Here is a 61,210-nt window from a genome sequence, read left to right on the forward strand (position 1 = left end):
CGGTATCGGATTAATTCGCAAATGTCTATTACTAAGTGTTGATATCTCGTAGAATTGAAATTGCAGTACAATATGATATTATAGTGATTATATTCCTCTTTGTGGACAACTCGAGTAAATAATCCTACAGTGCCTTTTTGAGAGCTGTCGACATGCATGGTCTGTCATACCTTATGTCCAAGAAGGGGACCAAACATTGGTTAAAAACTGATTAAACTGTGAACAGTTAAAGTAAACAAGTAAACCTGCGAAATTTAGAAAATGTTTTGAGTGCTGGATGCTGGAGTGTTAATTTGGAGGAAAACCCTGGGTTAGCCGAGTTTAACTTATAGGCATACACATATTTTAAGTGTAGTACTGGTACTTCCCAGTAATGATGGTTAAGAAACTATCCGCTAGTATATGACTGAAACCGTGTTGAAAATTGTCGTTAAACTAAAAACGTAAATAATATAAACATAAAAAATGAATTTTTATCTCGTCCTTTCTACTACTGCAAATACCTAAGCATAACTGACAAGGTACCGGTCTATCTCCATAAACAAAGGTTTCTATATACCAAAATGTTTGTTAGGATCTGTAGATTACAGAACTGCATGATGCAGTTGCATCATGTGTGGTAGATAACTGATATTCAAGATGGCGTCCAAAATGGCCGCCGAAAATTGTTTGATTTCTGTATATGGAGCCTTATGGATAAACAGGGGTGCTAAATTGTATACATCTTATTGAAATACACTAAAATGTATGTTATGTTGTCAAGAGGATAATAAAAGGGTTATTTTTATGAAACATCACTAATATCCAAAATGGCGTTCAAGATGGCTGCCAAATTGAGTAAGATTTTTGTTTCAAGACTTCGTGGACAAACTGGCAATGTTATGATTCCTTTAACAAATAATACTGTCTTTTGGAAATGCATTTACACATTTCACTCTCTAGATTACAGAATTGCTTGATGCAGTTGCATCTTGTGTGGTAGATAACTGATATTAAAAATGGAATCCAAAATGGAATCCAAAATGGCCCCCAAAAATTGTTAGATTTCTGTATATGGAGACTTATGTATATACAGGAGTGCTAAATTGTATATATCTTATTGAAATGCACTAAAATGTATGTTATGTTGTTAAGACGATTATAAAAAGTTATTTTTATGGAACATTACTAATATCCAAAATGGTGTTCATGATAGCTGCCAAACCTATCTATCTATCTATGTTTACTGCCTCACGCCTCTAGTGAGTATAATGGACAGGGTGCACGACGGGTATTAGTGAAGAATAAAAGTTAAACTGGAAGAAGTCTTCCAGACATAGTGAAACTATGAGACATAGCGTGATTGTTGAAATGTTAAAAACAGTAATAGATCTAGAGTAAAAGAAGGTTAAAAACAACTGTTACATTTAATACTGGAACAGGGCCAATGCCTGCTTGAAGGATTCAAGATCAGACAGAGTCGCAATATGCGGGGTAGTCTGCTCCATAGGACTGTGGTGTGAGGGAAGAAGGAGAATTTAAAGAAGTCCGTGTTGACATGAATTGGCGGAGACTGAGGGTGTGCATCTGTCTGGTGAACCTGGCTGGGGCTTCTTTGTAAGCTTGAAGCGGGATGGCTACAAGATGGTGATAAATCTTGTAGAACATGACCAGTTTGGAGTCTAGACGTCTCTTCTCAAGTGTGCTCTAGCCTTAGGTGTTCTGTAGGTCTGTTACGCTAGCTACTGTATCGTGAATGATCGTTTGTAACCCATCTGACTATGTGTCGCTGGACCATTTCCAGCTTATGTATGTTAACCTGTGTTTTGGGGACCATACAGATGAGACGAATTCTAACTGTGGTCTGACCTGTGTTTTGTATGAGAGTGCTTAGACGTTTTCGTGTTTTGTTTTGATGTTGCGTTTAAGGAAACATAGTGTCCTGTTTGCATTGTTGTTATTCTGTTGATATGTGTGTTCCAGTTGAGGTCGTGGCTGATGTCGACACCAAAGTATTTTGCATCCTTAACTGGGGACAGTGTTTGACCATGTAGTTTATAGGGAAACTAGGTGGGCTTTCTGCTACGTGTGATGTGAAGGACCTGGCACTTGCTAACGTTAAATTCCATATCCCACATTTTCCCCAAGTTTCTAAGTTTAGAAGATCAGTTTGTAACATTTGGCAATCTGTGAGGGAGGAAACTGCAAGATACACGGCTGTGTCATCTGCAAATAGCCGTACCTGGGAGGTGACTGTACTAGGGAGATCGTTAATATACAGTAGGAAGAGCAGGGGTCCCAGGACAGAGCCCTGGGGGACCCCTGATGTGACAGGGACTTGATCAGACATATGACCGTTGACCACGACAGACTGGGATCTGCCTATTAGGAAGAACCTGATCCAAGACCCGATTTGTATGGGGATACCATGTTCTTGGAGTTTGAATATTAATTTAAGGTGGTTGGCCTTGTCGATGGCTTTACTGAAGTCTAGTAGGACAAGGTCGGTTTGTTTGCCTGAGGAAAGATTCCTTGATATTTCATCAACAAGTTCTATTAGCTGGGTCTCACAGGACAGTTTTTCCCGGAACCCGTGTTGCAGCTCATATAGAGTGTTCTGTTTTGAGAAGTGTGTGGATAGGCTAGAAACAATACTATGTTCTAAGAGTTTGCATAGAACACACGTTAGAGATATGGGCCTATAGTTTGCGGGGTCACTAGTATCACATTTTTAAAACTGTTCGGCAACATTTGTCTTCGTCCATTCAGATAGGAGTTGACCAATATTTAGGGATCTTTGAAAATTCAGTAATACTATGTCAAGGATCTCAAATCGGAGCTCCTTCAGGACAATGGGCTTAATCAAATCTGGGCCAGCAGCCTTATCCACCTTTAGGCTTTGGATAAGTTTCAGGATACCTCTGGCGTCAAAGACAATATCAGCCATAGTTGGGTATTTGGTTTTTCCAAGGGCATTCTAAGCTTACATAGTTGGGTCAGTTTATTTAGTATGTTTGCTTAACCAATGCATTCCGAGTTAATTTTACTAGTTGTCTGTTTGATGTCAAGAATGTTCTTGATGTATGTTTCATAAGATAACCTAATTTTTTTGTTGGTTGTAGTGTTTGATAGCTTTGAATTGCCTGTAATACTTATTTTGACCTCTGTGCAACTTGACCTTTTAATATTGAATAAGATTTTTGTTTCAAGACAACAATGTCATAATTCCTTTTATATCAAATAATCAAGATTGTCCTTTGGAAATGCATTTACACATTGCACTCTTTGTCAACACAAATTAGGTGTATTTCATAACAGATAAAACAACTTGGGAGATAACCTGTTAAAGATGATAGACTCAACTGTTACATTCAACAGTTCACAGTTTGGTTCTATCTTTACTCAATCGTCTGTCGACTCTAACCATTATGAGTACGTGTTTATCACTGACAATAATGTATATGTAAAACATTTACATGACACACACAGATTGAAGTTGGTATCTATATCTAATCTGTTACTATTGCTTCATTAATAGACTCGATAAGTCGATCTTATGAAAGCATAGAACAAAGGAATAATATAAAATATGTGACTTAGTTTTCTAATGCGAAAATGAAATGTGCAACACACCTGACACATCTAACTAAAGCGGATCTCTATCATACATAGTCTTTGAATGGACTTTGATTAAAACGGAACAGAAAATTTAACAGTCTGGGGAAACTTTTTACAGCTGCCACTAAGCACCTTTGAAAATATTCTCTTCGTTGCATACTTGGTTTTGTCAAGTCTGTTTTGTACTTCAAGGTCACATGATTGGACATTGCAGATATTAATATCACCAAGAAACAATCAAGACAATAATTATAGAAGTTATGTTTAATTTCTGTCATACCCTGTTGAACATAAAAACATATGAACTGCTGCGCCATGGCCTGATATGATTTTAAACAACTGCAGAAAGAATTCAACTTGTCCTCATCAAGTTTGTCCTGATATCTGAGCGATACATGTGAAGCCGTGAGACACACATCTTGAGCAAATTACCCGAGTGATTCTTAGGTTTTACAAATTATACTTGGACGTACCTCTAGATATTTTAGGCAATTTGGGTTTTCAGTTCCAAAAAAAGTGATCAAAAGCTACTATGGAACTACTCATTGACAAATATATTAAAATGGAATCAAGCCGTCCTAGACCGTTTGGATTTTTATACAGTGTTTCTGTATAAATTTACCAGTTTCTAGAGTTATATGAGTTACATATGACTTGCATTTGTACTTCGTACGAAGGATGCCATACCTTTAATTGTCTGAAAACGGAGGTGTTCTTGTTTTTGTTCGTATACCACCACTTTTGAATGAACAAGTTATGGCCCTTAAATTCAGTTCAAAAACTACATATGGACAGTACATCTTAAAAGAAGATTGTCCTTACAAGAAATTATTTATGCGCCTTATACTTTATAGTTGTTTTCTTTCTCAGATTTGTTCGTGGCAAAAATGGTAACAAGGGAAATTACTATGTCAAATACACGGATAAATAACCAGCTGGGAAAGTAAATGTATGTTGTGTACCATAAATAAAAAATGTTTAAGAAGAATTAAAAGGGACCACCTGTAGTTAATCTATTTATGCAATATTGAATACATACAGAGCAAAACCGTTTGGAAACCCTTATGAAATGTACTAATTCTGTTTGTTTTTGGCCTGAACTTCCTTAATTATAGTATTATTTGTTTCTTTTCTCCATATTACTGCATTTTTCTTATTTACATCTTACTATCCAGTCAATATCAGCTTAATAATACAATATATGCTATTATTTTACACGGAAAAGTAAATAAATGTAAACCTATCTATTTTGGCGGCCATCTTGAATATCGGTAATCTACCACAGATATTGCAACTGCATCAAGCATTTCTATAATCTACAGTTCCTAACGAACATTTTGATATATAAAAACCTTTGTTTACAGATGTAGACCGGTTACCTCCTTAAGGAGGCAATATATTGCCTACTATTTGCACTATTATTCTCTTCCGGCCCTCACTGTGTTTTCCTGCAATATCAGCATTCCCTGAAATAATAATGTTTTCTGGCTTGATGTAACGATTAATTATATAGCGGGTTTCCTGTTATACAGATATTCCACAGCTTGTGCAATTTGCAATTGGACACTTTTTTCTCACATCTAGTTTCTGATTTTCCTCACTTCAGATAACATCATCAAGGTGTATGTGGCAGACTGTTACCTGTTTGAGTACGAGGCAGACTGGTACATGTATTTGTTTGAGTCTGAGGCAGACTAGTATCCGTCTGTGTTTTAGTCAGACTTGTATATGTCTGAGTATGAGGCAGTGTCAGTGGTACATATATCTATTTGAGTATGAGGCAGACTGGTATATGTCCGTGTCTGAGGCAGACTAGGATCTGTCTGTGTTTTAATCAGACTTGTATATGTCTGAGTATGAGGCATTATGGTACATATATCTATTTGAGTATGAGGCAGACTGGTGTATGTCCGTGTCTGAGGCAGACTAAGATCTGTCTGTGTTTTAATCAGACTTGTATATGACTGAGTATGAGGCATTATGGTACATATATCTATTTGAGTATGAGGCAGACTGGTGTATGTCCGTGTCTGAGGCAGACTAGGATCTGTCTGTGTTTTAATCAGACTTGTATATGTCTGAGTATGAGGCATTATGGTACATATATCTATTTGAGTATGAGGCAGACTGGTCCGTGACTGAGGCAGACTAGGATCTGTCTGTGTTTTAATCAGACTTGTATATGTCTGAGTATGAGGCATTATGGTACATATATCTATTTGAGTAAGAGGCAGACTGGTATATGTTTGTGTCTGAGGCAGAATGGTATCTGTTTGAGTTTGAGGCAGACTATATCTCTCTGTCTGAGTCAGAGTGGTATCCGTCTGTGCTTGAGGCTCACTTATACCTGTAACAAGCCCGAGTGAACTTGCAACAGCCAGACGCTTGTCAAATCTCCCCTTTAAAACTATGTTTTATTGCTGTTCATGAGTTGTACTAGCTTCCTCTGGCACCTTTATGGCTTCATAACTGTCCACTTCCTTTCCAAAATGTTTCAGGGTACATTTACTGGTGGACTTACCTCAAACTATTTTCACTGTACCTTCAAGCAGCATTATATGAGCCAGGTTGTGTAACAGAAATGATAAACAACTCTCGTCCAACATTTATGAACTCTCCATACCTGTACCAATAAATCTGGATTTTTTTGGGAAACCAAATATGTACAGGTATCTTTACCTCTAGCTGCTTCAAAACCATGCATATCATAGAGAGTATGTGTAACTACTTTATCTAACTTAGGTGCTGCATTTTATGTGTTGTCACCGGCATTTGTTTCCAGTACAATGTGTATCGTTATTCCACCAACTGACATATTTGCCTTCCGAAATCCATCCAAGAAGGGATTGTATTCTCCGAAGGATGTATTCTTTGAAGTTGTTTCATAATATCCGTTCATGGATTACAACTCAAATATGATATGGAGTTCTCTTGTGTACTTTATTGATATTTTCCGTGGTCTCATTCAATTTACAAGAAAACTTGACATCTTAGAACTTGAAAATGGATTTTCATCTGCACTTTGAATCCATCAGCTCCATCCATTTTAGTTTCATGTCTAGTTTCAATAACTTGTATTATTGTGCTTTTCAATCATGATTCATCTTTAGATGCCTCTTTCAAAAAGATTCTCCTTTTTCAGTGGCAGCAATTATGTCCAATGATCTTTTTCTTAGGTAAACATAAAACTGAGAAGAATAAATTACTTTTGATCTCCAGTGTTCTTGGAGACTACACTTACTCCCATCAATGTTATGATTTTCAACATTATCACCCACAAATCTACTCAAACAAGCATCCATTTCTGAAAACAAACCAAAATAGATTTTGGCATCAGGGAAAACATTTTTCTTGCCATTTTGTTTTTCCAGGGGTATGGGGACATCTAAAGTCTAAGTTCTAAGATCTAAGATCTTAGTTCTAAAGTGTAAGTTCTATCATGTCAAAACGGCACTGATAGGCTTCCGTAATTTTACCAACCAAGGACTAAAGTTCTTTCAGTGACAATTTTGTTCTGTCAAGGTAACTCGACAACAATTGCAACAGCACAGCTCTTCGACTTAACAAAATGGAATCAGAACAACAGTTCGTTTAATCTAATTCTAGACCCAAGAAAGTTAGACCAGTGGTAGGGCCGACAGATTTTTCATCTGCAATTGGAATCCCTAACTCAGTGCAAATGTTTTTAAAAGAGGTCACGAGAGTTACACACTGAGATGTATTTAACTTAAAGAAATCATTTTGATAGTAGTCTAGTGACTTCAAGGTTATCAGCCAATGAACAAAGGAAGATTTATTTGTCGAAAGGAAGTGGAGATTTTGCCAAGCCCATTGGGAAACATTTATCTACATAGTATATGTTATTAAACTTCATGTCAAATAGAGGATAGTCCCCTTGAAAAATCCTTAATAATCGGAATGCACCCTTCATATCTCATAAACATGAAACTGTCTTTTGAAATTTGGGTATAAATGTGTATACTGGCATAATTTTCCACAGTAATTGGAGATTGTCCTAATGACCAAACTTTTGAAACATTATTTTTATGACTGTCCCCTAGCCCCATTGTAAATTTGACACTAGGGTTTGGGTTTGGTATATTTTGCCTGTAGGAGGTCTAGGAGGCTGCCGCCCTACATCCCCTCTTCCGCGAAGTATTCCACACTATTCTACTACTGTTATAACTGACATAACCTGGAAGGATGAACATTTCATGCAGATATGCCTCAAACATTTAGAATAATTGTAATCATAAAATTTGGTTAGTAGCAGCAGCTGGTATCGAATCCATGTACCTGGGACGTCCCAAGTATTGAAGCAACCGTCGCCCAAGATTTTGAGGAACTACCCCCATTCTCAGCCGAAATTGCTGGTCATATAACTTCTAGCCAACAGAGTGCCTGGCTGCCCCAATCTAATCATTTGCAAAGGCAAATATTTTAACATATTATCGACTTTTTCTGGGTTGCTGCTCAAATAGACACTGGGGTAAATCTAAAAGGCGTCTGTCCATTTAGAAATTGTATTTATCGTTTGTTTTTGACTTGTTTGAATTGACAATTAGCTGATTTTTGTTTTCGCCAACAGGAGCCTTAAACAGCAAAGCAAAGTTCATATATTGACCCGATATAAATTTGTCTTTAGTTCCTTGAGACAAATGGATACCTAAGGCCGAGTGAAAACTTGGTACCTGGTTGGGTAGAAGTTCAAAGTTTATAGGACTATTTAAACATGCTATGGTGGAAGAGCAGGAATACCAAGTACTGGAGCTGGCTGAGGTAACACATTAAGAATCTGTGGAGGCCGAACAACTGGAGGCTGTTCTATAGGACTAACTCGTGTTGGAACTGGTTATTGCAACAGGGGAGCAAGCGGTGCATCAACTACATGGTCTTCCTGACGCTTCCGTTTTTACCATTGTACCGTGAAAGTTCATTTCTCATATTTATTTACATGCACATCAGTTATGTGAGATAGTGGTTCTTTTAACTAATTAGACAACAGCAACGAGGTGGCAATTTCATGTAGACTACAATATACATTAGATTTAAATGCCGCAAAAGAAACATAACTTGGCAACATAAATATTTCGTTTGAAAGTGAAATCAAAAGACATGGAAACATGGCAATGTATTATGTAACTGGAACTTGAATTGCTTGAATCTAAATAACTGCCAGGTGTTATGGGAAAGGCGGTGGTGCTATGACAGGTCTCACAACCTATCATCAAATATCATTACAACCGACGTTTAGGACAAATAGTTCCCCTTTTCAACAAGGTGATTCATCATTGTGATGACAGATACCATCTTTGCTGATAAACTGATTGTGACGTTTTGCAGCTAAAACAGAAAGTATGGATCTGAAAGTAAAATACTAGTAACAAAATTTTTGATTTATTCGACGAAGCTGCAGATTTTATTAGACGTCTTTTTTTTCGTATACAGTTTTAAGTACCTTCATCTTGACATGCGATTTCCTGGCAATCTTGCAATAACATATGCCCAGGTATATCAATTCAAATTATGGCAGTGTGAGCTTCTTGAAAGGAGCCAGTTGATTCTTTGATATGACAAGTCATGCGTCGGTGCTTTTCATGTGTTCGTTGTAGCTCCATATTTGATATCATACTGGCGTGTACAAATATGTGTAACTGCAGGTGCTGACCTTAGATGGTTAAGTAAGATCTCGTTAACTCCGGAACTAGTGGTAGGCAGCAGTAGTCTGAGGAAGGTTTATGGTCTGTGCGGAATTCAAATTGAGGCTGTGGGTTTTCCATGTGTGCTGTATATCCAGTGGTAGCGGGACATTCCAGTCATAACCCTTTTCCCCTAAGTCTTGTAGTAGTACCTTGGTTCTGTGGATTACAGGGCTAAGCAGGCCCAATAGATATTTTATTCGTGGGGTACACTTAAAGACTGCTCTCTTTGCCACTTGGTCTAGGTAGGGAAATGACTCACTCATGTAAAAACTCTCCATTCCTTTACTCACTCATACACCTACACTTGCACAGAAAAACGAACAAAACAAAAACGAATACATTTAAACTATCGTTATATTCTTTTGATCTTGCAATTTGAAATTGCTTTTAGTCTGTCTGTCTGTCTGTCTGTTTGTATTTCTGTCTGTCAGATACTTGTTTTTTTTATTTTCCAAAGCGACTCATATATAATTACAATTGTGAAAACACGAAATAATACAGTTATTTTGTGTTGATCTTTAAGACACTTCTTGAGTTACTACACACGTTTTTACAACTTTATCTGCTAACTCATTTAGGCTTCTTTATTCATACAATCTTAGTAAAGAAAAAACTGTGGTTTAAACTTAAAAGTGTGCGTCAAATAATATGCATACTTCTATTATATTGATTAAAATATTTAGACATTAAACACAATGCATTGATCTTATATATGTCACTGTAAAATTGTATCTGTTTAAAACAAAACAAAATACTTGTATTTCTCTCTCTATTTTTAAATCAATTCATTACAATGACCATCACTGGAACGCAATGAATACATATATTTTATGGCGGGTCATTAACTCCATAATTCAATATTATGACAAGGAAATTCATTGATGCAAGCATCAAAGACGCCGCCAAGTGTTGTGTCTGAAGTACATTTATTGCAATATGAAACATTACCTAATCATTACTGTATTAGACTGACTGGTTACAAATTATCAACTTTAGCACATAATACAGTATATGTTATAAAATATTGAAAACAAGGAAGAATATCCAACAGGGAAAGCCACGTTATAAAAAACGCAGCCTCCCCAAAGACACACACGAACAACTTTTGCCAACCCACCATAAACAAACATGAACACAAACGGACAAAACAAACAAATACAGGAACACAGTTGGGCACCGCCTTGGAACGGTCAGTGGCAAAACCACCACTGGGGAGCTTAAACCGGTTTATGGTGCACCTAACCTCACTCTTACCCCCACTATGTTTCAAAGTCACAAGAGAGTGTAAATAAAAGTAATCCCCGCCAGGTGAAACTGTAACATACGTAAAGGCAACAGACGGTATGTAATGTAAAACACAAAGATGCCCTTGCAGATATAATATAAAATGTAAAAAACGCATGTACTCAATGTCTTTGCAGAAGACAGAGCAACAAAGGAAACACCCTTAAGGGCCCGACGGAACAGGCCAGAAGACGGAAATCAAAATAGCTCAGTCCTGGTGGGATTTAAGAACTACTAATCATAGAGTCCTCCACCTGATTCGTCAGACACAATCAAAGAGGAAAGCGTAGCGTCCAACTGCAAAAAGGGTTGAACACCAAACATGCGGTGTGTCTCAAAACAGTTGGGTCATAACTTCTTTTAATAAAATGTTAAATTACTTTACTAAATACAACTGGAAAATTGCCATGACCCAAAATCTTACGAAGTCTGTAAACCACATCCCCATAAAAGCGGGTTTTCCACAGTAGTGGTTTTCCTGCAGAAGTGATTTTAAATTGCTATTGTATTTTAAAACCAAATCTGAATTACGATAGTAAAATTTAGAAAAGCATTTACGTAGTTTATAATAACGGTAGCCCTGTTGAAGAAGCTTATTTGTAATAAATAAGTTACGTTCATTGAAATCTTCAACATGACTACACGCTCTTGCAAACCGAATTAACTGAGAAATATATACCCATAAGATGTAGCCTGGGGTACATCTCCATCCAAACGTGGGAAATTTACAGCACTGAAATAAAAATCATCCCTCTTGTCATAAATTTTGGTATGTATGAAATTGTCGTAAATAGAGAGATGTAAATCTAGAAAGGAAGTAGTATTATCCGAGTTGTTAGTTTTATTTAACTGCAGCTCCCTGGGATATGTTCCACTAACTGATCAAAAAACGAATTATCCATATTAAGTATATCATCCAGATAGCGTGATGTATTATAAAATGCAGTTATAATGTCTGCCTGTGTATCTTGAGAAAGGCTCAACATAAAATCTCTTTCATAACAATATAAAAACAAGAGGGCCATGATGGCCCTATATCGCTCATCTGTTATCATTGCACTTGAGGACAAGAAGGTCCTCAGAAAAAATATCTAAGTCCAATAGACAGGAACAATAATGGGAAGAAATTTAACAAAAAAGAAAAAAAATCTTACAAGGTATAGATATGTAAAAATACAACTACAAATTGGAAGGTACCATCCATGTTGTACCACAGAATACTGGTGTCTTGTTTTCCCTACGGCCAATAATAAAAAAGTTACTAAAAATAAGCTATTTATAGTAACGTAAAAAGGAAGTGATTAAAAAAAAATTGTAAGTGGACAAAAGAAGGATCTGCCAAATAAATCTGTTGACATAAATGAAATTTCAGATCAGTATCTTCAGTAGTTATGGAGATATAACAATCTTAATTTGAAATAAAGGGAGGTAATTTGACATAAAATCAGTCCATAGTTATCTACCCGGATTGTCTCAGTCCAACTAATAACAATAATGAAATTTCAATTAAGTCCTGTAAATACTTACTGATATAAATCCATTTTGATTCCAATCAGGGGTTGTAATCAGATATAAAATAACTCTGGAACCTATTATTGGATCTGATTTGTCATGGAATCCAAGATTTATTGTTGTTGAAGATATTTTGGAAGTTTGTATAAAATAAAACCATAATGAAGTCTCTATATGGCTGCAAAAGCCAAAATAGCCAATTTTGGACCTTTAAGGGGCCATAACTCTGGAACCCATGACAGGATCTGGCCAGTTGAAGAAAGGAAGCAAGATCTTATGGTGATATAAGTTGTGTGCAAGTTTGGTTAAAATCAAATCATACATGAGCTGCTATTGTGCAGACAAGGTCAAAATAGATAATTCTGGCTCTTTCAGGGGCCATCACTCTGGAACCCATAATGGAATCTCGCCAGTTCAAGAAAGAAAGTATTGGTGATACAAGTTGTGTGCAGGTTTGGTTAAAATAAAATCATAAATGAAGCTGCTATTGTGCAGACAAGGTCAAAATAGCTAATTTTGGCCCTTTCAGGGGCCATAACTCTGGGACCCATAGTGGGATCTGGCCAGTTCCATAAAGGAACCGTGATCTTATGGTGATACAAGTTGAATGCAAGTTTGGTTAAAATAAAATCATAAATGAAACCACTATCGTGCAGACAAAAAATTATTGACGGACGCACGCACGCACGCACGGACTGACGACGGACGACGGACAAAGGGTGATCACAAAAGCTCACCTTGTCACTATGTGACAGGTGAGCTAACAAATCTGCAACAAGGGGTGCACAATTTGATCCTATGGGAATACCAATTACTTGTCTAAAAACCGCATTCCCAAACCTGACGTAAATATTGTTCAATAAAAAGGAAAGGGCTTTACAAACTTCGTCACAGGTCCACATAGTAAAATTCTTTATAATGCAACTAGTAAAATATGCTTTATCAAAATTGCAAGCGATAAAAGTAGCATTTTCCCTGGCAAAAGTCTTTTGAATTAGGGCAGTAAGTTTTTCCTTTATTAAGTTATGAGGTAAAGTCGTAAAGAGTGGAAAATCGTAAGTGCTGACTGAAGACACCCTGTAATTTTTTATTCTAAATTTATCTAGGATTTCGCCAGAATTTTTTACCGACCAAAATAAGTTTTTACCCGAGTTTTCGTATACTTTGTCACAATATCTTTTCATAAGGGCTTTAACAGCAGTAAGGCATGATGTTAATAACTTGGAAATATTTGTGGTAAAGAATAAACATAATAAAAGTATATTACCATGTAACACAAATCCTCTACCTTCAATGACATTGACATTGCGAGTAGGTAATCCCTTTACATACAAATTAAAGTATTTATTTAACCATCTACGGTCAGCACCTGTGAAAAGTTCTTATATGCAGGAACATGTGTATGGAATTTCACATAAATGCAATTTAAAAGATAATTATTTCAAACCATTATTTTTATTATTATAATGTAATGAGTGTTCTATTCACTGATACATTTTCATGGACCTTAGTCAGCTATATTATAGATTTCAGGCTGCAGATCATACACAGCATTTCACTGTTTCCGTTGACAAAGCAACCAAAATTGTGTCCAAGAAAAGAATGATATGCATAATCTCTATATTGCCCCTATACACAAAGCGAATGTCACGAATCTTTCTTATATACTTTTGGATTATAATAGAATTCATTTTTGGTTGGACGAACGGTAAACCTGAAGTCCTCTTTGGTTGAACCGTAAGGTTACTAGGAATATGTCAGTGTCTAGATTGAAATCTAATATTACAACAAAATGCTTACTACGTTCATTTCAATATATGTATGTTATATTTCGATCTTCTCAGATCATTCAGCACGACGAGCCTACAGCATTTTCGTTTTTGTCGTGTTGAGCGACCAGTGAAGTTTCCACTTTTCTCTATTTTATTATCATAGCAGCGTTGTTTGTGCCGTGTGGCGGCCGTAAAAAGTCTCCCCGTACATTCAGTCAGGGCTGTTACATTTCGATCTTCTCAGATCGTTCAGCACGACTTTTATGTCGTGTTATTGGTACTGTTTACTTTCTCAACATGACCATTTCGGCCTGGGTGGTTCCAATTCTCCAGTTTTCATAGCCTTGGTATTGTTTAATCACCTCTTGGATATGGTGCCTGCTTTTTAATTATGTCTTTTGACAGTTCTTGTGATACGCAGGCTCCATAATCTCAGAACCCCTTCCAAAATTCCAGTTTGTTTAGTTCCGCCCATTGTTTTCTCGTTTGGGGCAAACCCTTTCCTTTATCTGGAATTACACGCCTCAACACGTATATCATTGAAGGTTCCATGTTCACCGCCGTTTGAATACATCTGCGGATGTCTCTAAATTGCTTTTTGTACCTTTAGCATGTGTAAATGTTGAGTTTTGCTCAACCCGGGGCTAGAGGGCGTGGACGGTGGAATGCATTACCACTACCGTCCATGAACAGGCTCAGTCAAACCGAGCCTGCAACACTTTCGTTTTTGTCGTGTTGAGCGACCTGTGAAGTTTCCATTTTTCTCTATTTTAATGAAAATCTCTTGTTTTTATTTAGACAGGAATGACATGTACAAAAAGGAAAACAAGTAACAAGAAATAATACAACCAGAGCTACTGACTAGTCATATAAAATTAAAGAAAATATAAATTCAAAAACGAAATCTATTTGAAAGTTACTGATGCTTTGATAAGTTATGGTCATGTGGCTTTTGGTATTACTTGTGATCTATAACCACATTTTAAAGAAGTATAAACTTCTCACTGACAAATAAAGGCAAATGATGGCCCTTTTCGCATACCTCAGTTGACAGTGAATATTTGTAAACAATGAGTACATGTATATGACACATAAGGAAAAAAAATAAAAAGTCAAAGGTTAGAATCAAGATGAGTTTATAAATATTTGGAAATATTCTGACCAGTTGAACATATGGTCACAAATTGGAAACTCTATGTTTCAAAATTAAGGTAACCATTAAAATTATATAAATCTGCAAAAATGTGCGTTTTCTGAAATTACATCACTGTACCTATCAACAAAGGAAATAAGGCAAAAATTTAAAAATATGTTAACTGTGGTACTTCCTACGTTCATTTCAATATATGTATGCTTATTGATTCCTTTATTTAATTTGTTAATACGTTGTTGTATTTTTTTTCAATGAATTTTATGCAGGAAAAGCGTAATTTTCCCTATTTTTATTTTTTATATTCTATTTGAAGTTTACTGAAAGGTTATTGTAAAATACATGAACGCTCCCTTGTCCGCAATTCACGCGTTGTAATATTGTATATCTGCGGTGTGTTCTATTTATAGAATATGAGAGAGCGTTATACCATAGGTAAGTAGATCATACTAAGGTCAGAAATAGAAAACTTGACTTACCTCCCTTGAGTAACCTCCCTTATCAATAAATCGGATCAACATTTTGACGAAATTGTAAATAAAAAGAATATTTTCTGCTCCACAAATGAGAAGAAAGACAGATAACATTTTTATATCACATAATAAGTTGCATTACAAACGTTTTTATGTTTTCTTTTTGCCATTTTTTGTTTATTCAGTAAAATCTATTGTGCAATATCGTGGGTCATTTTACAAACTATTCACTGTTTTCAGTTTATCGCTCCGAAACTATTCGTAACCATCTTTGCAGAGTCCAAAATAAAAGTGTATCCCATATACTCGGCGCCGCCAGACATGTTTCAAATGTTCCTATTAAAAGGCAATTTACAAACAGTAAGTTTGTTAATATATACCAATATTTTGCTATGCGAAAAGGAACGGGGAGAAATAGTAATTCCTTAAATATAACAACAACCTATGTTTGCAAACCACCAAACCACACATTTTTATCTCGAAACAGTGTGTGTGTGTGCGTGTGTGTTAAACTTTCAATTTGTCTTCAGAAAAATACTCATGATAGAAAAAAGCGAACGAAATTCTTAAATCCAAATTTTATAGTTTAATGCATAATTTCACATTACGTACTGTAATATGAATTAAGGCACTGCCTAGCATGGGGATTTATCTTTTACATATATTCACTTACAAAGAAATATTCAACACTCTAAAGAAAGTGAAACTTCGCTCTAAAAGTTTACATTTAGAGTCATCATACCTTTTACAGCGAATATCATCAAATTTATCAGAAGCCGTGACGGTGACGTCATTCACCGCTTTCTCGCACTGGCTTTAGGAATTTTCGTTTGTTTGTTTGCACTCCACGCAGAAACTTGACGGCCTTTCCACTTCCTTACAATTTTAAAAGTGTTTTTCAGTTGCATGTACAGTTTTCATTCCGAAAAAGAAGCAAAATACTCATATTGGCGCGGTTTACTAATTTCTGTGACTGAATTGGGGAGCTCGGATGTTCATGCAGACAGCCAGTCAGCGGTGTGTACATAAACCGGAACCGGAAAACATCGAAAAAATTGCCTCTGTGTATGCAGACAACAAAATTAAGACGAATAACTATATACGGACGTTATCGTCTCGGGGATTTTCATCCCCTATTACAGTGGCTTATTTAGATCTTTACAGAAGAACATTTTTCCTGTTATGTAATTCAAAACATTTTCAAGACGCTGTAGTGGAGATTTATTCTTACAGCTGTTATTTAATTTGTTTGTATTTTACTTAACGCGTGTATTTAAAATTTCCGCAATGCTTATATTGTTTTATTCATGGTTATTAACTTAAATGAAATAATCATGTTCAATGCTTTTTTATATTACGTTGAATAGGTAGAGATACTAGATAGAGAAACAAAATCCGACGTTGGTAGTAATTTATCACTGTACCAATGTTTTAACAAATCTAATTAGTAATCTTATACCAGTAACTTATCAAATCTTGTAAATGATCCATGGATACAGGTAAACAAACTTGCGACGCATTGCTATAATTGAGACATTCGCACGACAGGAAAGTACTTCATAAGCAAATAAAAAGTAAGTTTTATTTTATTTTTACTTGATGTTATTATTTACAAGATTAGATCTTTTTAAAACTTAAAGCAGCTGTTATCTAATTACGCGTTATTCTCTGAAACATTAGTAATGTTATATTGAGTTGAACAATAACATTTTTAAGTCGGAGTTGCCCTATCTTAACATTAGGCTAATGTTACGTTTTAATGCAACATTCTTTTTATTAGACATATTCAATGTAGTGAAAATTCATTGTCCGATACCTTGCTCGTCCTGACCGGGACTCGAACCTGGGACCTCTCGTCAAAAATAAGGCTCTAACATATCACTATTTCATGGAAGTATACATGCGCCCTTGAAATCTAACTGACTACATTACATGAACTGGAACCATGTTGTGACAATGACATGTTTCAAGAACACCATACTTTATAGACTTTTTTACCATAATGGCAATTCTTTTTTTTCTTTTTTTTTTTTTTGTAAATAAACTATCTATTCCTTTCCCCCTACATTTCAAACGTTCAAATCTGCCCATTTTTCTTTTAAAAGATTTTAGGACATCTGATTTTTGCCACATTATCGTCATCTATTATTGTTCTTTGTTAAGAACCACTTTCTCAAACAGTATAACTTTAGCTAGCTTTAACTAGTTTGCACACATCTTAATAGAAATGTATAACTTAAAGAAAAAATACAAACCTTAATTCAAACAATCAAGGCATTGATCAGTAGTAGTTTTAATACGATCACTTAATTGTTTGCGTGCTTGCATTCAATTTTTATGAATTCATTTTAATAATTAACACATAAAACAATAAGGTCAACACAAAGCATGATTGAAGTAATAAAAACAATGCAAATATAAAATAATAGAATTTTATGATTTAAACAAAGGAGTAGACCAACTTTATTGTCAAAATGCAAACATGAGATCATTAATTATCACCTTGTTTGCCACGTTCGATATTAAGATGTTTTCGTATTTCTCTTCGGTACGGATGTTTTAACAATATAACATTAGCATTAGTAATTAGCTATTTGCCGACTATTAAACAAAGACATAAGAAGCATTTGAAATAACAAACAGCCTGTAACTAAAATATTTAGTTATGATTATAAAATACATATACATTTAAAACATTGCATATGGTTTAAAGAAACATAACAAGCAAAGTAAGGGTCCATAAGTAAGATAAAAATTATTAAAATTAATAATGTAAGACACTATTTTTATATACATATCTACACGTACACCCATACACATACATACACATACACACATATACATTACATAACATACATATACATATTTACATGCATACATACATGTAAGCACTTACCCACACATATAATATACATACACATATAATCTAAAAGCACATGAAATGTATCACATTTAAGCACATTTAAAATTTAAAATCTGTAGGAAAGCTGCTGATTCTGACCAATGGCCTAAAAACTTCTATAAAACTACATGTAAATAAGAGACTGAATTGCAAAACCAGCCCAAAAGTGCGACAGGAAAGAAAATTAGTCTTAAGAAATCAAATATCCCCTCAAATTAGATTTGTGAAGAACTGATCAGCAATTATCTCACAGTGAGTCAAAAACAGTATAGTCTAGCGGCATGCTAACTAGCTGACAAAAGCTTTGGAGCTATAGACTGAGTCGTTATAAAAACAAGGTTTAAAATACATAGTCTATTGGCATGCTGACTAGCTAACCAAAACTGGAACTGAAGACTGAGAGATATAAAATAAATAGCAACAAGAGAACTAAAAAATCAAGCAAATAGGAAGCATGCAATAGGGCATTAACTTAAAGATGAAATGTAACTAAGGATGGGAAATACAGGGATAAGTAACTATAAGTATTAGTAAAAGTTTGGAATTCGCATGGAAAGATTTTTGTTGAAGGGTTTTGAAGGGATTGAAGGCATTATGTTATATCTGAAAATTTCTATTTCGAACAAAATAGGTTAAACTTTCAGGCACCACCAAAAGGTACATTAATACATTCGTATCATAAACTGCTTTGATAGGTTTAGAACTTTATATGCTAATTTCCGTTTGTGTGATCAGATACTTTAAAATGAGGTCGTAAATACTTAGCTGAATTATGATAGGAAAATGCAGTTTGTATTTAGACATTTCAAACATTAACTTTATAAATCCTTTCAAATATTTAAAAGAACCAAACATAACCGTTAGTAGAATGATCTAATTCACTTGAATTTTAAAAGAAAATCAATTTCATTATATGTTCGATTCTACATTCTCGTTAATTTACTAGGATATACATAATATGTCAGGCAGCCATTCTATTATAAACCAATAAATACACCAAAGCTACATTCAAAATAGTTTAAATGAAAATTAAAAGTAACATGTTTAGTTTTTAAAGAAATAAAAGCAGCATTTAAATTAAATTATATAGTAACATCTTTTACATTTTGAAAATGCCACCGTCGTGATTAAAACAAGTGAAGTAACGTAGTTTTCAATTGAAATTGTTTTATCAAAATCAGTTGACATCTATTACAGCACTGATTACTCAGATCTTATCCACGATTATGTTTCCCTTTATTTGATTTATCTAAATAACCAAACTTCAATCCTTGATACAATGTTTGATTTATACCACTGAAAATGCAAACAGTAATAGCTCATCAATATTTCGTGGGCTTAACGCTAAACGGTTGTAACTTCAATTTTGAAAATTTTACAGAAAGACAATAAAACTTAATAATTTTTGAAGCTTTCATCCTTCAAACCAAGTTTATTGCATTGAAACCTATTTTTGCATTTCATTTAACATATTATCAGCACTAGCTCTGTTCTTGCATTAAAAAGAGTAATTTGTAAAAATGTCAGTTACAACTGTTTGCACTTAAAATGTAGAGATTTGGGGAAAATGTTTAAGAGCAAAAGGGTTGTATCTGTCAGTAACAACTGTTTTGTACTTAAAATAAAGAGATTTTGGGAAAATATTTAAATGATTGTATCCAAAATGAAAATGATTTTTTTCCAATAATTTATGTGAATATTTAATTCTGACTTAATGTGTGTGTGTGTGTGTGTGTGTGTGTGTGTGTGTGTGTGTTTTCATTTCAAGTTAACTTACCTAACTACCAATTAGTGCTGCTTTTGTTGACTAAATAATATGAATATGAAACACAATATATTATAACTTTAGCATTTTAATGCTGTAAAGCAACCTTCGCGACAGAAATAAACATTTACAATTATAATTTATTTATTATATATAATAAGTTATATTAACATAATAATCATCAAAGGCGTCAACAACTCACAATCAATACACCATTTGTTAGCGGTCACTTAAATATGATGACATCCATGCATGTGCTTTGTCTGTGACTCCAAATTGATGTTTGAGTTTGTGTAACACTGTGTGGTGGTCAATCGTGTAGAAAGCTGTAGAAAGATCAAGTAGCACAAACACTTTTTAGATTTTTGGTCAAGAGATGAGAAGATACCATTCTGTACTTTTATCAGCCGACTCAGTTTAATAAAGACTGCAGTCCCTCATGTAGCTTAATTTCACTCGAATGCTGCTGAAGATGCGCATCTACCACATTTTCTATGACTTTTTAAATGAAAGGGAGCTTAGATACAAGCTTTCGTTTTTGAGAATATTTGGTTCAAGACCTGGTTTCTTAAGCTGAGGTCTTATCTTCGCACTGTTTTAAATTATTTTGGTATAATATTAACCTAATTCCATTGATGTATTTATGATGTTTGTTAGCTCATCAAGACATTTTTTTCAAAAGCCATGATAGTAAAGGGTCGAGTACACAGGATTAGTTTGGGGATTTTTGTACGATTTGTTTTACCTCTTCTGTTGTTGCAGGAGCCAAATCACCAAGACATTTTTCTTCTTCCTGATGCTCTGAACAAGTAAAAGTCTGCTATATCACAATCAGACTGGCTATGTGAAATAATGTCATTCCTAATGTTTTCAATTTATTGATGAGAAAGTCCTAAACTTCTGTGCAAGTTCAATTGAGGATGCGTTGGAGGCACGGGCAGCATCTTGACTGTCTCCCGGCTTTTGGTTATCTTGGCCAAACCTTTGTAGTCAGTGTCACATGACTTTACCATATTAGAGAAGTTTGTACCTAAATTAGGAATGTATTTATGGTACATGTAACACATGGGTCCCTATAAAGTTGGTGGTCGATTGTTAATGTTACATTAATTCCATTTCTGCTCAAGCTTGCGCTTTAAGTGGTTAGCCCTATAAAGTTTGTCTGTAAACCAAAGACAGCTAGGTCTGTGCCTTCTGGAAATGTATTTAGTAGAAGGAACGCTGCGAGGCCTTATCTGAAAGAATATACTTCAATAGAGCATAATTTCATAAAAAGAAAACGTCCTCTGACCGGTGCCTGTTTTGTGGCACAGGCATTGAAATGAATTGCATAATGGTCTTGTGACATATCACCAGTATTGTTACTAACACCTGGATCGATGACCTCGGCACCTGATATTATTCTGCTGCTGTCCCTGGTTATAACAACATCAAATGTATGGCCACGTGCATGGGTAGAATATCAAAATAGAAATTTGTGTGTTCCACAATGATAACAGCCTTATCAACTGCGCATATCTGCCTAGGACCTTTTTTTGTTGTTGGTTGTCTATATATCACTGTCACACGTGCGGAAAATCCATTGATACTCAAATTACAATTCATGTATTCAAATTGCTTAAAATCTTTGGCTTTCTAGATGCAATAATGGGATAAGTTTTATGCAGTTTTATGTATGAGAGCCACAGCTCCTCCAATGCTCCACAACATTTTTCATCGAATAATCATCTGGATGCAGTTTGAAATGTTTCTAAAATTTCATTTTGTGGTTGAACTTTAATTGTGATTTCTTCAGACAGTAGTTTTAATTAGTTGTAATTAATCCAAATGGATTCCTTCATTGACATCCCATACTGACTTAACTGTATGTGTACCCCCTCTTGTACCTCTGTATTTGTATATTGTAAATAAATGCAAGTTGGCGAGCGTGGCATGCCGAAAAAAAAGAAAACAAAGAAGAATAATGCAAACTTTGCTGATAAAGGGTGTTGTGATCGCAACACCTCTCCCCCTCCCCCTTTTGTATTAACTGTGATGCTAGCACATCTTGAATATAAACTATAGAGTAGGAAATATCTTTACAGTAGAAAGCTATGTGCAATTGTGTCTCCAATGTCATATTATAATTACTTTCGTTCTGCATAAGTATTTCGCTAAAATGTTAACAACTAAATAGGAACATAACTAACAAGGTGCAATGAACCTAGCTAGAATTCATTGTAATTTTTCCAATATCAAATATTACATATCGCATTAATTGGACCCCCTCCAACACCACCACACAAACAAAAATGTTGATGTCACTGATGATGTCATCAACTTAATTTAGTTTCCTTTGTACTTGTTCGTTAATGAATACATTATTGTGCAAAACGGTTGTAACTGGCAGTTACAACCGTTTTGCGCAAAAACAAAACAGCTCTTGCAGATACAACCTTTTGGCAAAAATATAAAATAACACATAAATCTTCAGAGTTCAAACCAAGTATTTTACAGGATTATGTAGACATGTAAAATAGGTTGAAAAGTGTAAAAAAAAAGTGATTTTTGTAAAAAAATTTCAGTTACAACCGTTTTGCGCTAAGCCCGCGATTTGTATGTGTAACATTTCAGAGCGGTAAATTCCTCAATCAATATTAGGTGATTGTCGTTATATATAGCTTTGACCTTTGCAGAGTTATACCTCTTCCATATGTACGTGTTTGATCGAATTTAAGGCAATTATTTGGAAATTTGGAAAATTGCGGCCATCTTAATTGTTGTTTGCCCTGTTCTGTAGCAGTGGATTTTCAGCACCTTTCTTTGTTGTCCGACATCAAACTTTGAAGAAAATGTAATAATAAGGCAGAAAATGAAAAAAACACTCGCAAGTAAATGGTTGTATTAATAAACGAGCCTGAAAACGGTAAAAGTTTCATGAGCATTGGTATATATCAATTTTACCATAATTTGTTTCAAGATTGATGAACTTACCTGTTTCAGTCAATCCATTTTTCAACCATTTTATAATCATGTTTTCTTTTAATGGACATAAATTTGAAAGTGAAACAGATTTTTATAAACGCGTTGCTAATTACATATTCAAACTTACTAAGCGTTTGGCGTAACGACATTCTGTTTGTACATGCACTTTTGTACAGATTATTACAGTATGCATGCACGTAATTTTATTTTTAGCTCACCTGTCACAAAGTGACAAGGTGAGCTTTTGTGATCGCGTGGCGTCCGTCGTCCGTCCGTTCGTTCGTCCGTAAACGTTTGCTTGTGACCACTCTAGAGGTCACATTTTTCATGGCATCTTTATGAAAGTTGGTCAGAATGTTCATCTTGATAATATCCAGGGCAAGTTCGAAACTGGGTCACGTGCGATCCAAAACTAGGTCAGTAGGTCTAAAAATAGAAAAACCTTGTGACCTCTCTAGAGGCCATACTTTTCAATGGATCTTCATGAAAATTAATCAGAATGTTCACCTTGATATTATCTAGGTCAAGTTCGAAACTGGATCACGTGCCATCAAAAACTAGGTCAGAAGGTCAAATAATAGAAAAACCTTGTGACCTCTCTAGAGGCCATATTTTCATGGGATCTGTATGAAAGTTGGTTTGAATGTTCATCTTAATGATTTCTAGGTCAAGTCTGAAACTGGGTCAACTGAGGTCAAAAACTAGGTCATAGGTCTACAAAAAGAAAAACCTTGTGACCTCTCTAGAGGCCATATTTTTCATGGGATATGTATGAAAGTTGGTCTGAATGTTCATCTTGATGATATCTATCCTCGGGCGGGGCGTGTGTTCTCCGTAACTATTTGATAAACGACATTGTGTCTGAAATCATTAGTCCTCCACCTCTGATTCATGTGGGGAAGTTGGCAGTTACATGCGGAGAACAGGTTTGTACTGGTACAGAATCCAGGAACACTGGTTAGGTTAACTGCCCGCCGTTACATAACTGAAATACTGTTGAAAAACGGCGTTAAACCCAAAACAAACAAACAAACAAACGTCAAGTTCGAAACTAGGTCAACTCCGGTCAAAAACTAGGTCAGTAGGTCTAAAAATAGAAAAACCTTGTGACCTCTCTAGAGGCCATACTTTTCAATGGATCTTCATGAAAATTGGTCAGAATGTTCAACTTGATGATATCTAGGTCAGATTTGAAACTGGGTCACGTGCCGTTAAAAACTAGGTCAGTAGGTCAAATAATAAAAAACCTTGTGACCTCTCTAGAGGCCATATTTTTCATGGGATCTGTATGAAAGTTGGTCTGAATGTTCATCTTGATGATATCTAGGTCAAGTTCGAAACTGGGTTAACTGCGGTCAAAAACTAGGTCAGTAGTTCTAAAAATAGAAGAACATTTTGACCACTCTAGAGGCCATATTTTTCAATGGATCTTCATGAGAATTGGTCTGATTGTTCACCTTGATGATATCTAGATAAAGTTTGAAACTGGGTCACGTGTGGTCAAAACTAGGTCAGTAGGTATAAAAATAGAAAAACCTTGTGACCTCTCTAGAAACCATACTCTTCATGAGATCTTCATGAAAATTGGTGAGAATGTTCACCTTGATGATATCTAGGTCAAGTTCAAAACTGGGTCATGTGCCATCAAAATCTAGGTCATTAGGTCAAATAATAGGAAAACCTTGTGACCTCTCTAGAGGTCATATTTTTCAATGGATCTTCATGAAAATTGGGTCATGTTGGGACAGGAGAGCGATTCAGGACCATCATGGTCCTCTTGTTAGTCTTTGGGATAGTGTATTTTATACTCAAACATACGGCGCGGATAGCTACGTCTAGCCACGGATAGAAACGTAGTAATCCGTATCGATCCGTACTTGAGCCGTACCTTAAAGTAGTAACCCGTATCAGTCCGTACAAGTCCGTACGGCTCAAGTACGGATCGATACGGATTACTACGCTTCTATCCGTAGCTAAACGTAGCTATCCGCGCCGTATGTGTGACTGTGGTATTAAGCAGAAATAGTGCGTTAAGATCTTACTCCAATCTGACTAAAGTACTTGATCATCTAAATATCTGAGAATGACCCATTCACATTCGTCCTCTGTATCTTTTGGATTTCCAATATTGCTATTTCAATTTTTGCAAACTATTTTAGCTCACCTGTGCACGAAGTGCTCAAAGGTGAGCTTTAGTGATCGCCCTCTGTCCGTCGTCCGTCCGTCCGTCGTCAACAATTTGACTGTTAACACTCTAGAGGTCACATTTTTGGCCCAGTCTTAATGAAATTTGGTCAGAATGTTACCTGCAATAAAATCTTGGACGAGTTTGATGTTGGGTCATCTGGGGTCAAAAACTAGGTCACCAGGTCAGATCAAAGAAAAAGCTTGTTAACACTCTAGAGGTCACAATTTTGGCACAATCTTAATGAAACTTGGTCAGAATATTACCCTCAATAACATCTTGGACGAGTTTGATATTGAGTCATCCGGGATCAAAAACTAGGTCACCAGGTCAAATCAAAGGAAAAGCTTATTAACACTCTAGAGGTCACATTTTTGGCCCAACCTTAATGAAACTTGGTCAGAATGTTACCCTTAAAAAATTCTTGGACGCGTTTGATATTGGATCATCTGAGGTCAAAAACTAGGTCACCAGGTCAAATCAAAGGAAAAGCTTGTTAATATTCTAGAGGTCACATTTTTGGCCCAATGTTAATGACACTTAGTCAGAAAGTTACCCTTAATAAAATCTTGGACGAGTTCTTTATTGGGTTATCCGGAGTCAAAAACTAGGTTACCAGGTCAAATGAAAGGAAAAGCTTGTTAACACTCTAGAGGTCACAATTTTGGCCCAATCTTAATGAAACTTGATCACAGTGTTATCCTCAACAAAGTCTTGAAAAAGTTCGATATCGGGTTATATAGGGTCAAAAACTAGGTCACCAGGTCAAATCAAAGGAAAAGCTTGTTAACACTGTAGAGGCCGCATTTATGATGTATCTTCATGAAACCTAGTCAGAATGTTAATATTGATGATCTTAAGGTCTATTTTGAATCTGGGTCATGTATGATCAAAAACTATGTCACCCGGTCAAATCAAAGGAAAAGCTAGTTTACACTGTAGAGGCCACATTTATGACTATATCTTAATGAAACTTGGTCAAAATGTTAATCTTCATGATCTATAGCTCAAGCTTAAATCTGGGTTAGGTGGAATCAAAAACTAGGTCACCATGTCAAATCAAAGGAAAAGCTTGTTAACACTATAGAGACCATATTTATGACTGTATCTTCATGAAACTTAGTCAGAATGTTAAACTTGATGATCTTTAAGACAAATTTGAATCTGGGTCATGTCGGATCAAAAACTAGGTCACGAGGTCAAATCAAAGGAAAAGTTAGTTAACACTTTATGACCATATCTTAATGAAACTTGGACAGAATGTTAATCTTGATGATCTTTAGGTTAAAGTTAAATCTGGGTCAGGTGGGGTCAAAACTAGGTCACTAGGTCATATCAAAGGAAAAGCTTGTTAACACTCTAGAAGCCATATTTATGACTGTATCTTCATGAAACTTAGTCAGAATGTTAAACTTGATGATCTTTAGGTCAAGTTCGAATCTGGGTCATGTCGGTTCAAAAACTAGGTCACGAGGTCAAATCAAAGGAATAGCTAGTTAACACTTTAGAGGCCACATTTATGACCATATCTTTATGAAACTTGGTCAGAATGTTAATCTTGATGATCTTTAGGTCAATAGGTCAGGTGAGCGATACAAGGCCTTCATGGCCCTCTTGTTTAATCAATCAAACGGCTTGTTCGAATGACAAAGAGTAAGAAAAAGGTGCTGTCGATCCAAGGCTCGAACCAGAGACCCCTCGCTTACAGAGCAAGTGCCCTACCGACTGAGCTAACCGGCTGTCTGACACTTTACGACATAGGAATTGTAAATATCAAGACCCAAGGCTACACATAGATTCTTTTAAGCTTGCAAAATACTGTAAGTAAGCCTTTTGATAGGCTAGCGGAAGGGTCGTCAGAACGAGGCTATCAATAGCTCGTCAGATCCTAAGCATAGTGTAATAGGAGATGTACTTAAATCAGATTGGTTCTTACTCTTACACAAACTAACGCAATCTTGCACAAATTATTTTTTTGTGGTTGGATTTAACGTCGCACCGACACATAATAGGTCATATGGCGACTTTCCTGCTTTAATGGTGGAGGAAGACCCCAGGTGCACCTCCGTGCATTATTTCATCACGAGCGGGCACCCGGGTAGAACCACCGACTTTCCGTAAGCCAGCTGGATGGCTTCCTCACATGAAGAATTCAACGCCCCGAGTGAGGCTCGAACCCACATCGATGAGGGGCAAGTGATTTTAAGTCAGCGACCTTAACCACTCGGCCACGGAGGCCCCTTGCACTAATTAAGTTCTGCTTTATGTCTTATATCTATTAACAAATCTAAAATATATTACATATTTCATGGTATTAGAAACATCGAAATAAATAGTGAAGATAAAAAGTTTTCCACAGGCGTAATCTGTTATTAGATTTCCTTAGATTTTTTTGCGTTCTATTTTAGGCTATACACGACTCATGTTAAAACTGTACCGCACGTATGTTCTTCTACCTTGCTGTACTAAGTATATTATGTGTGTTAATAGGAATGTATTACATTTGAATTCAATTCACCATAATTTACTAGAATTTGATTAACAAGAGGGCCATGTTAGCCCTATATCGCTCACCTGAGTTTAACTGCTTGCTTGAACAATTTATTTGCTAAAGCTTAAAAAACAAAAACAAAAACTAGGAGAGAAGGTCATGGTAAAGATTCTTCAAGATAAGTACTGAAATCTGTTAACAAATTTAACAGGTGGTCAAAATCTCTTTCCTGTAGCTTCAAAAAAAGAAAGTAGGTCAGTAAGTCAGGGTAGATAATATTTAAGATGAGTATTGAAATGTATATCAAAAGTTCTACATGTGGTCCAAATCTATACGCTGTATCTTCAAAAACAAGAAAGTAGGTCATGATAAAGAACATTCAAGATGAGTATTGAAATCTGTATCAAACATTATAAATGTGGTCCAAATCATTTTGCTGTAGCTTCAAAAACAAGAAAGTTGGTTAGCAGGTCACGATAAGAACATTAAAAATGAGTATTGAAATCTTTATCGAAAATTACCTATGTGGTCCTAATTTCTATGCTGTTAAGATCAGTGTGCAAAACTGCATAAGATATCAAAATTTCAAGTATGTATGTTAAAAAACAAAAACGTAGGTCATTAGGTCAAGATTACGGTCAAGTGACCCGATTTACTTGGGGTCATCAGGTAATTCTAATTAAACAGTCTAGAAAATATGATCAGATAATCTTTGAAGTATATTTTTCTATATAACTCAAATACAAGTGACAATCAGACAAGAAGATTTTTTAAACGTTAGTCTGTGTAAAGCTTGGTACCCCCGGGCAGGGCCTCTTTTCACCCTAGGGGCATAATTTGAACAATCTTAGTAGAGGACCATAAGGCAATGCTACATACCAAATATCAAAGGCCTAGGCCTTGTGGTTTGAGACAAGAAGACTTTAAAAGTTTCTTCCTATATAAGTCTATATAAACTATGTGACCACCGGGGCGAGGCCATATTTGACCCTAGGGGAATAATTTGAACAATCTTGGTAGAGAACTACTATATGATGCTACATATATCATAGCCCTATGTCCTGTGGTTTTGGACATGAAGATTTTTTAAGTTTTTCCTTTTGGTTGCCATGGCAACAAGAGTTCTGCTTGGAATTCAATTATTTGAATAATTTTGAAAGGGGACCACCCAAAGATCATTCCTGTGAAGTTTGGTGTAATTATGCCCAGTGGTTTTCAAGAAGAAGATTTTTTAAGAAATTGTCGATGGACACACGACGCACGACGCACGACGGACTACGGACTACGGACATTGAGCGATCATAAAAGCTCACCACGAGCCTTTGGCTCAGGTGAGCTAAAATGCCAGTCTTTTCAACCAGAATAATGTCTTTTTTACATATTTTGGGGATGACATTTCTAATTATAGATGTTGTGATATATATATATATATATATATATATATATTCTTTGATATATTATAAATGGCTCTACTTTTAGTAAAATATCATTTTAAAAAACGCCAGTAAAAGCAGCAAGCTGCTTTCATACATCTAATAACATTGACTTTATTTAGCAAATTAATGTCAAATTTGCAATATCGTTATCAAAATTCAAGAGGAAAATTCGAGAGTTTATACATAAACGGAGGCTTAATTGGCAACGTAGGTTAATTTTAATCACATTCTGTACCTTTTCCTTTTAAATTCCTCTGTATCTAGTTATTGTTCCTCATAACGCTACATATTTGTTTGCAGTGTTCAGAGCCAGTAGGAAGTTTTGTATTATTGAAGTTAATGACTAATGTGTCAGTCACACTACACTGTATAGCGTTAACGGACGCCAAACGTATAGAAAAACTGCGACAGAAAGTTATCCGGTGACGAAAGGCATCCCCTGCTGCTGCTCGATGCTCTCGCGATAGGTGTATGGGGTGCATAAAACGCACAATGACCGCAGGATTAACGCATATATACAGGACGAACAACGTTCAATTAACGGATAACTCCGTACTAGTAACGGACTTATACCGCGTAAAACCAAAGCGCAACGCATGAGAAACTGTCAAAACGTTCTTGTAGTCCGGCCGAGAATCAGGTCCACCGGACAAGAACGAATGCGAACCGGTCAATTTTAGAATAGGGAACGCACGAGTAAGAATCAAAACGTATATCTGCGCATTGTTACCGTAAATCTAACTGACAACTTTGTCCGGTGGTGTACATTCTAAATTTTGAACATGCTCAAAACCTTCGATCGGATGGAATGAACATCGCCGGACAAGGAGCGCAGGTGCCGCATGAGAAACGGAAAAGAAACGCATGCGAACGGACAAGAACGGATTGAAAATTTTGTTATACGTTAGACGTCCATTAACGCTATACGGTGTAGTGTGACTGAGACTTTAACTAGGTTTTAAGAGTTAACTTTGGAACCATAGTGAGGGCCAAGCATAAGGATACAAACTCAGCATAAAAGGTTTGAATTTACCAATGATATATTTGCTACAGACGGTTACAAGTCGGAATCTAATTATATTCCTTTTGTCGTTCATTTTGCCTTTCGTATATTTTGCTTAGTCTATTTTTTGTCAGATTATGAAGTGAGAACTACGTTCTGTGTATCTTACAACTGTGTTATTTCCAGTGAAGCAAACACTATGTATTATTTACCATCTATAGTTTGTAATATCGTAACACTTCATTTGTCAAGTTAATATTAAGATGATTCTTCTCAACAGTATCAGATGCTCGCCTTAGTTTGACACGGAAAACCATAACATTCTGCCAACAGTTTTTTCCACGCAGTTATCAAGGGTTTCATTGTCGCACATTTCAGCAAACAGTCATCCAATGTTGACCAAAAGCAGATCACTCTACTTCTTACAAAAAACACAACAATTTCCATAAACTATAGATTATATCTTACATTTAGAAACTCATGTTCCACAGACCCGCCCGCTAAGCTCAATAGGAGAGATTGTGTTTGCATACAAATCCGTTGTGTTTCCTATTTTTGGAACAGATAAGACAAAGATCGGATGGGCAGAAGCCGAGCGTCTATGTTTTTTTTTTAAACAGTGATGTTTTTCTGACGGGTTAAACTTTCTTAAAACACAAATTATATCAATATTTTTTTATCAATGGAAATGATATAAACAAGCATTTATTGATTACTTTTGACTATTATTTCGAAATAAAATAGATTGATTAAAAACGCTTAACTTACAGTGATTTTCCTAAACGTGTGGAGTCTCGCTACGCCGCTATTAGAATCATATGTGATTTAAAATGGTTTTTCATTTTTAAATCTATTTAAATGAGAATATACGAAAATCGAAAGCATTTCAAAACTGTTTGAATTTAAATTTTTAAAATCCATAGATGAGCGAAAAAGCTATTAAACGTCACGGCAATCTCTCCTATAGGCAGGGCGAATATCTACGAATCTCAGGGTCGGGATTAGATCCCCGGACGGGTCGTATGTTCTTCGTGACGATTTGATAGAAGATATTAAACACAAAAGCTTTGTTATATGATACAGGTTACGAACTGGTTTAGATCAAAAACACAAGTCCTTCCTTTCAAAAATCATCAGATTTCACATTTTCAGAAATGTCTTGAAACTTCGGCTTTCATCCCTAGGATCATGAAAGTTGATAGGGAGATTGGTCATTACCAGCAGATAACCCCTATTGATTGAGAGATCAGTATGTCAAAGGTAAAGGTACCAGTGATCTAGAACAGTTAACGGTTTTCGGATGATAACTCAAGAACGCTTAAGCCTATGATCAAGAAAGTAGATAGGGAGGTTTTTCATTACCAGCAGATGACCCCTTTTGATTTTGAGATCAGTAGGTCAAAGGTCAAGGTCACAGTGACTAGGAACAGTAAAACGGTTTCCGAACAATTACTCAAGAACGTTTGTGTCCAGGATCAGGGAAATTGATAGGGAGGTTGGTCATCACCGGAATATGACCCCTATTGACTTTGAAGTCAGTAGGTCAAAGTTCAAGGTTACATTAGCAAGGAACAGTTAAACGGTTTCTGGACGATAACTCATGAACGCTTAGGCCAAGTACCATTCAAGGTTAAAGAGAGGTTGATAATGACCAGCAGATGACCGCTGTTGATTTTTAGGTTAGTAGGTCAATGGTCAAGGTTACAGTGACCCAGAACAGTTTAACCGTTTCCAGATTACTTAAGAACGCTTGGGCCTTAGATCACGGACTTGATAGAGAGATTGGTCATGACCCCTATAGATTTTGAGGTTAGTAGGCCTAAAGTCAAGGTCACATTGACCCAGAACAGTTAAACCCTTTCCGGACGATAACTTAAGAAAGCTTGAGCATAGGATCACAAAACGTAATAAGGACGCTTATCATGACCAGCAAATGATCCCGGTTGATTTTGAAGTATTACGTCAAAGGTCAAGAACAGTAGAACTTTTGTTTACAGAGAGCAAATAATTTCTGTTTCTTGTGCAATTCCTGAATGCAGAGGTGTGGGTTACATTTACATCATATAAATAATGTTATCAAACATGTTAAACGTTTTCCATAATAACAAAGACAATGTAGCATATGTCTATACAGGGCAAAATTTATGTAACAGGACAACCTATTTAGCAGGTGTGCTGACTGTGAATCTTCACTTGACCTACTTGATGACGTTTTGAAGCTTGTGAGGTCACAGTGTTTGTATCACGTGACCTGGGCGTCATTTTTTCTTTTCGTAAAAAGGCGTCAGGCTTTATTAACAACAAAGTCGTCGTCGAAACTTGGAAGCAATGTAATTTTTGTCATAATCAAGTTTGGTCAAATATAACACAGGCTAAGGCAAAAAGTAAATACTGCAAACGTAATTAATGGTTATATGAATAGACGAGTAGTTTTAGCCTGAAAACGGGAAAACTGTTTTCTTGTGTTAAGACATTAAGCAAGTGTTCCTTTTGACAGTGGACAGTGGACACTAAAGTTGGACTGTGTCTTATCGACTTACATGGACTTATCTGATGTCCTGTTAGCGGCTTAAGTTAGAAAAAGAACGACAAGCCAAATAATACTACAAGCCATTTTGTTCTTACTTTACTATACAAAACTGTTTTTTTGTGTTAAGACAGCAAGCAAGTGTCCGTTTCGACAGAGAAACGATTAACTGTGGACACTAAGGGTGGTCTGTGTCTTATCGATTCACATGGACTTATTTGATATTCTGTTAGAGACCTAAGTTCGAAAAAGGACGACAAGCCAAATAATACGACAAGCCCAAATTGAATGTTCATCAAAAGCATATCACTCTACTTCTTACAAAAACGATATCAGCTTTCAAATACTATGGAATAATATAATCTGATTATATTGTATATTTACTGTTCGCGTATGATTCAAATACAATTAATCTAAGCTACTCCTTAATAAGTCTAAGTACATCGTTCTATAGTTATTTACAATTCAAAAATGTTGAAAAAAAAAGATAAATATTTTAGTTTTTTCACTATCCTTTCCCATAACACTATCGCCATATATTTATACATAACGTTGTGTTTCAAGCCGTTAACAAGTTATTATCGGGTTCCGAATTATAAGATAGAAGGAAGTTCCATTAATCTGTTCTTAGTACGTACGTCAACATTGAACTAAGACCGAGCCAAACAAAATCTATCAAACACAATCAATAGATTTTAAATGTAGTCAATCGCAGGTAGTTTAAATGATCAGTAAAATATAATACATAAAATAGAACACTGATCTACTTACGTATGTGTGAAAAGAACACACATTTTTACAGGTTTGCACCACTATTGGTTTTTTCCATAGGCCTTCATTATATTAAGAAATCACCCTGCAACACAATCAAAAATTGAGAAATGACAATTAAATGTTATTATTTCAAAACTAGAAAATGTCAGACATAAAAAATAGTAATGTACAATTTCCCTTCAAGCACACGTACCCGCTTTGTTATAGGACATAAAGAACCCACGTAAAAGCTCACTGACACATTTTATTCTAATGTTACTATTAAAAAGCCAGGCATTCAGCTAGACACATGTAAAATATAAATTGCACAGAAAGCGTTATATTGTTTGATTTTAACACAAAAAATATATACTTGTAAACAGCATTTTTATCTAATATGTGTAATTTACTCTACGGGTTTTGCAGTACCTTTCTTCAATTAATCCAAAGTGGCTGTTTAATAACAACGTGACCTTCAAAAGAATATTAATAGTAAAATGCAGACAGGAGTAAATAAATATTTGAAGTGCGTATTATCATTATAACAGATTATTTACAGCTTCTGTTAGATATGTCATCTAATAGTGAAACGGTTAACTGGACTAAAGGATGTACAGGACTGACTGTCACAAAGATTGGTCTCTCCAAATACATAATTGATACATGGAAAGCTCATTTGCTTACTTGGAAAGAAAAAGAACTTTCTCATCTTCCCGAGTTCTTTGAAGACGTAGATGAAGGAAGTATAATTTATCAAAAAGGGACAGGAAATAAAAAAGGGTGTTGGATAATTAAGTGCCAATGTCAGTCAGGATTGTGTCAAAAAATCCTTGACCGGTTGCGTGATTTACACGGACATGAGTCAAGAAAAATCGTTTGGAAAACAATGCCAGAAGAACAGTCGGACCAAACGGCGTCGGACAAAAAGAAACAACTTTGGCAACTTACATTGCCTACGGCTTACCCGTTTGTCTCAGAATACTGTAGAGTCTGCAGTATATGTAAAAGTATTGATTGCCCATTTGAACGGCATCGCAACGGCGTACCTTTGTTTGACTATACACGATCGAATAGTATCGATTCACATTTCTTGCCTTTTACAAGTACTAGTATTTTCCAAAGAAGAGAGAGAATTGTCGACGAATATTACTGGAAGATTGCAAACATGTTTATGTTTAGAGGAACGGAGAGAAACGAAATTCCCAATACCGGACCTGAAGATACAGACACTGCGCTAGTTTTCAAGATGATGAAATACTGCAAACTGTTCTCACTGGATGGAGACGAAGCACAGGATGAAGTTTACGATGATGTATGTTCTCAAATATATGTTGATTGATAAACAAGCATACATTGTTGTATCCTATGAAATTGAATATATATATATCATTACATCAATTTTCATTACCTTCTCCCCTTTATGGTTCTGACTGAAAACAAATGAAGCAGTTGTCAAAATAGAAAATATGCATAATAAAATGATTAGAAAAATACGGCGTTCAATGTTGTGCATAAATGGGTGCAGTCAGAACCATAAAGGGGAGAGAGGTAGTAAACAATGAATGCAACAATATTTTCTGCAGTTTGCATGAACAAGTCAAACCTTTATTAAATATCTAAGAAAAAGAAAATAACAAAATATATATATTATCTTGGTACCAAAATGATGGATTTTCTTCACCATTAAATAAAGAATTCGAAGAAAGTCAAGTACAATGTGAAATATCGCTTTTGGTGAACATTTGATTTAATATTTTCAGTTACTTGAAGTAAGAAACTTCCTGATGCACACCACAGATAATCGTTTGTCTGACGAAGCTTTGGAAGAATGTTTCACTCGTATGAAAACAGTATTGGAGACGGAAAAGTTTAGTGACACGTTCAGTACAAAAGCAGTTGCGGAGTTGTCAATGGTTTGCTAGAATATTTCATTTTTTATGTATAATTGACAAAGAATGCATGTAGCAATTATTCAGCAAATAAGTTTTAGAATATTGAACCATTTACATTTATAATACACTATGCAATATGTTAAATATAGTTATTACGTATTTATGAACTTACGTATGTTTTAACGAAGTTTAGTAGAACTGTCACATTACAGTTGTCGCTCCAATGTGCAAATTTTAAATTAAAGAAAAATGGGCCTCATTTGAAAGAACTGCGAATGGACATTTTGTCTGATTTAAAACGCAGCATATTTCTATTATCAAACATTGACGTTCTTTGAATAAAGTCATTGTCCTTCCGATGTGTATTATACCATCATGTGGGCTGGGCCCTGGTGATATTTTTCCTTCGCAACTGATCTCGTCAACAATGATTATTATCCAACGACTAATACCTGGGACATATCGTTTCTTATTTAAACGTAAAAGCTCGGATTACATTAAGTGAAGTCGGTTAAATAATGTGGGTCAACGAATTATTTTTATGATTCATGTGCCACGAAATTACAAAATAGCATAATTTAGGTTATTTTTTTCCATTTTTTTTTCTTGAACAGTTGTTCAAACTGAAGTGATTTCAGTGCAAAATAAAACGCTGTGAGTTTTCTTCAGACTTGCAACTGATATGATACTGATATCAAATACCTTAGATTAGATATTTTAGAAAAAGTACTGAAAAAAGTGGAGCGACAATTGATCGATTTTATTTACTTTTTAGATTAAAAATAGTACATTTTGATTAACTATAAAATCAACAAAGAGGTTGACATTCTCATTGTGGAATAAATTCTTATATTAAACACATGTATCAGAAGGGCCTAAATTGTCCACCCGAAAACTTGCAGTATATCTGTATATTACCTAATACAAGAATGATTTTCATAAAGTTTTTGTTAGTTACAAAAATGTTGAATTCCCTATGCTATGTTTGTAAACATCACGTTATCGTTGGATCTGTTTCTAAATTATAGCGTCGTTTCGGAGCATTCTTCCGCAAAAATCCGAAGATGCGCGACGGGTTCGTAAGCAGTCGGAAAACATATTCGGTTTGAAGTAAGCGAAAGGTTTTTGTCTACTTGTTGGTTATTCTTGAACATATTCACGACTATTGGATCCGATCCGATACAGTGGGTCATATTTTCAGTAAATATGAAGTCTCATCTACAAACTCTGCTTTTCGTATAATACTCGTTCGGGTTTTAGTAGTGGACCTTTAAATTATATCCCTTGGAGGTAACTGCTACAGTTCTGAAGACTTGAAATGAAATAAGAAAAAACATAGGAAACGTGCGGAGGCATAAAGCAATTATCTTGAATGATTTTTAAATATTCTCATTTTTAAATATTTTTCTTTTGTCCATAAGTTAACTGCTACAGAACTGAATACGACGAATATATATAATCAACAATGACAATGAGTTTATAAAACAACCACTTTACTTACCCCTTTCTTTCGAATGTTGCTTTACTTGTTAAATTTTTCATTTTTTCAAAAACTGTCATTTTAAGGGACTTTGAAGAAATGATGCATAATGTTTGATGGCAATACAAAAAGTGCAAAATACAAAAAAAAAAAAAAAAAAAAAAAAAAAAAAAAAACCACACTTCCTTTGATATTTGCAGTATTGTCTCATATTTGATGAACAATATTAACGGTAAAGCGTTATCCAGGCTTTTCTTGAGAAAACATACGAGTACTATATAAATGTTAAAGTTACATCGTTATAAATTACATTTAAGGAGATATATATCTGTCACAATTCCTTGCGGATTTATAGGAACGATCAAGGAACAAACCATGTGGGGGCTCACCGATATTCATGAAGTCTTCTATACATAATAAATGAATATTTTATCACTGTACTATCAAGGTACCTTTCAGCGAGAGTATTGAAGAGGCAATATTTTCACGAGTGTTGTAGCCTCTTGTGAAAGTGTGAAATCTGGTGATCACGCTTAAAACAAGCAAAGTTTTGTTTTATTTTTATATTGTGTTTCTCAACGGTTTGGTACATTAATGAGTTTCACGGTTATTTCACAGTGCAGTTTTAATAGATGTATTTTACGATGCTTTATAAAGCATGTAATAAATACACTTTATCGCACTCTCTCTCTTCTTTTTTCAGCTTAAATCAATGTCGATATATTTAACAACGTTAACATCGGAAGAAGCAGACATTGTGAAACAGGCTTTTGCCGAACAACAGTCTGCTTTGAAATATGATATCCATATCACCAGACAACTGAAAAATGACTACGTGTTAGAGGGACTCTTGAAAGTTAGCGTTGAAAAATGCAAGGAATACACACAGAAATATGAGCAGGTGTGTGTCTTTTATATTACATATATTTCAAGAAATTATTTCAATTAAGTGTTAATTATGATTTTAAAAGTCAGAAGGCAGTGAATCTTTGCCTTTTATCTTTTCATGTCATACCGGGTATATTTTATAAATATTCCATTCCTGTAAGGGTAATATGACAAATATTTACTTTGCAAAAATGAGTTAAATGATGTATCGAAATAATTATCGTTTCCAGTTAAAAAATGGATATTGAAACTGTGTTTTATTATGCATATCATCAAAAGTTAATGCGGCGCACTGGCAAAACAAGAGGGCTAAGATGGCCCTAGGCCGCTCACCTGAGAAACACACCATACGCACCATAACAGTGTAAACATGTTTGACCAAGTGAGTTCATGGAAACAAATATTCTGACCAATTTTTCATTAAAACTGGAGCAAAAATCTTGAGTATACCCAAGTATTTCCTTTGATTTGACCTAATGACCTAGTTTTTGACCCAGGATGACCAGTATTCAAATTTGACCTAAATTTCATAAAGGCTATCATTCTGACAAAATATCATGAAGATCAGTTGAAAAATAAAGCCTCTATTGCATACACAAGGTTTTACTTTGAGTTGACCTAGAGACCTAATTTTTTACCCCAGACTACCAATATTCGAACTTGTCCTAGACTTTATCTAGGCAACCATTCTGACCAAATTTTATGAAAATCTAATGTAAACTGCAGCCCGATACACAAGACTTTTCCTTGACTTGACCAAGTGACCTAAGTATTTGACCCCAGATCACCCTGTTTCAAACTCGACATAGATATTATCAAGGCTATCATTCTGACGCAATTTCATGATGATCAGTTGAAAAACACAGCCTCTATCGCAAACAAGAGGCTTTTTTTCGATTTGACCTAGTGACCTTCATTTTTACTCATATTCAAACTCTACCTAGATTTCATCAAGGCAATCATTCTGACTTAATTTCAGGAAGGTCAATTGAAAAGTAGAGCCTCTATCGCATACACAAGATTTTTCTCTGATTTGGTCTAGTGACCTAGTTTTTAAACTCAGATCACGCTTATTCGGACTCAGTCTAGATTTCATCAATGCAATGATTCTGATAGAATTTCGTGACGATCAATTGATAAATACAGCCTCTATCACAAACACAAGTGTTTTTTTTTTATTCCACCTTGTGTCCTATTTTTTGACCCCAGATGACTTTTCTGTCAAACTCAGCCTAGATTTCATCAATGTTATCATTCTGACCCAAATTCATGAAGACTGTTTGATAAATAAAACCTCTATCGCATACACAAGGTTTTCTTTAATTTGACCTAGTGACCTAGTTTTTGACTCCAGATGACAAATTTTAAACTCGGCCTAGACTTTAACAAGTATTCATTCTGACCAAAATTGATGAAGTTTAATTAAAAAATACAGCCTCTACCGCTTACAAAATGTTTTTCTTTGATTTTAACTAGTGACCTAGTTTTTTACTCAAGATGACCCATGTTCGAATTCGGCTTAAAATTCATCAAGGTCATCATTCTGACGAAAATTTATGAAGTTTAATTTGAAAATACAGCTTCTATCGCATACACAAGGCTTTTCTTTGATTTGACCTAGTTTTTGATCCCAGATAACCCATTATCGATCTCGGCCTAGATTTCATCAAGATGATCATTCTTATTAAATTCCTTGAAGAGCAATTGAAAAATACAGCCTCTATCGCATACACAAGCTAAGTGTTGACAGACGACAGACGCCGGGCATAGAGCGATCAGAAAAGCTCACATGAGCATTGCTCAGGTGAGCGAAAAACATCACACACACACACACACACACACACACACACAGAACAGTGAAATAGGCGGTGAATACCTTCAAAAGTGAACACAATACAAAATACTTGACATATTAGAATCTTAATCTTTAATCTTTGAAAATCGGTGATTGCCCTTGTTAACTAGATGCCATCGGGCAACATGTCTAGCCCTCCCTTTGACCACTTAGTGTGACCTTTTCCTTTGAGATAGAGTCTATCTCATTGAGTTAAACATTCATGCCAAATACAAACAAAATTACTCAATGCATGACAAAGTTATGGACCGGACAAGATCTGGCATGACCATCAACCTACAACTGTTACCTTGACATTTGAGATATGAATCTGAGGTTTACGGATGACGCCCCGTCTCACTGGGGTTAACATACATTCCAAATGTAAAAAAGATTGCTCCATGCATGTCAAAGTTATGGTTCGGACAGACATCAGGACGGATGCACGCACGCATAAACATCGAATAGTCATTAGACAACCATGTCTTCGCTTCAGCAAGCGGACTCATCAAAAAATATTATTTGTCGTTCAGATGCCTTTTATAATATCACTCAAGATGATTATATTCAGGACAAATCACTGTCGGGGTTTTATCCTTTTTTAACAAAAAGACTCTGAAGCTAAAGTTATAGTGCAACACACTGATTGATTGTATGTCCTACTTAAAACGATACAGTATTAAAAATCACATCGACGCACAACACAGGCAATGAAATTATTTGTAGGTATCGTAATGCGTGTTGCAAGTTTAATATAGAAATGATATATTTTAACAAGTGATTTCCTCTAGAATACAGCTAACTACTTGTCGTATGGATGCGTATTATCATATCACTCGGGATATAATTCCTTCGCATTGTCACGTTTTGGGATTATATTATCAAACACAGAATACCTTTTGAAAAATAAATTTACGATTAAAACATACTGTCTTGTCAGTCACCAGACTGCGTATGGTCGCTTTTTCAGTGTTTACTTTTCATTTTGCAATGAGTCTTGTAATTTCATAACAATTCAGATAAACAACTGATCCTTACACGTTGTAACAGATGTGTTTCCAAGGACGCTCACAACAGAACAAAATCCTGACTGATCTCAAAAAAGAGAAAAATAAAGCATTGTGCAGCATAAAAAAAATAATTTTCGGTCCCGTAGTTAGTCCATGCTTTTAAAGTGTTTTTTCTTCTTTCTTTTTTACTGTGGTCATTTCACAGTATGAATTATGCAGTAGCTTCTCATTCAAGATCTATGATCATTTCATTACGCAAGATATTATGCAGCGCAGATGTGCGGCGCATGTGCATACATAAGTATCAGAATTAACTTTTAACATTTGCGAAACATTTATTTGTATTTAAGGAGACCAAAAACAACCCAGTAGAACGACATTCAGAAGAACATAGAAATCCAAACAAGGTAATACTATGTTTGTTATCTTAGTATATTGTATTTTACCTGATGCGTTAATGGCGGCGACGAATGTGATGATAATATAATGTATTTAAGTATAATTCAAATACTACTAGTTTATCGAACTTCTGTCTTAGACAGGTCTTTGTCATTCACTGATAGCAGGAATATTGTACCACTACTGAACGATATGAAATCAATAATGTGTACAGTAAACTCATGGAGAAATGACAGGCTTTGAAGAAATTTAAAAAAAAAAGAAAGAAACGACGACAACATAGAAGTAACAAAAAATGAAAACTTGTAGTCTCAGTTTGACCTTAAATATAGTTGTAGGCGCTTTTCGCGATAAAGTGAGTTCGAAATGAAAACTTACTGCTATATACATGTTACATCTTCTTTATACGTAAAGAAGCATTTCCGATGTATTTGCTTCGATCCCTGCGAGTACTAGTGTTAAAGGATTATACACCTTGTTACGAAAACGGCCTCTGACGTATAATCCCCCTGTTTATTAAAGGGAATATTATATACAAACAACCGGTGTATGTATATTGCGTACTTTAATATTTCACCTTTTTAAAATAGATTAATCATAATAATTATTGTTATAACTTACTAAATTTCTTCGTAGTTATGTATTTTGATAAGGTGTAGTGGGTATTGGCTGACAATCTTCGTATAGAGGATAACACTGGACATTTATCCATTTACGATCTGATGTCTCGTCATTTTCATTTTCAGTCATAATACATTGTGGAATTCCTCTACCGTTAATATGTCTTTCTTACAGTTTTTAACCAGGTTTTCAACGAAAACCTGAGTTATTAGATTGGGGTATGTCGTTGGTCGGTCGGGCGGGCAACGTCAAACTGGTGTTTCCGGTCAATAACTTTTGTTTCGGTAAAGATATTTGAATAAAACTTGGTGTGTATGTAGCTTATATCAAGACAAAGGCTGTGATTGATTTTGGGGTTTCTGGGGTCAAGGTCAAGGTCACTGTTACTTAAAATAGAAAAAGGGTTTCCGGTCAATAACTTAACTTAGGAATGAGCTATCATGATGAAACTTGGTGTATAGAAAACTTATATAAAGTTGTAGCTTTGGATTGATTTTGGGATTTCTGGGATCAAGGTTAAGGTCATTGTTACTAAAAATAGAGTTAGGGTTAGGGTTAGCATATCTTCTACATGCATGGAGGGATTTTGATGAAACTTGGCACAATTGTTCACCATCATGAGACGGAGTGTCATGCGCAAGAACCAGGTCCCTAGGTCAAAGGTCAAGGTCACACTTAGAGGTCAAAGGATACAAGAATGAAAACTTTGTCCGGAGCATATCTTCTTCATGCATAGAGGGATTTTGATGTAACTTGGCACAATTATACACCATCATGAGACGAAGTGTCTTGCGCAGTTCCCTTCTTTAGAATTACTTCCCTTTGTCGTTACTATAAATAGCTTATATTGTAACTTTTTCATTACTAGACGTAGGGAAAAATCGAGACCACTTTTCTGTAGTACAACATGCATGTTACATCCAATTTTGAGGTGTATTTTGACCAATCTCTACCTGGTAAGGATTTCTGTGTGGACTTAATTTTTTTTTTTTTTTTTTTTTTTAAAGATTAACTTCCCTTAGTTGTTACTATAAATAACTTATATTGTAACTTTTTTATAATTGACCGTAGGGAAAAACCAAGACCACTTTTCTGTGGTACAACATAGTTGTTACTTTCTAATTTTAGGTGTATTTTAAGGTATCTCTACCTGGTAAGGATTTTTTTTGTGGACTTAGAAAAACATAAGAATTACAATGATTACTAAACAACCACAAAATTAAAATTACATCTGCAAATACAGGTGCTAGAGTAAAGAAATTTGCTGTGACGGGCGTATATTGTTCTGGCACTCTTGTTTATTCTTATGAAAAGTGTTGAAAACCTGGTTTCGTGGCATTGCCGCGTTTCTTGTTTTTATATAATTTGTTATGATGTTTTGCGGTTGAGAGGAACTATCCAGGCATAACTAAAAAGTAAATCAACAGTTTACAAAAAATACTTATAGCCATAAGCCTGACTAGACATGCCTGCTAAATGTATATCCCACTGAGTTTTAATAAGGGCAATATTTTTTTCTTCTCTTGAAGTTTGTCCCTTTCGTTAAAATACACAATGTATGTTTTCTGTTTGATTAACAACTGCTTTACTTGTGTTTAAGTCAAACTAATTTCACATTTTTTTCTTATGAATCAAAAGGCCTTATATACTGAAGCATTAGAAAGTAAAATCTGGGAAGTAGAACCCTAGAAAGCACCGAGAACAAAGCAAACAGTGAAAATTGCAGACTCGGTTTTATTGGGTCTGTTCATGAGTGGTAATGGAAAATGCAACACTGCCCACGGCCCCTAGCACCGGCTTAAGCAGTATTCATTTTTCAATTCTAAATGAGTTGTGATCAATGATCCCAAAGGACCAGGACATATGACGACACTGATATAAAATAGAAAAAGTAGAAACTTAACAGGTCGCTCAACACGACAAAAAAACGAACATGTTGCAGGCTCGGTTTGATTGAAAGTTTGTAGTGGAAATGCATGCTACCGTCCACGCCCTCTAGCCCCGGGTTGAGCAGAACTCAACATTTTCACATGCTAAAAGTACAAAAGCAATTTAGAGACATCCGCAGATGTATTCAAAAAGTCGTGGCAACTTTTTTACGGCCGACACACAACATTTAAGCTCTGCTGTTGTGAAGTAAACAAAATCTGTAAAGTAGATCCCTGGGAAGTACCGAGAACAAAACAAACAGTGAAAATTGCAGACTCGGTTTTACTGAGTCTGTTCATGAGGAGTAATGGAAAATGCAACACTGCAATCGTCTTCAAGCAACGGCATAAGCAGTATTCAATCTTCAAATCTAAATGAGTTGAATGAATCCCGAAGGACCAGGAAAGTTGGACTTTCAAGGTCATGGCAGATACAGAAAGATACTGTTAGTACTTCATATTTTAACCCACACTAACTTTCTACTGATAATTGTTCTGAATATTTTGATGTTGTTCCTTCTTTTGACAGTTTTTGTCTCTAAAACCCTTCTTATATCAGTATCGGTTTATGAGTCAGTTATCCCATCAACGTCCTAGTTATTTGGTACCCCGGAATGGACTTGTTTAAGTTTTGTTCCATTTCTTTGAATAATGGCTGATCTATACCCGCAAATGTAAAACATCCGTGAGATGGATCTTTTAATATCTAAATCCAAAAAGCAGGGCTTATAAACGAATGTAAATATTCCAGCCTTGGCGGTTCCAGAAACTCACATTAACATGGGAATACATTTTACTGTTGGGTTTCGTTTTTTCTCCTTTTCCAAATTGTATAACCTGCTTGCCTCAACTTACTAATACTTGTTTTATATCGCAGTATGTAAGGTGTAAATGCAATTTCGTGACAAGCTACAAGCTATAAGAGTGTAAACATTTTTCATCAGATAAACTTCTGTCTCTTTGCTATATATATTCGCTGATGAAATTGACAAATAAAACTCATATATATCAAAATGCTGTTCAACTCGAAGATATTTACAAGTCTCATCCCCAAAACATGTGGCTGTACAAAATATCATTTTTTAAAAGTCTAATCTCAACGAACGCTCAATCCCTTGGAATATGAGATACTGAGTTTCATAATTATTTATATACACTTAAATAACAATGTATGGACTCCGTTCAGTCGCCTCCGAGAGACTAAAGTCCACGAACTTTGTTAGAGTGGGAGTCTTTCATCGTGAGCTTTGTTAAGCGATTAGCTAATATAACACCATTCTTGAATTGCCATTGCTTTGAATTTACAAGATTTTCTGCCGCGCTTGTGATAACCGATTAAACTTTCAAGTATTTCTTCCACGCAAGGTTGTAACTGGTCAAGTTTTTAACGTAGAGTTGGGTATTAACCAGCGCTTTCCGATAGACATATCAATAAATCTAAATTTGTAAAACATATACGTCCTTGGGTACATTATAAGCCAAGAAGCATCAATGTTTATTTTCCTCTGCCATTACTTGTCAGTTCAATCTACTCAGATTTTCTGATATCATAAACCACGCTTTTGTTTATGTTACACTTCGTCGCTTACATACATGTAAACTTCTATGTTTTTGGCATGTGCACTTCATTCTTATTGTGGGGATAAAATGTTATATCCAGTGTGGTAACGCCATCTGCCAACACTTAGGTTGCTGTTGAAATAAGAAAATATGTTTCTCGGGTGTAGATGTACACAGTGTTGTTCTTACGTTTAAATCCCCGTGTCTATCCAGACTGAGGAAATTTGTTCAAAAAATCTGCCTACCAATTGGCAACGGATTGAAGATATTACGAAAATTTGGTAATACTACTTGTTTTTGACATGTACTCCAGATTCTTTTCTCGAGGTCATTTCGATGGTTTTGTACGTGTAACCCTTGATCTTAATTACTTTAAATCTTTTGAGCTGAGACCATGGAGCGTATTCCTTTGGTCCATTTGGGAGACCTGACGATGTAGATTTTAGAGCCGTATCATTCTATCCCCTTCTTACTCTATTTAAAAAAAACCTTGCTAACCGTTCGTCGTATTTAGCACGTTTTTTGCAACAGGTGCGCAGGTGCGTAGGAGCCATCAGTCAGGTGTGACGTCATCGGAAAATAACCTTGTCAATTGTTGGTTGTACTTAAGTTCGACATTGTCGGGGCCATCGCACATATACTAAGAATCCGTATCCATTTCATATAAAGCTACAATCACACTGCCCCGGATGGGCTTGCGGATGAGTTTCAGATAGCACCCGTAACGCTTCCGTAGAACTCCTAACTCATTCGGAAGTCATCCGGTTTATCCGTTCTGAAATCGGGGGCATCCGGGGGCAAGGGTGCAAAGTTATGAACATGTTCAAAGTTTTGCCACGGATAATATGTCCGTAAGGAATCCGTAATAAATTCGTTACAGTTCTGAAAAGATCGTAACAGATCTTAATAGATTGTAACAGTCCGGAAGACAATCAATTTGGTGAAATAATACGAGCTATTTCGGTTTTATTCCGGTTCTAATAAGATTGATCAAGGTTCTGATAAGATTGATTTAGAGTGGTATAAGGTGAAACACTTGCAACACCCATTTTTTTCCTTACACACCCGGAGCAATCCGGGGATGGAAATCCGGAACTCATCCACAAGCCCACCCGGGGCAGTGTGATTCTAGCATGACATAATGGCCGATTATTACGTCTATTTATTCGTAAAGGTTAACATTTAAACGTATTGAAGATAAAGAATTGTAAAGGCAAATCTTGTTTTATGTGCGTTAAAAGAAAAATGTGGATAACCACAGATCCCTTACACTAGGTACACGAAAACGTTACAGGCTCGGTTTAAATGAGACTATTGGTGGACGGTGTTTGAAATGCATGCTAACTTTTATGCTATTTAGCCCCAGGTTGAGCAGAACTCAACATTTACACATGTTATAAATACTAGAAGATAATTTAGAGACATCCGCAGATGTATTCATATTGTGGTGCACATTGAAATTTCAATCTTCTCTTCTTCAGACTCAGAACAATTCATGTCTTTTAACGTTCATTTATTAATCAGCAATGAAGCGTCTCTCTCGTCTTGTAAATACTCATATTTTTTGTTTTGTTCATGCTTAGGGAGTCATACGCACTGATACCAGTCAGCTTCATGTTATCAGCGATGATGGAATATTCCGGTTTAACCTAATATTTTCTGGCACTGGTAAAATTTCTCAAAACAGCTTTGGGAGTTCTATTCTACTTTTTGATATATCTTTGTCACCTTCACACCATGATCTAAATACCATCTAAGGAAAGGAGATGCTTATAATATTGTTTGCCTCCAGAAGGGACATCTGTGTTATAAAACCGTCGTAACATTTCTCCAGAGTATTCAGTCGGAGTTTACTGTAGTTTTCATTTAAACTAGGTCATTCGTCAGGCATCTTATTTTCTACTTCCGCAGTTCGGTTTATTTTATACTAGATCGTTTGTCACCCATTTGGGAGATATTTCCAACATTGTTGCTATTCTTTAAGCATGATATCGTAAACGCGTGTGTGCCTTTCGCATAACTGTCACATTTCGACAGCTTTGTCACTGAATCCCTTCTCCTTAAAGAAGCCGTTGTGTTCATCGTTAGGGAGAATGTTTCCACGCTTAACTTTAACATGTTTTCAATTTTTCAACTTGTATTCTGCCAGTTATTAAGTTTCAAGGATTTCTTAAGAAATATAGCAATAATGTTCGAAAAGGGGGCAATGATTTGTCAATCTACACTATTGCAATGAAACTTGATACATAAGTAACTTGCATCAAGAGGGAATTTAGCATTGCATACATTACCTTGCGCGTTAATATGAACTATTTTGAAGAATGTTTTACCTGCTGAGGCGTTTAAAGGCACTGACCTCAAGCTCGTACGACAAAACAACAACAACAGAAATTGTTCAAATATAAAAACATTATTTTTATATCTCCTTACAAATCCTTGAAACTTAATAACTGGCAGAAAACAATTTATCGAAATACATAACAATTACATGTAGTTGTCTTTACTTATCTTCCATTCTAAATTGAAAAAGCGTTTGTAACGGGGAACTTGTTCCTGCGTGGAGCTTTGGTCAAGATCGCAGGAAAAGTGTTTTATTGCTGCGACAACCTCGATTCGATTCCGGAGTCTGGCAATTTTTTCTAGATTTGGCATTTAAGGTATTAGATCACTAATAGAAAACCTCCTTTTTGAAGAATATTCAATTCCTACCATAAACCTACTTTTACTGCAATTCTTAGGGGGCGTAGGTTCAAGCCCTACTGGGACCAATTATTTTTCCTTAGTTTCCTTTTTTTTCTAATAAGTTTTTACTTCTTTTAAGACTTATTATTGATTTCTTGTACAAAAATGGAAAAAGAGATGAATCTTATAAGCGATTTCTTGGTGTTCAAAAATGAATTTACTACTTAAACAGAAGGGGTAGAGTTACACATCTTTAAAAATATTGTGTATCACGCGATGAAAGTTCTCTAGTTTGCAGCCCGCCCGCTTAGCTCAGTAGGTAGAGCGTCGGTCTACGGATCGCGGGGTCGTGAGTTCGATCCTCGGGCGGGGCGTATGTTCTCCGTGACTATTTCATAAACGACATTGTGTCTGAAATCATTAGTCCTCCACCTCTGATTCATGTGGGGAAGTTGGCAGTTACCTGCGGAAAACAGGTTTGTACTGGTAAAGAATCCAGGAACACTGGTTAGGTTAACTGCCCGCCGTTATATGACTGAAATGCTGATGAAAAACGGCGTTAAACCCTAAACAAACAAACAAACAAAATCTCTAGTTTGCTTTCACTTTTAGATTATATATTTTGGAAGAATTTAGGTAGGTTTTACGTCTGCCCTAAGGTTATTTTTAAATGGAGTAAGCAAATTCAAAACAGAAACACAGCATTCGACCTTATTTTTTTCAATGTTGAAGTATGAATTCTGTCTCATTAAATCCGTTTTCTTGAGGCACCATAGAAAAAATGATATTGATATTTTTATTTTGTGTTTTATAATCGTTTACCAATAGTTTGATGTTTCTTTTATTAAAATTAATTGTAAAGTGAGTTCTCTGTAAACGTTTTGGATAGTGGCTATCACTTTGAAATTTGTCTCTACTTGAGCTTGAGGAGAAACCATATGTTATACAACATTTATAAAAAACGGCACGGTAAAAGTTGTTTAAAAATTGCAAAATAGTGCAAAACACGGTTACCTTTCAGAACATACCAAGCAAAGGCCATTTTGTAAACATTACTATTAGTGAGCTAATACCTTAGGAGTTTAGAGACAACAAAATCATTTTAAAGAAATGTAATTCTTAGCCAAAATTTGGATGATAGGGCTTTTAATTATATTATTAAGTGATACATTTTTATATCTGTACTCCACTTTAACCTCAGCGATTGGAACATTGTCTGACAAAACTACCCTCTGGTAAGTGTTGTATGATGGCACATAGATAGAGTGCGTTAAAGTCGTTTCTGAGGACTTCTTGACATTTCTTCTTTCTTTCCCTTATGACTCTTTTTCCATTTCTGGTCTCGTGTTTTTTGCTGATTAGGGGAAAAATGTAGGATTAGCGTGAAGGAAGACTTTGTAAGCATTTTGGTTTTTCGCTCAAAAGTGACCGATTGCAATGCGACTTTTTGTTTCGAACACAAACACGCATCACAGGAATGGTGCCCTCTTCAGCGAAAAAGGGGCGATGATTTATCAATCTACCCCATCGCAATGAAACTTGATACATTAGTAACTTGAATCAAGACGGAATTAAGCATTGCATACGAGTTTAATTAGGCAAAGGTCAACGTCCCATTTATTGAAAATAGTAAAAATCAGAATAAAATGAAAAAAAAAAAATCGGTAAATAAACCATAGTTTGAATGTTTTGAAAACATATTTGGCTATAATGAGGTCATAGAAAAACCAAGATGGTGATTGTATATGGGATCATTTGGGTCGAGTGCAAGGTCAACATATCTTTAATAATATGCATACATAGAAAATTTCCACGTGGCTCAGTGGTCTACTGCGTTAGGCTAATGTATTATTTGAAATGCGGAACGGGTTGGTCACGGGTCAAATTCAGGTCCTGGCATAACCGTTTGTAACGCAAAATAATTTCATTGCATAGGGAAGTCAAGTTCAAAGTCACTGATTTATTGTTTTGATTGTGATCATCAACAAGAGCTGTCACTAAAGACAACACACAACTGGGGAAGGTTGAGCTATCACTGAAGTGTCTAATGATTCATTTTGGATGACGATTTTGAACATTAGTTTCAGTAAAATGTATTTAGCTATAATGAGTGAAAGTGTATGGAAACATTAAGTATAACACTAAGTTAATAAACGAGACATAATTCATGTAATTTTCTGCAAGAGTAATGTACCTTGTGTCAAATGTTGTGGGTTATAATGTGGAAAAAACTATTTAAAGTTTTAAACCATTCGATTACATAATAACTGAGATAAAGCTAAAGTGCGTTACAGCTTTAACCTAAAATTTTAAGAAAATAGTGCAAAATTTACTTTATATTGGAACCTGAGTAATTGGGTTGTGTCGTTTGCTGTTGTCTGAATTTTTTATTTCATTTAATGATATCAGAGATAATGTGAAAGTGCATTTACATCTATCTAAAATTCTACGAAAAAGGGGACATGATACATAAATGTTTTAGATTTTGTGCCTTGATGTGAGTGATGATGTTGAACAATTACTTTACAACTGCATCAACCCTACTTACTGTAGTAAAAACAGAGCTAGACTAGTGTGAAAGTGCTTTTTAACTTTAACTTAGAAAAAAGGCATGATTCATGAAATATTGGCGCAAGCGTAATGGCCCCTGTGTCGTATGATTCTGGTAATTACCTTTTGTATGCCCCATGTGGTTCTGGGACGATCTGTGTATGAAAAGAATTGGAACCACTGCCTTACCCTTGCATGATCGTAGGAGGTGACTTATAGGGTCTTATCACTTAGTTTTGCTGTAACTCTGTGATTCCAGTAGGTATGCAAATTTTGAATCCATACCTCATGTTTTTATTTCGATGTAAATGAGATGTGAAACCAAACTTTGTATTCCTGTTTGGCGCCATAAAACCTATACTGTGTTGGTGCGCCGTAAAACCAAACTTAAAAAAAAATAAGGAACAGCTATTTGAAGTTTGAATCAAATCCATTCCGTAAAAACAATCATCAAGTGAGAGTGTACAAAAACTTTAACCTGAAATGGGGACATATTTCATGAAATATTAGTGCAGTGCAGAATTATGGCCCTTTTTGCCATTTGATATAAGTGATAATTAGGAATAAATATAAATAATTAGATTGAAGCAAATCCAACAGGATATTAAAGAGATAAAGAGAAAGTGCTTGAAAATTTTAACATGGTTGTGACGTCAATCTGACACCGTCACCGACGCTGACGATAGGTTAAATAGGATATTTCTCCATAAACGTTGTTTTGTCGAGCTTTTAATGTAGTTTCAAGAATAGATAAGTGAAATGATGTCATATTTCCGTATTTTGGTCATTAATCTGTTAAACTTAAAGTGAACAACCTACCTTTAAATATTCTATCAATCCGTCAGTAAACAAGAGCCTTCCATAAGACAGCGCGCTTCACTATTCGGCGATTTGACAGTAAAATGAATTTATATCTCAATAAGAGACCTTTACTTTAAGAGGAAGACCAAGATATAAAAAACCTACTACTCAAAGGGGTTAAAGATTAAGTCTGGAAGGGGTAATGATGATGGTATAGATATTTTGTGTTTTAAGTCATTATCTTTTGCAATACCTCAGTTATATCTAGAAAACTAAGTTTGTCAAAACATATAAGTATAAAAGGGGCATAATTTGGTCAAAAATACAAATTAGAGTTATTGAAATTGTTACCACACATGTAAATGATGATGATAAAGATACATTTAAAGTGTCAAGTCATTATCTTATATTGTACTAAAGTTATATCCAGAAAGCAAAGATTGCCAAAACACTTTAAGTGTGAAAGGGGCATAATTCTGTCAAAATGTGATTAGAGTTCTGGGGATTGTAACTACAAAATTACACAAAGAACCAAGCGGGTTGTGTTTTCGATTTTCAGTTTATGCGATATGATATGAATTCCTACATTACGAAATGTGCATCACAATGCCAATTAAATACAGTTTTTATCAACAAGATATTGGCAATAACTCTTTAAATTCAAGATGACCATTTGTATATTCTCCCAAGTTTACATGTATAAATAATATTGTTCAACTTAAGACTAATTTACGAAATAATGTTGATATGTTGACCAAATTTCTTAAACCAATTATCATAATGTTAGTCATGTCAGTATTGAATACATACTCAGGCAGTGTTGTTATATCATCTGGCCCTTCCTCTTTTAGATTTTATTAACTATCAAAACAACAGTCTTAAAGTGTCATATGACGGATGCAAAAATCTCCCAGCACTTTCAATCGGTGTTGTTATACCTTCTTGTCCTTTGGGATCAAGACGTCTATTAAATTTCTATGTAAAATTGATTTCCGCTAAAGCCATTGCTAGGATGGTAAGAGTGCTGTGCATTTCATTACCTCTCATAAACAGACTGGATTCACAAAAGTCTGAATTTATTTACTTGGTTGCGGTCTATACTTGCATAGGTTACAGGCCGGGTCCAGAAATATTTGATTTTGGAGGCACCAGTTTAATGCGAAGTCATCATCGGCAAGGTGCATAGAGCCAAGATGGGGGAGGAACGAATTGGGGCCCTCATCCCCTATTGGGGGACACAGAGATATCTCCCCAAGGAATATTTTGATATGCAGGTATGAAATGGTGGTCTCTAAATTTTGAGGTACTGGAAAGAAACAACCTTATTTTAGCTGGGTCAGCGCCCCCTGTCCCCAGTAATTTTTGAAATAGAGGTATGAAATGGCGGTCTCTAATGCATTGTTTGGGGGGTGGGGGTGCTGGGGGGGGGTCTAAATTTTGAGAAAATATTATTTCTTTGCCAAAATAGTTGGGTGCAACACTAATGAGTATAGGTAACTTGTCAGGAACTGGGGTGGAGTGGGACCTGAGTTACTCTTATAGACTTTATTAGATGTTTCAAAATAATTTATGTATCTTCTGTATTATATTTTATCAGGCAATATATATATTTCTGACATCAAGTTTTCTGTTACTTCTTGAAAGCTTGGTGGAATTTGATGACATTTTTATCTAACAAGATAATTATTCAGTAATAAGCTTCCAAGAGTGCTATTGCCAGTGCATTAGGATTATTAGGGTTAGTGTCCTTACCTATGACACTGACCTTGAAGCATAGCACTGTATCATTATTCTACAGGTTTCTGTAAGATTACTTGGAATCCCAGTTATAACTGGGTGTTCTGAACAAATAGAATAGATAGTATACAAACGGGCTTTGCTATTTCTCTGTTGTTCCAATTCGGATCATGACATATATGATTCTTTACATAATACGTTTTATTAACTGCATGAATGGCTACATACATTTCTAATATATGACTTGACTAATGATAGTAGTGGGTGTTTGACTGATATTTTGACAAAACGAGGGTTGATCCAGAATTACGTAGACTTTCATCATAACTCCAAAACGAAAAAAGATACTAAAATGAAAACAAGAGGGCCAAGATGGCCCTAGGCCGCTCACCTGAGAAACACACCATAACACACCATAACAATGTAAACATGTTTGACCTAGTGATTTCATGGAAAAAATATTCTGACCAATTATCATTAAAATTGGAGCAAAAATCTTGAGTATAAATAAGTATTTTCTTTTATTTGACCTAGCGACCTAGTTTTTGACCCCAAACGACCCATATTCAAACTTGACCTAGATTTAATCAAGGCTATCATTCTGATCAAATTTCATGAAGATCAATTGAAAAATACAGCCTCTATGCATACACAAGATTTTTCTTTGATTTGACCTATTGACTTAGTTTTTGACCCCAGACTACCCATATTCCAACTTGCCCTAGATGTCACCAAAGCAGCTATTCTGACCAGATTTTATGAAAATCCAGTGTAAAATGTAGCCCCTATTGCATACACAAGGGTTTTCCTTGATTTGACCTAGTGATCTAGTTTATAAACCCGGATGACCCATATTCGAACGTGACCTAGATTTCATCAAGGCTATCATTCTGAAAAAAATTCATGAAGATCAGTTGAAAAAATTTAGCCTCTATCGCATACACAATGCTTTCCTTTGATTTAACCTAGTGACCTAGTTTTTGACCCCAGATGACCCATATTCAAACTCGGCCTACATTTTATCAAGGTAATTATTCTGACCAAAACTCATGAAGAACAATTGAAAAATACAGCCTCTATCGCATACACAAGGTTTTTCTTTAATTTGACCTAGTGACCTAGTTTTGACCCCATTTTCAAACTCGGCCTAGACTTCATCAAGATAATCATTCTGGCCAAATTTCATGAAGATCAGTTGAAAAATTCAGCCTCTATCGCATACACAAGCTAAATGTTGACAGATAGTTGCGTATAGAGTCTATCCTGCAACGAAACCAATAGCAAACAATAATTATGCTACTAAAAGTTTTGTTCATATTTTGCAGCAAAATTCATAGTGATTTGTATTTAAAATCTGTCTAAATTTCAAATCCTTCTGAGTAATTTGAAATAATAAACATGTTTAATGAAAGGTAACGTAACTTGAATAAAGTATGCTACATATTGATTTTTTCTTCAATGATGTGTTTTATGAAATATTGTCGTATAGTGCAGTTGACTTAATCACAAATTCATTCGAACTATGTTTAAAATGGTATACAAGTAATGTACATGTTGAGTGAATTTGCAGATGGTCAGTTTACCCCCACCCATTTAGCCTTGCATTTATTTCATAGTTATGCCAAAATATTATCTTTATTACAGGTAAAACCAATAAAACATAAATAAAATAAGACTATAAAACAATTTTAGTAATACTTGGTTGCTAAATCGTCTGAACAAATGAAATTGCAATGTGTTAATTATAACAGTGACAATTTTCCATCCATTTTACCATTATAAATGTGCATATTTTATATTAAAATTGATATTTTCAGCAAAAACCTTATTTGGGTATGTAGTCGAACACGTTTGCAATATTAATCAATACAAAAACAAGAAGTAACCTTACTTTCCATATTCTAACACACCTTTTATAGAATTTGTGCAATTGTCATAAAGCTTGTTAGCCATGCGGCGGCCATCTTGAATTTTGGCCGCCATATTGATTTTGAGGTTGGGGTCTCGATCAAATATTAAAAGTAATGTGTCAAACTATAATCATGCAATGCGATTTGCTTGTAGAATTATCTGAACGATTCGGCCAATTTTGAGCTCTAAGCACTCTAACTAAAATATATTACAGAAAAACCGAGAAAATTTAACCATAAAAATAACCTAAGTATAACACATTGGTGACCTTGACTCTGGGCATAGTCCGCTTAGCCCCTGTAATTTACTTTGCTTGTATGCTGGACAATGTTTACGTAAAGTTACAGCAAGTTATGATAAGCAATAATAACAAAGATATGACAGAAAAACAAAGGTTGCAGAAATGCTTTAACCTTAAAAATAATCTAAGTATAACACCTTGGTGACCTTGATCTTGGGTATAATGGACCCAACCCCTGCACATACTTCGTTTTTATGCTGGACAATGCTTATTTGAAGTTACAGTAAGGTATGCTGAGTACATCTAAAAACGCAACGTTTTCTTCCCCGTTTTTTCATACTTTCCTTTATAATTTATATAATATATCAAGGATCCAAATTCATGTTTGAACAAGCACACAGTTAATAACGTGTTAAAGAACCAATTGCATCTACTAATGCAAGGCACTTTCGGTTAAAAATTGTTGACTGTAGAACAAGTGTTGAGTTTCTAGATATACTCAGTTTATAAACAATAGTCACAAAGAAAACAAAGGTTGCCGTAAAACTTGAACCAAGAGCGGTCACACCGATACCGACGCCGACGCCTGGGCGAGTAGAACAGCACCCCCCCCCCCCCCCAACCCCCTATTCTTTGAATAGTGGAGTTAAAAATGGGAAATAATCCTTGCAAATTGATCCGATGCTTAAATATTTCAGGGTTCGATTTATATTTTCAAACGTGGTTTTCTTATCAAAAACTGTTAGGGACGATCGTGGTGTATCTAGAATTAAATTTTCATTTATATCTTGAAATCGAAGTCAGTTTTCATTAAAAGAACATTAAGGATTGACATTTTGTCTTGTTAGAATAACTGGGTTGAGAAATGATTTTTAGGAATAGCATAAGATGTACTTGCAGCTTCGCGCAAAGCATCTTTCTCTGCGTGTGTAGAAAGAGGTTTCGGTGGCTTCGACATATAAACATTTAACTGGTGATGTTCTGAATGCACCAAGAACAATATTAAGACTTTGATTATGACTGGTATCTAACATTTGTTGATAATATTTTCTTGCCAATCAATAAAACATGCAACAGTACATAACACTTAAAAGTACATAGCAAATATTAAAGAAACAAAATACACCGTAATGCGTTGCGATTGTACCCACCGCACACTGCGTTGGAATCTTTTTTGGTCGATTATGTTATATACGTGTAATAAAAATTCACCAATTACGAAAATAATAGGTATTGATTGACAGTGTCATACTTACACTTTGATACAAACGTGCTCAGGGGTCGCTTTGTATAAAATTTTACCATTTTTGAAGGAGATTCTACAAGAGGGCCAAGATGGCCCTAAGTCGCTCACCTGTGTAACACACCATAACAATGTAAACATGTTTTACCTAGTGATTTCATGGAGACAAATATCCTGACCTATATTCATTAAGATTGGACCAAAATAACTTGGCCACTTGAGTGTAAACAAACATGTTCTTTGATTTGACCTGTTGACCTAGTTTTTCACCTACGTGACCCAGATTTAAAATCGTCCAGGACTTCATGATTACAAACCCTCTGACCAAAATTCATGAAGATAGAATAAAAAATTGTCCCCACCCCCTTTTCATGCAGACAAACATTCTGATCAAGTGTCATACACCTCAAATGAACAAGTATTAACAAGCTTTTCCTTTTAATTTGTCTGGATGCCCTAGTTTTTTTTACACCATATGACCCAGTTTCAAACTTGGCCTAGAAATCATCAAGATAAATATTCTGAAAACAGGGTCATAAATGGGACCTCTAAGTTGTTAACAAGCTTTTACTTTGATCTGACTTGATGACCTAGTTTTTGACCCGACATGACAAAGTTTGGATCCAGGCTTAGAGATCATCAAGATAATCATTCTGTGTAATTTTATCAAATCTAAGCATAAATGAAATCTCTCATGAAATGGCCGAAATAGATAATTTTGCCCTTTTTAGAGGCAGTAACTCTAGTCAGTTTTCGAAAAGAACCAAGATCTTATTGAGACTTATTGTGTGTAAGTGTAGTTAAAATCAAATATAAAATGTCACTTCTATTGTGTTCACAAGGTAAAAATTACAAACTTTATCATTTTTAGGTGTCAATTAGGGGCCGCAACTCTGGCATCTATGAATGGATCTGACAAATTCATCATAGAATCCAAGATTTTATTGTTGTTGAAGATATTTTGCAAGTTTGTTTCAAATCAAACCATAAATAAAGTCTCTGTATGGCTGCAAAAGCAAAATAGCAAATTTTGGCCCTTTAACTCCCTGAGGCCGATATCATAATATGCATGCTGCGGCGAGAAAAGAATTACCACCTGACGTCGAATAACATCATCTGATCTTATCATAATCACATTCGCATGCAGTCAATTGAAATCATGCATGGAAATATTATTAACATGGGTGTAAATCAAACTATACTTATAAAATCTTTCAATTTTTAACAAATATTTATATATATCCACTTTCATCCGTAACTTATATCCAAATAGAATAATAATTTCACTTCGAAACATTCACCATTTTTACACACCTATTGCGTTTAATAAATATTTGAACATTTCCAATTTTATTGGTATACTTTTTTTCACATGTAAACACATTAAATTACAATAAATATAAATACATTATTAACACAGAGTATTTACATCAGCATTACTCAAAATTAACACCCATTTTTGAGTGACTATCGATTGTTTGTTTTGATGTATAATTAATTTCTAAACATGTACACAAACGTTGTGTGATACGCACTGAAACAGTTAAGTTGTAATATAATTTACACCCATCTTTGAAGAATTATTAAATTTACAAAAAGCGTTTATTTACACACATTGTTGTGTATGAAAAATGTCTGCTGTATTATTTTTATCCAGTTTAATTTAATGCGACGTAAGTGTACGAATATTTCAGCTTTCTAAAACTTAACATTTTCCGAGCATTCATTTCTCTGATTATGAAATTTATTCGTCAGAATCATCATCCGACGGAAACGATACGTCAAAATCAGCATGATGATAAATATTTTCTTCAATGTAAGAAAAATCTCTGGCAGCCGACATTATTTTAATATTTTGAAGTACTGTATGAACGAAACACAGCGTAGTTCGTCTTTTTTATTTCCTTTACCGCATATTTACAAATATTTATTTTAACAAGGAAACTAATTATTAGCATAATTAATAATTATAAAATCTAAGAAATAATAGCCGGTATGCAAAATTATTTTGCTTTAATCAGGATAATCAAAAATTAACAAGTACGTGACGCAATCAGCATGATCCCGATGCCGCGACTATACTCGTCAATCGCCGTCCTGTGGAGTCCTGATAACGCGCGTATAGTCGGATATCGACGCTACAGGGGTAGAAAATATAGCGCCTTTAGTCGCATTTCGGCCCAAAGGAGTAAAGGGGCCATAACTCTGCCACCCATGACGGGATCTGGCCAGTTTTCGGAAGGAACCGATATATTATGCCCATACAAGTTATGTGCAAGTTTGATTAAAGGTAATTGCAAAATATTGTCTCTGTCTTGTTCACAAGCAATAGCAAATTATGACCCCTTGCCATACCTCTGCAACCCATGCTGGTATCTGGCCGGTTTTCGAAAGGAATGGAGATATTATGCGAATACAAGTTTTTGTGCAAGTATCAATAAAGTTGATTGCAAACATGTGGTCTCTATCGTGTTCACAATCCAAAAATAGCATATTATAGCCCTTTTAAGGGCTATAACTCTTGAACCCATGATGGAAACTAGCCAGTTTTTGTTTAAAGGAACCGAGATATTATGCCAATACAAGTAGTGTGCAAGATCGATTAAAGTCCCTCGTCAAAGTGTACAGAAGTGTTTACATAAATTACAAAGAACTGCTCAGAACAAGTGTTTCTGGCTTGAAGAGTACACATGCGGGCTCCTGTCTCACTAGTTTTTTTTTTCATTCAAACGTGAAAAAATATAGGAAAACGCATTAGAAAACTTTCCGATTATAGTCAGCCGGCCAAATTTATCCACCGCTCCTGCAACGAATCCTCCACTGGCGCGGCGTTGGAACCACCGCTTCTGCGAAAGCTATGGCCAGAGAGAATCACTCAGTCCACAATATAAATTTTTGGTGTTACATATTAAATTTGGCCTATCTGTAATGATGACATCTTGACAGGAGGGTTCAAAATTTTCATTTGACATATAGGACCTTTGATAACATTGTTAAGATTGTAGGTCTAACATATATAAATTTGACCTATCTGTAATTTTTACATCTTGACAGGAGGGTTACAAATTTTCATTTGACATATAGGGCCTTTGATAACATTGTTTAGATTGTAGGTCTCACATATATGAGTGAGGGATTTACATTATTCTAGTTTGTTGAGGTCGAAATTCATATCACCTAGAGTTAAGATATGATCATAATTTTAAAAAAAAAATGTCTATAGAAGAAGAGACATTCTCTAGAACAGCGCATGCATAAAGAATAGCTGTGAAAAATCTTGCTGCAAAGAAAATCGCTATTTCTGTTTCTTTATATCTTTTATACAGAACTTTTAAATACCTAAACTTTTACAAAAATTGCAAAGAAACATCTCTTTATTCATCTATATCGATGAATGCAGTCAGATTGCATTAAAACCAACTTCGTTTTAAAAAATCGGTGTACGTAGACTCTTACAACACTTAAGCACACATGTTTAGAACGGTAACATATTATCCAAAAATCATCGACATATGATGAACAATCCTATTCCCAGTATCAGACAGTTCATTTCTATAGAAGGCGACCTTTGAAACCTAAGTCGTCTTTCATTTATAATACTATATTTCCATGCTGTATCATAAGCTTTACATTACATTTCATACATATGTGATTAAACCCACTTAAGCTGCCGCCTGGGGACATGAGGGGTGTTGCATTATTTTCATTACCTCTCATGAGCAGACTTAATAAAACCGAGACTGCTATTACTTTGCTTGGTTGCATCATATACTTCAAAAGTACTTTCTTATGTTTTTTATATATACATGTAACAATTACAACAGCAACAGTTTAAATGCCGTGTTGCTGCTATAAAAACTCTCCCCATATTTGAATTCGGTGTTGTTCAATATTCTGGTTCTTTTGGATCATGGAGCCCATTTAATCTATGTAATAGAATTCCGTTTTAACAGATGCTAGAGGCATGAGAGAACGTGGAACTTTCCATAACAATTATGAACAGACTGATCAAATTGAATGCGCTTTTATTTTGCTTGGTTACGTTTTATGCTTCTAAGTATCATTATACAATAGTTGTTTGTGTGTACTATTTCCTGAAGTTTCTCACTGTGTAACTACTCTTCAGATCTCGTTTCTTATTTTTCACGAATCCATAGTAACTCCTCGTTTCTCCTATTTGTAAAGTGAAAGCAAACATCTGTAATTATTTGTACACGCGACGATCGATTACTGTAGACCCACTATACTCAATATGTCGTCGACTAGAAATAGCGTAACGGTAGTGCGTTTGTCTTGTTTCACGACAGCCAATGCTATGTTTTAAACATTGAAAAAATATTAGAGCAACATTCTGCAGGGTGTTCATTTCATAATTTCATAATGTTATTTTTAATATCATTTTGTCATTTTTCATTAGATCATTATTGTGTTAACAAGTCAGTATCTTTTCAATTTGAACTACAGTCAAAATGCTACATCTGAATTGTATATTAAAATGTAAAATGTATATATCCAACAATGAGAAATAACGAAAGAAAGTTAAAGTGGTATCACGTTTGTGTAACAAAGAAGCTAGACTGCTTATATTTATCACTTCAGTGAATCATTTTGAAAGTGTTTCCTATGCTTTAGGCATTTTGAAGCATTTCTCTAACTGTTCAAGAGTACTTTGCTGCAAATAATGTGACACAAAAAAGTCACTGTCATCAAATAAAATTACAATGTTTAAAGGTAGTGGTAGGAATTACAACATTTTAAGGTAGCTGATAGGTAATGATTCTATGCAATGTATTTTTAGCAATTCAACATTCTCTAGATGGAACTATCACGATCATTGCTTTCCACGAAAAACGAATAATAAATGCTGAAAAAGCATACGGAGATTACTTTATTTGATGATTTCTGTTACATGTGATC

At 35.2% G+C, this 61,210-nt stretch overlaps 2 protein-coding genes across 2 annotated transcripts; one reads left to right on the forward strand and one right to left on the reverse strand.

Moving 5' to 3' along the window:
* Window positions 1–5,309: 5,309 nt before the first annotated feature.
* LOC128551629 (integumentary mucin A.1-like) lies at window positions 5,310–5,798 on the reverse strand. Its single transcript, XM_053532524.1, has one exon. It carries the CDS (start codon window positions 5,796–5,798, stop codon window positions 5,310–5,312), a length of 489 nt encoding a protein of 162 aa, XP_053388499.1.
* Window positions 5,799–16,878: 11,080 nt separating this feature from the next.
* LOC128551628 (uncharacterized) lies at window positions 16,879–41,096 on the forward strand. Its single transcript, XM_053532523.1, has 5 exons — window positions 16,879–17,064; window positions 34,076–34,828; window positions 35,277–35,429; window positions 37,592–37,789; window positions 40,971–41,096. Exons 2-5 carry the CDS (start codon window positions 34,088–34,090, stop codon window positions 41,049–41,051), a joined length of 1,173 nt encoding a protein of 390 aa, XP_053388498.1. The 5' UTR covers window positions 16,879–17,064; window positions 34,076–34,087; the 3' UTR covers window positions 41,052–41,096.
* The last annotated feature ends 20,114 nt before the right edge of the window (window positions 41,097–61,210 follow it).

Source organism: Mercenaria mercenaria, unplaced genomic scaffold (assembly GCF_021730395.1).
Source record: "Mercenaria mercenaria strain notata unplaced genomic scaffold, MADL_Memer_1 contig_137, whole genome shotgun sequence".
NCBI lineage: Eukaryota > Metazoa > Mollusca > Bivalvia > Venerida > Veneridae > Mercenaria > Mercenaria mercenaria.

Excerpts from the sequence above, each read along its gene's own strand:
- LOC128551628 (XM_053532523.1), top strand. The coding sequence starts at position 34,088 with ATGTCATCTAATAGTGAAACGGTTAACTGGACTAAAGGATGTACAGGA. Across the intron at positions 35,430-37,591 it reads CAGTTGCGGAGTTGTCAATG|CTTAAATCAATGTCGATATA; the intron begins GTTTGCTAGAAT and ends TTCTTTTTTCAG. Across the intron at positions 37,790-40,970 it reads ACACACAGAAATATGAGCAG|GAGACCAAAAACAACCCAGT; the intron begins GTGTGTGTCTTT and ends TTTGTATTTAAG.
- LOC128551629 (XM_053532524.1), bottom strand. The coding sequence starts at position 5,798 with ATGCCTCATACTCAGACATATACAAGTCTGATTAAAACACAGACAGAT.